The sequence below is a fragment of the Chrysemys picta genome, chromosome 2 (assembly GCF_011386835.1).
Source record: "Chrysemys picta bellii isolate R12L10 chromosome 2, ASM1138683v2, whole genome shotgun sequence".
Lineage (NCBI taxonomy): Eukaryota > Metazoa > Chordata > Testudines > Emydidae > Chrysemys > Chrysemys picta.
The window spans coordinates 27,482,597-27,554,685 of record NC_088792.1 but is presented as its reverse complement, the minus strand read 5'-3'; the positions used below and the strand labels follow the sequence as shown (position 1 = coordinate 27,554,685).

General features: G+C 41.0%; 1 protein-coding gene across 1 annotated transcript; it reads left to right on the top strand.

Annotated features, from left to right (window-relative positions):
- The first annotated feature begins 48,916 nt into the window (after positions 1-48,916).
- On the top strand, positions 48,917-60,705 carry KLF6 (KLF transcription factor 6). The gene is made up of 4 exons (XM_005291020.5): positions 48,917-52,308; positions 55,098-55,671; positions 57,476-57,599; positions 57,874-60,705. The coding sequence occupies exons 1-4, from the start codon at positions 52,207-52,209 to the stop codon at positions 57,923-57,925; spliced, it is 852 nt and encodes a 283-aa protein (XP_005291077.1). The 5' UTR covers positions 48,917-52,206; the 3' UTR covers positions 57,926-60,705.
- The last annotated feature ends 11,384 nt before the right edge of the window (positions 60,706-72,089 follow it).

The window sequence follows — 72,089 nt, the reverse complement described above, 5'->3', positions numbered from 1 at the left end:
TTACAGGGTTAATAAGCATTTGTATTTTAATTATTTAAACAAATTCTCAAATATTCAAAATGGAGTACAAGAAATTAATAATTTACAGATTAGGCACACAACCAGGAAACCTGCAATTGTTAGTGTGTGTGAGAGAAATTTTTCACACAAGAATAAAGCATTAAATATACAGTAAAAAAAATGCATTTTCAAGATGAAATCTTTATATAATTTAGTGGGGAGAGGTGATACGGAAATTCTAGAAAAAAAACTCCATGATTGCCTAGAAATGGTTTAGGGTTTTTTTCAGTAGATTGGAAGGGATGATGTTACAGAGAAGAGAAATGAACTCAGTTAAAATGTGAGGAGGGCTTCTTTGTGAAGCACTTTTGTTTCCAGCCATTTACATTAAAGCCATTTTAGGAGGGGGAAAAGGGTTGCTATAGTCAGAGACCAGCAAATCAAACTTTCTAATTAACTGCACTCTGCACTATTTGCACCAAGCTACGTGTGCTGGCTGACAAAAATGGCCTTCAGTGCTTGTTTGCAAACAAATTTAAATATTCAGTGCATCACTTCTGGGAAGGAGGCCATCTTTTTCATACTATAAATCTGGGATGGAACATTTATTAGTGACCTATGCTTAGCTCCACTGGCTTCTGGATACCAGGGAGAGTCAGTATCATGCTGTAGCCTGCAAAATCCCAGAACTATAATATAATAATAGTCAGAGGGGGACAAAATTGAAGGACACAACAGAAAAACAGCTGAAGGAATAGATGCACACTTAATGTTGGTTGGCAACCGGCAACCCCTGTTAGTCAGGGAAGGCCATGTAGGCCACCCTTTTTGTCTCCCACCAGAGGGAACAATGAGGAAGCTCTGGTTTTTCCAGGGCCTGAGAAAAAATTGTATGCAGTCAAGCATGGGAAAGAAATAACTTCTGTTGGCCATTTGTTGTGGGAAGTCACAAGGTGCAGTGACTGGCATGAGCTCTCTCTATCCCACGCTGCAAGAAGGGTCCATAGTGTGAACTCAAATTAAATATTTTTCCCTCTTATACATTTGCTTGTTGGCTGATTTCTTGCTGGATCTTCATACTGGCTATACCAGGAATTCCAGCTCAATGGAAACCATCAAATATATGGAAACAGGCCAAGTTAGAGCAAATCTAGGCAAGGTGATGTAGGGATGAAGTATCAGTGCTTCATTGGGAATTTGGCCCTATTGCAGGGAGTACAATGTCATACCAAGAGCTGGCCACAGACTGACTCTTAGCAAGGTGAAGCAATACTTTATATATTTACAGTCTCTTTCCTTCTCTCCCTGGTTACCTAGAGCTCCAACAGACTCTTTCTCACTCAGGCCTATGCTGATCAGATGGCAGTTTCTACTCCTTGAACTCCCACCATGATTCTCCCACATGGATGCCCGTCCGACTAGTCTGTTCTGATTGTTGATACTGTGATCAGATTGGTCCTTCCTGACAACACTTGTGGGGGATGATGGTAGGGCTACAAGATTATGTGAGCCCAGCTGTGACTGTAGTTCAGAGGTGGGTGAAGTGATTTTTACAGCATGGAAAGTACTTTGGCAGCCCTTCAAAATGACATGGTGGGTGTATATAAATGCACTGTGGCATTATATGCTTTCCTAGGCCAGGAAGGCCATTTCTGTTCTTTAGTGCCTAATATAATTTGACCCTAATTTCCTCTACAGAAGGAATAAAAATGGAGGTTCTACCCACTTCCAGTTCCTAGTGCCTCTTGGAAGCATTTGATATGTGTTAATTTATTCTGTCTCATAATTAATCATTTTCCATCCCATTATAAAAATGTATAATGTCATTAACATTGCCTGTTTTCATTTTACCATCAATACAGCAAGTGATATTTCCTATAATTACGCAGAAATATTGCATTAAACAATTAAGATACACATTATATGACAGAAGGACCCATTTGAGAAGTGAAATTGACCCAATTTCCCGAGACAAGGTCAGGAGCAACCAAAGTATGGACTTTTTGATCCACATTCAAGCTGAAAATAATAAATAAAGGGCAATATTTTTTAAAGTGACTGGTAACTTTGGGAGCCCAGCTTGACACTCCTTAAAGGGCCTGATTTTCATCAGGAGCAAGCTCAGGGCCCTTTTAAGATGCCTCAAGTCTAAGATCACTAGTCACTTTTGAAAATGTTGGCCAAAGTAGAGAAGAGAATTTCCATGGCTCTACTTTAGTCTGTCAAGGAGCTAGCCCCCCTTTGCCTACCCTTAATCTCTCCTCACAGTGGAAATTAAATATATCTGAAGGGAGTAATATCCCTAGTTTGAAACTACACTGGAAACGTTCTCCTTTACTTGAAATAGTAAAAGTCAAAGGGCGTAGAAATAAAATTGTATGAAAAAATAGGGTCACCAAGGCTGAAGACTTCAAAGCAGACAGGCCTGCCCAGCTGTGGGTTTTATAGTAGTGAATCAAAAAGAACGAAAGCCACACACAGCTCTTTCTCCTCCTTCACGCTCCCTTTTTTCTTTTTTTTACTTTTTAAAATACAAGATTTTTTTTTAAATTCTCTAACAACTATATTCTGCAGAAATATAACTAAAATAATATACAGAATGTCACATTGAGTTCCATCTTCAGACAACACATTCCATATTCAAAATGTACATATTAATGCATACCATACATTAACATGAATACAGGAATTGCCATACTAGACGAGACCTATGGTCCATCTAGCCCATTATCCTGTCTCTGATAATGGCCATCATCTGATGTTTTAAAGGAAGATGTAAGAACCGCACAGTAGGTAGACATGGGATAATCTGTTCCCCCTCCACTCCACATGAGGTGTCATCTTGATCTCTAATAGTTAGATATTAGCCTAAACCCTGAAGCACCAGGTTTAATATCCCTTCCAATTTTAGCTATCATTAATTATAACTCTAGATATTCTTGATAGCCATATAAATGTCCAATCTCTTTTTGAATCTTAATAAATTATTGACTCCAATGACTTCCTGTGGCAGTGAGTTCCACAGTCCAATTACAGTCTAATTTTTTCTATCTGTGTGCAGTTAGCCATTTTCTTCAAATGTTCTTATGTTATTAGATAAGGAGAAGAAGAAGCTCTCGATCTACCTTTTCTATGCTATTCATTAGTTATTGATGCCCTCTTATCCATCTCCTAAGGCAAACAATTCCCATCTTTTCAATCTAATATCATATAGTTTTTTTCCATGCCCTTGATCATTCTGTGAACACCCTCTCATTGAACAATAATATTATATACGTATACAAGGTTTGATCCTGCAAGATGTTGAGAACTCTGACCCTGATTCAGCAAAGCACTGAAGCACATGTCTAATTTAATGCACGTGAATGGTCCCATTGACTTCAAGTATGGGCTTAAGTGCTTTACTGGTTCAATGCTCAACACCTTGCAGGACTGAGGCCACTACATATATATGCATAATAATACGCACTATATATACACATGTATTATATATATTGGCGTAGACACTCCAAAATACACACAGTACTACTAATATATCCTGTGTGAACATTTTGTGACTAATCTATCCAGAAATAAAATTGTATAACAAACCACCAAAATCCAAATCACAGCTAAGTGTTGCTACAATAAATACATCTCTCCACAGGCAATAAAATATACCGGTAGTATCTTTTTGTAACTTAATATAGTATCCTTTTAAAACTTAATATAGTATCATTAATATAGTATCTTTTTATAACTTAAATTCCTTTTATAACTTAAATTTATAACTTAAATTTTGTACAGTTCCGCTCTTATTGTTCGGTGCAGCACATTACACATTTCTCATACAATACAATTCCCGTCTGGCCCCTGCAGTCTTGAGTTATTGTGGTTTCAAGATATGGTGAATGAGGTAAATGGAAACTGATTTTTCGAGGATGAAATAATGCACTGATTCAGGACTGTAACAGTTTTAAAAGAAAGGCAGTTGAGACAGAGAAAAAATGGAGACTCAATGCGACTGAGATTAAGATTGCGATACTTTTCAATGTGGACTATAGAATGTGGAGACTAGGTTATGGGGCACATTTATACCAGTTGCCAGGGTTTTCCAGAAATTAACAAGCTATGAGTCTGTCATTGCCACTCATCATTGTTCCATCCAATTTTTCAGGGTTGTTCTTGACATTCCCAGGACCTCTACATCAATAGTGCCCCTATACCACAGCTTGCACAGTGGATTCTGGGGTGTTATTTGGCAGTGAGGGAAGTATTGGAGAATTTTAAAAAGAATCCTAAAGAAAGGTATGAATGTAGTATTCAAAGGTATCACTTGGTCCTATGAAAATCCAGAAAAATATTACTGATAAAGTCTCTGATTTGGGGAGAAAATGGGATGGGTAAGTGGATGAATGAGTGTGGAGGATTGGGTAGAGTGAGGCAGAGGGTGTGGAAATGGGCAACTTGCTCACCATGTACATGCCAGATCCTCAGTTTATGTAGCTCAACATAGCTCCATGGATCTGAGCTTGGGATATGGTCCAATACATTTATTAGGAGTCCATAAGGGCAAGCACCAGCCCTGGAGATATTTATTAGTTTTGGTCAGGACCAAGCTGGAGGTATGTCTATTGAGTCTGTATTAAATGTAATGATATTGGGGTGGTTGAGGAAAAGGAACGAGCTGGAGACAAGACTTCTGGGGTAACAGAGTGTTGGATAAAGAAAAGAAGTTGTCCGAGAGTCTTAAGATATGCCTACACTGCATCTGGGAGTGACCCTCCCGTGGGACCACAAACTTGTGTTAATGGGGTCATACTACCGCTCAAAAAATAACTGCGCAGACGTTGCTTTGGTGTTGTGGCTCAAGCTGGAGCTCAGGCTCTTAAATCTAATCCCCCCTCCCCACAGGCTCAGAGCCCAAGCTCCAGCCCAAGCCATGGTGTCTACATAGCTGTTTTTAGGCTGCTAGCCCAAGTCTGTGGAGACATTCAGGGAGGCTCACTCGCAAATGCAGTGTAGACATACCCTTAGAGGTAGAGATACCAGTGGGACAAAAGAGCAAAAGGACTAAAGGACCAGAAAATGGGCCTTTTGATGCCTACCACAGGAACTCCCTTCTACTCACTTCAGAAACTGATCTGCACAAATTACCGTTCACACGTCACAAATCACCATCAGTGGAGAACCCCTGGAAAATGTGGACAATTTTCCATACCTGGGCAGGCACCTCTTCCAAACAGCCAGTGTGATATTCCCCTGGTGTTATCCAGACCGGTGATCTACTCAGTCACTCCAATCCTTGACTCTGGGAGCCAGCCTTACCCTGCTCTGCTGTGAGACCCCCACTCCTGGGCTGTTCACACACAGCCTCTGGCATGGAAGCTGCTCCTTGGATTGTGCAACCGAATGACACTAGCCAATATCTCCAGTCCCAGACACAACCCTAGGAACCTCCATCCTGCAGTGTCCAGTTATGCCTGCTGGACATTGCAAGCTTATATGAGTTCATTAATTTAACAAAGAAATTGATATGTGCCAGGCTTGTTATCCCAAGGGGAATCTCTGACACGCTTCAAACCAAATGAACTGCTTCAGGTAGAATAAACAAACAGATTTATTAATTACAAAGATAAATTTTAAGTGATTATAAGTCAAAGCATAACAAGTCAGATTTGGTCAAATGAAATAAAAGCAAAACACATTCTAAGCTGATCTTAACACTTTCAATGTCCTTATAAACTTCAATGCTTCTCACCACAGCCTGGCTGGTTGCCTGTCAGCCAGGCTCTCCCCTTTGATCAGCGCTTCAGTCGCTTGGTGGTGGTGTCGGTAGATGGAGACGGTAGTGAGAGAGGAAGTGCATGGCAAACGTCTCTCCCTTTTATCATGTTCTTTCTTCCCTCTTGGCTTTGCCTCCTGCTCCCGCTTCAGAGTCAGGTGAGCATTACCTCATCGTAGTCCCAAATTGACCAAAGGAAGGGGGGATGACTCACTCTAGAGTCCAACAGATCCTTTGTTTCTGCCTAGGCCAGTGTCCATTGTTCCTGTGAGGCTGGGCTGGGTTTGTCCCATACATGCCCTGACGAGGTGTGGACTGCCCCTCTGCTCTTGGAGAGTTTTTGCCTGGGCTTATTTTAAGCCACGAGGACACATTTTCAGCCTCATAAATATATACATGAAATTACAACCTATAACATTACTATAACAACAATGCTCAGTGCATCATGTGCCTTCCGAAGACACCCAACATGACAAACTTTGCATTACATACCACACAATCACATTATAAGGATAAACATGGGGGTGTAGGGTGTTCCCTCGAGGTACAGAACGTCACAGCCAGCATTGACAAAGAAATTGAATACAGGATCCACTGTGCCAGCACATCCTTTGGAAGACTACTCAAACGAGTCTTCAATTATTAGGATCTACAAACAGGATCTTGGTTTACAAGACAGTTCTCATCTCCACCCTTCTTTATGGTTGTTAGAACTGGGTAACCTACAGATGACATTTCAAGCGGCGGGAGTGGTTCCAACAGCGCTGCCCCAGAAGGATTCTCAGGATCAGCTGGAAAGAGCAACGCACTAACATCAGCATTCTCTCTGCAGCCAACATCAGCAGTATAGAAGAGCAGGTCATGAAACATCAACTTCGCTGGGCTGGCCACTGTGTACGTATGCCTGACACTCACCTCCAGAAGCAAGTATTCTTCTCTCAGTTAAGTCAGGGAAGAAGGGCTCACAGAGGGCAGCAGAAGCGTTTCAAAGATACACTGAAAGTAAACATTAAAAAGAGAGGCATCAACCCAACAAACGGGGAGGACTCAGCGCAGAACAGAACACAGTGGCGCCACACCATAAACCAAGCCACAGCTCACTTTGAGGAGAACAGACGTGCTCATGAGACAGAAAAGGGACAAATGAGGAAAGAAGAGGCACAACACTCCATCCAACAACTATGTCTCCTCCAAAATTACACCTGTCACTTCTGTTGGATAATCTGCAGGGCAAGAAATGGGATCCTCAGCCAACTAAAAACCCACCAATGAACCCGCTTGACAGACATCTTCGCATCGAGGGATAGCCGAAGAGACTGCTAGCCCAAGTCTGTGGATCCAGGTAGGGAGTTTCACTTGCAAATGCAGTGTAGACATACCCTTAGAGGTAGAAATACCAGTGGGACAAAAGAGCAAAAGAATTAAAGGACTAGAAAATGGGCCTTTTGATGGCCTACCATGGGAACTCCCTTCTACTCACTTCAGAAACTGATCACTTCCTACCTAACCCTGTGTTTCCAGGAGTTCATAGTAATGCAATTTGAGACTGGTAGAGTCAGCATTGGTTTTGGTTTTATTTTGTGAGTGGGTCAGCAATGAAGTGACTCTTTTTTGTTATTTTATTGCTTTTACTTTCTTGCTCTATTATTTTTATGAGGGGGCACCATATATACAGCCTGGTGTAAACTGCAGAGTCGTTTACAATTTGTTTTTTCTAACATGTTTCATATTGAAACTGAGAACTTTGTTGTGGTGGATGAAATTCAATCTAGGGGGGAAATGGCTAAAAAAAAAAAAAGAGAGAGATTCTTTAAAAATGGCAGAAGACAATACAATCTACCTGTAAACTAAGTGGATAGGGATTCCTACAGGGCCTGATCTAGTGCTCACTGAAGTCAAAGGAAAAGCTACTATTGACTTGAGTGGGCTTTGGATCAGGCCCATAAAGACTAGACTAGTCTCGTGTAGTCTTTACAAAAATAAATAAACAAAAACATTTTTAAATTGTCTTTCTAAGGCAAAAAGTTACTAGAATCTTTAGCATTCCCAAATGCAGAGATTAAATGAACGCATATAATTCTGTCTCTTCATTTTAAGATTATGTATCTGTGAATACATTAAATTCCAATTAAGACATTTTAAAACATTGCCAAACACCTAATGAAATTCCTGTATCATTAGGAACCACTACTATCTGGTTCCATCCTTCTGTACTTAAACTCTTATTATGAACTTTGATGCTTCTTTAGATCAGGAAAGCTTCATGCCAGCAGTTTGAAGATCAAAAGGAAAGATTTATTATAAAGGTAAACAAATCCATATTTTACCAGATACAGCTGAACCCACCGAGGCTATACGTAGAAACATTCTTGTTTTGAGAAGAATTGTCTTAGCTAGGATTTTGTGTTCATTTTCTAGCTAATGTTCTCTTTATCAAAGGTGCTTAAATGTATCTTTTATAAGGCAGTGGAATCAAATTAAGGAATAGGTAATGTAATCTCTCTATGGTAGGGAATATTTCTTGTGCTTTCTTCCTGGCACAACTGGGGACTTTAAGCACTACCATAACATAAGAGCCTGGTTCACCAAAGCACTCACGCATATGCTGAAGTCCATCCCTAGATTGCAAAGCACTTACACATACATTTAATTTTAAGCGTGTGCTTAAGTCCCTTTGAAATCAGTGGGATATAAGCATGTGCTTATAGCTAAGTAAGTGGTTTGCTGAATAAGCATGGACTTAAGCTTAATACTCAGCAAAGTATTTAAGTGGGCTTTGTTGAATAAGAGCCTAAATGAATAATAATAGTAAGAAAAGTCTGTTAATAGAAAAACTGAATAATTCAGTTAGGGACAGATTTTTAAAGGTATTTAGATGCCTAACTCCCAGGCACCTCAATACCTTTAAAAATGTCAATGTTAGTGCCTCATCCTGTCCCAATTAAATCAGTAGGGCTGTACCATATTGACATTTATTTACCAATATATCAGTACAGTCTTCAATTGGTAGGCTTTCCTACTAAATAATCTGATCTACGCCATTGGAATCTGATCTTTTGTATTAATACTTTGTGATATGTAAGGTAATGAATGTATATTTGTTTTTTATCATAGCAACAGAGCCCCAATGTTGTCCCTCCCCCCCCTTATGAATAATCAAATATAAAAACTGTTTTCTGACTTAGTGCCTTATTGATTCCCTGTGAATTATAACTTTGTGATCTGAACAGTAACATGTTCATAGTCACCTTTCATCTTTTACTGGGGCTCAGTTTTAATGGTGGAGGGTTCTTCATATTTAATCAGATCTGATTTAAATAGTATTTGATATTTTTTTAAAACAACCTTCTGGGATAGAGTGTCCCTGCTGTGGTAACCCTCACAGGAGAGAACTACTAGGGAAGAAATCTGCGTAAGGTTCCCATAGTAGAGTTCCTTCATCTGTTGGTGGGGAGGTATGGAGGACAAGGATTTGCCCCGCCACCACCATAGGATGAGTACTGTGACTGCCCTAAAACGCTCTGGATTTCTTTAATCCTTCCCAGATTATCTACGATGGTAGCAGCAGTCTACTACCTGTGCCTATCCAGTTAGTCAGACACTCTTGCTGGATCAAATGTAATAGCTTTGCAAAATGAGCTGTCATTGTTTGCCCCATTCACCCACTAATGACTGACTAATATGCTCTGCTTGCCAACTAGAATTCTCATTGGCTTTCACAGCAGGGAAACCACCCTGTAATAAATGCTCTCACTCTTGTGCTGTGATGACCCTACTCCTGTTGATCCTAGAACACTCCCGAATGGCATTTTTTTACAGCTTTACAGGTAGACAAAGGCAGCATTCACAGGTAGCTATAAAATCAGCACAACGTGCAGCAAAAATTACTTGCAGTGCCAGGGGAGAGGGGAATAATCTACGTATTATATAATTTATCTACCCAAACTGAACTAGCCCCCAAATGGCAGGCATAACTCAGATTCTTTGTTCAATCAGTAAAATGAACTCATGCAGCCAATGCGAATGTTGCTAAGATTCTAAAATGGTCAAAATACTGCTAGCTATGTACTGGTGCCTCCAGCTGTTTGCCTGAACTGTGACACTATTCTTTGGTCTCATTCCCAGAAGCTTCCAAGTGCTACTGTAATACAAGTAACAAATAGTAATAATTCCTTAATGGGGAAATTCATTAGGCTGTGGAACAGCCTTTTAAGGAAACTGGAGGAGCAAAACTAAACAGGCAAAGCAGTAGAAAATATGCTTCAATGATTAAAAATATTGAATGTGATTAAAAGCAGCCCATAAAATAACTACTTGCTGCTGACTAAGCAAAAGTGACCAAACTTGTCCAAACCCTACATAAGTAAGTATCTGTTCCAGCTTAGTTTCTTTTCCACATCCTGACATCACCATATGCCAGTGGTGCTGACATAGCAAGTAGAGTGAAATAAGGAAGCAAAACTGAAACGACGTTAATGCAGCCTTGCTTTATTTATCTATTTCTTATACAACAAAGCTTTTATTTCAGCAGCGATAATAAACTTTAATTATCGAAGCCAAAGTTTGTTTTCTACTGCTGGCTTCGTGTTAAAGACAGAGTTTGGTGTGAATGCATTAGGGGTAAGTCTGTCTTCTCTCAAGTTTCTTGTGCCAATAATACTTCGTTCTGATAAGTGTACAATGATATCCGTGGCTGAAGACCAAATTCCTCAGGACATCTCTTTACTATGGATTCTAAAAGAAAAAAACAAGCTATAAATCAGACACAAGATTAAATGCGGAAACAAATGTACATACTATCCTTAATTGAAAAATAAAAAAAAACATTCTTTTTTTTTTAATCATTGAAATATAAAAGGGTAAATAAGTTTATATTTTAAATTACTTCATTCCTTGGAAGAATGTGTATTATCTGCCCAAAAGAATCTTCTTTTTTGTAAACACCATTACTTCCTACACTGCAGCCAGATTTCTAACTTGCATGCCTAAAGTTCAGTATCTAAATCAAAGTGCCCTGATTTTCAGTAGTGCTGGTAACCTGTAGCTCCTGCTGCCTTCAGCGTAAGTTTAAGGGGGTTGGTGCGTTTTTCTCTGTGGCTAAATAAGGATACATGTCTTACTTTAGGCACCCATATTTGATATTTTTGGCCTGTTTCTCATAAGAGGGTGCTCCATTACCTTACATGATCAGGCCCAAATGCGGTCTGATTAAAAGCCTACTGAAATTACCGAAAATACTTTAATGGGCTTTTGGATTAGGTCCTAGCAGTAAGGAAATCACAATTTTTCAGCCTGAAAACTGATGGCTAATATTCAACTGCCATCAGAGGGGAATGCAAAGACAAAGGTAATTTATGCATGGTCAAAATGCATCATGAGGGAATAGAGTCATCTAGAGATGACATCCTCAAGAGGAATAAAAGCATGCTAGGAAGAAAGCAGTACATCAGCATCTTTCAGACATTATTAAGGATTTTCCCTGAAATGCTTGCAGCAATGTCTGCAGCTTCAGTGTAACTAACAGCTGTCTCCCACAAGAGACTATTACAGGGGCAAGGGAGACAAACAAATCAGAGTAATAGAAGAGAGCCAATTACTGAAACCACTGTGAAGATATGATAAAACTCAACGCACAGCCAAAGGAATTTGTTTTGAGTAAGTCATTGACCCCATGCCAGGGCTTGTCTAATACTTAGATGAGGTCACAAAGATTACAGTAGGTTATGATGAGATAAGTGTGGAGCCATCGTAGGATCTCATTTAATAATACAAGGAGTAGAAAATTTAACATCTTCACTTTACCATTTTCTCTGTGACCACAGTGGCAAGATTGACAGAAAATGCCCCATTGTTATAAACAAAAATATAATCCGTGTGCAAAAGGAATGTCCTCTGTAGCAAACAATAAGGCCATGGCTACCTCCTCAAGACCCACTGCCTATAAGAAATTGGCCAACTAACAATAGACAGGCTGAGGAGCACACAGGTTTCAGTAGTCAAAGCTGGAGATAAAACCAAGATATGGGCTATTTATTTTATTTAGCGTTTGCATATTTGACAAACCAAGCAATAGTGGCTTTAGTGTCCAAGTGGAACTCTCGGGGCCCACCACTGAATGGAGTTACCAGGCACTCCTCAACGATGTGTATCATTGTTTGATCTGTGCCGCAGCTGCAGCTTGGATTGTTTCAAAGACCTCGACGGTGCCAGTTGGCTGCACACAGGTCTTGCCCAGACCAGAATCGGGTAAGAATTGCCTACTGACAACATAGCAGGTCAGACCCGGGCAGGAGTACAGTAAGGTCTGTGACAAGGAACTGATTGGTGGTTGATGTTAAACACCAGTCTTCCCATCACAAGGACTCTACTGTCAGGTCCTGGCCTGGCAACCTGGACCACAATTGATGTCATGATGAAAGACACGTAGCTGGTAGTCTAAAAAGGTTGTTGAACAAGGACAAGCATGGGTTGGCAAGTACTTTCTCAAGCAGCTTGTCAACTGTAACCTTCCACCTGATGTAAGGGGGAGCAATGTGGCTCAGAACTGGAAGCCAGTCAGAGAGTTCTTGTGATGATGCGCATTGTTGAGTTGAGTTGCACATCAACAAGTTTGGTGTGTGCTGACCGACTCCATACTGGCACACAGTGCTCTGCTATTGAGTATGAAATGGCAAGGGCTGAATCCTTAGTATTGGAGCATCCGCTCCCCATAAAGTTCCTGCCTGTTTGCTGAGAAGGTTATTGCATGCCTTGATCTTCACTGCTATCTTGCTTAGGTGACTTTTGTATTTCAATGTTCAGTCGAGGGTCATGCCTAAGTAAACTGGATATATTTCATGTTTCAGCCTCTGGCCATTCATTTAGGTCCCTCTTAGCATTGGCATGGTGGAGGTGGAATGTGCTTGAAACTGTCTTGCTGGTGCTAGGCTGAAGGCGCCATGTCTCGCAGTAGTCAGCCAGTTCTGCCGCATCGTCAATCAGGGTCTTCTCCAGCTCAGAGAAAGTCAGAGCCTGTAGCCCACAGCAGATGTTGACTGCATAAATTAACTTCCGTGGCAGGGTTGGTGGCAGGTCACTGATGTATAAATTGGGGCTAGAACATACCCCTGGGGTAACCCATTCATCTGTTTTTTCCAAGTACTTGTTTTTTCACCCACATGTAACATGAACCATCTGTCTCAGAGTAGCAGTTCAATGACATCAGTAAACCATGGTGGGAGGACTTTGATATTTTAACAAGTAGACCTGTGTGCCGCACCATATCATCTGCTGCAGTGAGGTCAAGCTCAGTGGTTTGAGCATTGGCCTGCTAAACCCAGGGTTGTGAGTTCAATCCTTGAGGGGGCCACCTAGGGATCTGGGGCGAAAATCAGTACTTTGTCCTGCTAGTGAAGGCAGGGGGCTGGACTCAATGACCTTTTGAGGTCCCTTCCAGTTCTATGAGATAGGTATATCTCCATATAAATAAGCAAAGTAGCAAAATCATTTTTGATTAATGTGATTAGCTCAAGTATTTGGTCGCACATGCTTCAACCTTATTGAAAGCTTGCTTGCTTCTTGTTCAAGATGTTCTCCACCTCCAGTGTTACTTGCTGTAAAATTAGGTGCTCTAGGACCTTGAGACACACAGAAAGCAGTGATATAGGGCAGTAGCTTGATGCTTGGTTTGGATTTTTACCAGGTTTTGGGAAGCTGATGACTTTTGATATGCGCCAGATCTTTGGCAGGTCTTCCTTCATTGCTGGCCTTTGTGAAGAACTGACATGCCTAACCACTTAATTGAAGATATGGATTGAGGTACTCAGATTACAGACAGCTGGCCTACACTAGCTACATCACTCAGAGATATGAAAAAATCACACCCCTGAGTGACTTAGCTAAGTCAACCTAAGCCCTAGCCTAGTCAGAGCTAGGTCAATGCAATAATTCTTCCATTGACCTACCTACCACCCCTTGGAGAGTTGGATTTATGGCAGAAATGGAAGAATCCCTTCTGTCACTATAGTAAATGTCTACACTGGAGTGCTACAGTGGCACAGCATTTCTAGTGCAGATGTAGTTGGAGGTGATGGGTTAGGTCTTATTACACTGCTCTGATAGTGCAAAGGGGCCCTAAAGTGAGTGGAAACGTGATTTATGCCTATGGTAAGGCTTCTTTACACTTCCAGAGTGGTGTAAACGGGCCTTGCTGTAATAAGAATTGGGCCCAATGGCTCTGATATTAGGTGCATCCAAATAATACTAATAATCTCCTGATTGTAAACTGAGGCTGAGGTTTTCAAAGGGGCCTAAGGGAATATTTTATTTATTTTGCTTTATCTATTTATCTGAGTTTAAATAACAAAAAAGATGCATGGCCAAGTTCTAGACCATTAACACACCATTAACAATACTGTTACAGCTCAGCACCATTAAATGATCAGTTCAACAGGAACTCAGCCCCTTACAAAAACTCCTTTCCACCCCTTCATCATCTAAGAAGCACGCTCTCAACCACTGTAGGTCCATCAGAGCTAGGCACCTAACTCCCTTAGTCCCCTTTGAAAATTCCAGCCTAGACAGGAAACAATGGACAGATTCATGGGTATCCAAATCCCCTCTTTATATAGAATCATAGAACTGGAAGGGACCTCAAGAGGTCATCTAGTCCAGTCCCCTTCACTCAAGGCAGGACTAAGTATTATCTAGACCATCCCTGACAGGTGTTTGTCCAACCTGCTCTTAAAAATCCCCAATGATGGAGATTCCACAACCTCCCTAGGCAATTTATTCTAGTGCTTAACTACCCTTACAGTTAGGAAGTTTTTCTTAATGGCCAACCTAAACTACTCTTGCTACAAATTAAGCCCATTGCTTCTTGTCCTATCCTCAGAGGTTAAGAAGAACAATTTTTCTCCCTCCTCCTTGTAACAACCTTTTATGTACTTGAAAACTGTTATCATGTTCCCTCTCAGTCTTTTCTTCTCCAGACTAAACAAACTCAATGTTTTCAATCTTCCCTCATAGGTCATGTTTTCTAGACCTTTAATCATTTTTTAAGGGAACATGTTAAGGTAATGACTGTGACTCACCCAATGCAGCTGCAGAGGAGTGCAGGGTACTGTAAGGGTATGTCTACACTGCAATTAAAAACCTGCTGCTGGCATATGGGACTCAACATAGGCACCGACTCCGTAGATGCTCTGTAGCTACAGGGCTGGAGCACCCACAGAGGAAAATTAGTGGGTGCTTAGCACCCACTGACAGCTAGCTCCCTCTCTCTCCCCTCCACTCCCATCTGCCGGTGGCCCCCGCTGATCAACTCCTCCCCCATCCTCCCAGCGCCTCCTGAACACTGAGGAACAGCTGTTTTGCGGCGTGCAGGAGGTGCTGGGGAAGAGGAGGAGTGGGGATGGGATGCGCTTGGGGGGAGGCGCCGTAAAGAGGCAGGGAGTGGAGCGAGGGTGGGAAGAGGTGGGTGGGGCCTTGGGGGAAAAGGGTGGAGTGGGGGTGGAGTGGGGGCTTAGGGCAAGGGATGGAGTGGGGGCAGGGCCTGGGACTGAGCAGGGGTTGAGCACCCACAGGGAAAATTAGAAGCCGGCGCCGGTGGGACTCAGGCTCAGGGGCTGTTTAATTGCGGTATAGCTGTTCGCGCTTGGGCTGGAGCCCAGGCTCTAGGACTGTGCAAGGTGGGATTGCTGCCTAGCTAGTGAACACATGCCAAATGGAATGGCACTTTCTGAATATTCCTGCTGCCTGGCTAGCACAGCTCCACTCTCACCCACTAACACAATCTCTGATGGAACTATAAATAACCTAAAGAATCCACTCGATGCTGACACAAAGACAATGCGCCAGATTCATTCCTGGGCATCTTCTGTTAAGTAAATGGAGTTACACCAGGGGCACATTGGCCCATTTGGTATTAGTCACACAATCTGATTGCAGCAATAGAACTATAGTTCTGTAACATACTGACTTAGCATCCCTGACAGTTCATCAGTGTCAGACAAGTGTACAATCTGAACTCATAATTGGTAAATAGCAAAAAATATATATATTGCCCAGTTGCTATCGACAGCTTTAGTACTGACTTTTGACCCAGTTTCTTCTCAACTCACACAGCAGCTCCTCATTGCCATGGTGCCTTTCTTTTTTACTGTTGTATTCTTCCCCTTTGAAGATCACAGAACCATAATGTCAGCTTGATCTTTAACACATTTGGCCAACTATCTAATCAGTGTCAGAGATAATGCTTGCATCACCACTTTGATAAAGAAGATCCAAGGAAAGAATGGCAGATTTTCCTCCAAGAGAGACAGCAAAATAAAAATGCTTCACATTCCATCTCTTTAAACAATGCCTGCAGCCAAAGAGTGGGTGACATTTCGGAGAGGAACAACATCGATTGAAATTTGTAAAGCAAGCATTTGATAGACACACTTCACTCAACACAGTAACTTCACTGAATGAGCTGTTAGTTTATCTAGTTTCCACCCTTTGAAGGGTACCGTTTGAAAAAAGTCAAGCACATACTAGATTCAATTTTATTAGTTTAAGCAATGTTTTCAGTTTCACACTGTAAAGCAAAAGAAAATGTGACACCTTTATTTTATTTTATTTCCGCTCTACTTTTGCTGATTGAAAGCAGTGGTGGTGAACCTTAATTTACCATACAGTGGCAGGGAAATAAACCAAAGAGGCATGAATTTATTTTATAAAAGACCCTCTATTAGCTTTCATTATATAATTTCATTCTTTGCAATTTTTACTACTCACATCATACTAATGCACTTAAATCCTAGGAAACATAGCTTAACATAGATGCTAAATGCAGACAACCTTAACTCATCAAAAACATTTCTCTAACTGATTTACCTTCTCTTTTTTAGACTCACAGCTGATAGCAATGTCATTAGAGACGATCTTATCAAGTCAGCCATTCAGGCATCACTAGCTATGAGACATCTCAATTCTGAGAAGGTCCACTAAAGAAAAATCATTAAAAAAAACCCACGCATTTCTGGGCTCAAGAAAGTGTCTTGGACCTCCCAGAAGCCACTGTCTGTGGATATTTGGGAAAACAAGGAAAGTTTTAATTGCAAGGTTTCTATTCATATATATAACTATCCTCCAGACTTCTACAACTAGCCCATTAATTAAACAGCACAACGCTGCATTATTGAAGTCCATTAGAAATCCACTGAAGTCCACTGTAAATGTTCTGTTGATAACAAGTATTTTTCTGTAACACAAAGTCTTCAATTGAGGATGAGGTCCAGTAGCATAATGACAAAAGCGTCACTTACATTTGTAATCATCATTTAGTATAATAAAGCCCCAGAAAAATCAGCAAGCTGCTGTCTAGATTTCTGGGAGTTAACATAATTTATCCACTTTTTTTTCTCAGTTCACTAAAATCAGATTAAGTTAAGGATAGGGGGTGACAGTGTTGGTCTTTTCCCATATTAGAGTAAACTTTAACATACTACAGAAATAACTTACATCTTTTAACTAAATGGACATAAAGGAGATGATTTTAGGCAACTCTGCAGACTGGTCATTAAAATCTAACCACAGATTTCATATCTGTATCAGGATACAAAAAACTCTGCACCAGTTTTAAATGATGTCAGTGCTATTTTTCTTGACTATGATACAAAAAGCTTTCAACATGCCTGTAGATATGTTAGAAACTAATCACTATCCACACACAAAAGGTAAAGAACCATCTAAACCATGCAACTGTATATGATCCAAAGCTTTTGTTATCTATTCAACACTCAGTGATGTCATTGGGGAGCATCTTATCAAGTGAGTCAGCTGCTCAGGAAATAATGTTTCAGCTTAAACAATCTTTCAGAAAGGGGTGTCCTGCTCAGAAGTCGTGTTTGTTGAACTAATAAACTCATTACAGTATTAGAAAGGAAAGTCTTACTGCTCATTTTCCTTGTTTATATCTTCTTTAGGAAACATCTGTGAGCCATTCTGTTTTGTTTTATTTATTTATTTAGATTTCTGTAGATTCAAAGGTTGAAGGTTTAGGTAACCTCTTATTCCTTAAAACCTGGTAATTTGGGGTCACCAAAGCAATGCAGAAACTAACAATTGTTCATAGAAATGTGAATGAGGAGGCGGGGGAGAAGGAAGGGATAATTTTTTCCCCAAAGGGACAGAACTCTTACCTGTTTACATGGTTTGAACAGAACAGAACTCTTCTTTAATGTTTGCTACCAATGTGAAAATGCTGGCATGCATATACCATGCCAGTCCATTGGGGAAAAAACGTGCCACCTGGCTGTTAAAAATCTGATAGTTTATTAGCAAGCATTAAGTTTGTGAGTGAGCTTTACATTGTAATTTAAAAGGTCATCACAGACATAGATTAAGACTTCAAACTTTTAAGACCCGCTGTGAAAGACTGGTATGGCACGCATAACTCTGCCACCAGGTGATAAGTATGAAGTGAATATTTTAGCAGTGAGCAGCCACAAATTAACACAACATTTATTTACTCTAAAGATAAATATGTTTGGAAATGATAAATGTTTTAGAAAGAATGTTTGGCCATCAATTGTTCAAGTGTTAGTTAGCATGCCTTGGCTGTATCGTGAAGCAGAGAGGCTGTCCGCTTTGAGAAGCTGAGATGTTATTTGGAGTTGATTCTGATTTTACACTGGTTTTATGGTGGTGTAAATCCATTAACTACCAGGGAGTGACTCCTGATTTATACCATTGTAAATAAAATCAAAATCAGATTCTCTGACAATAACACATATGTCCTTGACTCTGGTACTGCTTTGTGGACATTTTAAACTTAAGATTCTATGAAATATCAGATCCTATGGCCTTCAGATTATATGGAATGTCATCACTTCAAAAGTGTTACACTGCAGATTAATTTTGCCCAATGTGAGGCACATATGTGAGGCACTAGGAAAAGTGTCTGTGCTGAATGTAGCTCTGATTCTATTTTCTCTGTACAAGTTTTAAATAAAAGAAGCCTACCCTACTTTTCTGCTAGGTAGCAGGGCTGTGAGAGGATTGGAAAATCATGCAGAGGGAGGCACACACTCTGTGCTCTCTCTCCTGGAGATTTTCTATTTGTTCTTTGCTTGTTGTGTTTTTTAATTTCAGGCTATATCTACACTGAAAATGCTACAGTGGCAGCACTGCAGCTATGCTGCTGTAGCGCTTCAGTGTAGACACTACAGAAATAGGAGGGTTTCTCCTGTCACTGTAATTAACCACCTCCCCAAGAAGAGGTAGGTAGGTTGATGGAAGAATTATGCTGTTGACCTAGCACTGTCTAGACCTGGGGATAGGATAGCATAGCTAGGCTCTCAGGGGATGGATTTTTTACATCTCTAAATGACATATCTACGCTGATGTAAGTTTCTAGTGTAGACCAACCCTAAATGAAAAACACTTTAGACTGAAAGTGTGTTTTGTGATGTCCATGATGCTTAAAGCAGCAAAGCTCCTTCCTGTATGAAAATATTCAAAAACTAGGTTAATGTACAAGCAACTCATTTAGATTGTGAACTCCTGGGGGGTGGAGCCATACCCTTCGTTATGATAGTACAGCACCAAGTACCCTACTGCAGATGAGTAATAAGTTAAGTAGCCTGACAAGAGGACCACACACTAGGAAGCTGTTTGCCAGGATACATCAGTCACACTTGTAAAGTACTGTAGGTTTGCAGACAGCAGGAGGCAAGTCATTTTAAACTGGCTTGGTGTGCAGCACAGCCATTGTTGAGAGACACTGAAAACCATATGTAATCAAGCCAGTGAAGCAGATGTGGTTTTTTATCAAGGTGCTGATTGAATGGATTCCATTGTTTCATCTAAGAATCTGTCTGTATTTACCAGACGTGTCAAACGATTATTATCCATGGTTCAGCATGATGTAATTTTAATATTTTTAGTCCGTTGTTGTTTTTTGTCAGTAATTTGTTTCTGTTTACATGATCAACCCAAAGCAAAGAAATTAATTTGAGTCATGCATTGTGGCATGTCCTATATAGGTCATATTCCCATGGGAAACACACAGGTGAACTGTATATATTTGCATGCCTAACTCAATGTAAGTGACTGGGAACCGCGCCCAATGGGAGCTTTGGGAGAGGTACCTGGAGAAGCAGCAAGAGCAGCACATGGTGCTGTTTCCCCTCCCCCCCAGGGACTCCGGCTGCTTCCTGTAGCGGAGCGGGGACAGGGACAGGGCAGGCAGGCATGGAGCCTGCCCTGGCCGTGGTGCACGGTGCTGCCACCCCGGATCCGCTCTAGGTAAGTGGCACCGGGCCGGAGCCCGTACCCCGCACCTCTTTTGCACCCCAGCCCCTGCCCGGAGCCCTCTGCCGCATCCCACACCTCTCCTGCACCCCGACTCCCTGCCCTGAGCCCCCTGCCACACACTGCACCCCAATCCCCCGCTGCACCCAGAGCCGGCTCCAGGGTTTTTGCCGCCTCAAGCAGCAAAAAGAAGGGGGGGAGGGAAAAGCTGTGATCGCGATCTGCAGCACTTCGACTCTACCACCGCCACTTCAGTCTTTGGCGGCAATTCAGCTGCTGGTCCTTCGCTCCGAGAGGGAGTGAGGGACCCGCCGCCGAATTGCCGCCAAAGAGTAGGACGTACCGCCCCTCTCCGTTGGCCACCCCAAGCACCTGCTTGCTGCGCTGGTGCCTGGAGCTGGCCCTGCCCACACCCCAACTCCCTGCCCTGAGTCCCCTGCCGCACCCTGCAACCTCCTGCACTCCCTGCCCTGAGCCCCCGCTGCACCCCTCACTCCTCCCGCACCCCACACCCCAATTCCTTGCCATACCCTGCACACCTCCTGCACCTCAACTCCCTGCCCTGAGCCGCCGCCACACCCCGCACCCCTCCTGGACCCTCTGGGGGCAGGGAGGGGGCAGAGTTGGGGTGAGGACTTAGGGGAAGGGGTTGGAATGGGGATGGGGAAGGGATGGGAAGAGGCAGGGCAGGGGCAGGGCCTCATGGAAGGGGTGGAGTGGGGGCGGGGCCAGGGGCAGCAAGTGTGGGGTGTCAGTGATGCGGCCCTCGGGCCAATGCACTAGTCCTCATGCGGCCCTCGAGATCATCTGAGTTTGAGACCCGTGTTCTATATCATGACAAAGGATTTCCCTGTGGGCCAAATCTGGCTGGTTTATGACCCCTTTGTTCCTCTGGGATAATACAAAAAGAGATGGAGTGGAGCCATGAATTAATCTGTCTGCTTTTTCCCCTAACACATCTGAACCTCACAGCACATTCTATATAATATCATGAAACAACAGCAATAATACATGTTCTGTAGTATTGAAACATGGTGGGCAGGATCAGAATGGTTTTCTTTGTATTTGTCTAGGGCAGTTGGAATGACACATTCCACTCAAATTATGCTTTTTGTTTAGTTTCTAAAAGTGCAGAGATGCTGCCTAACCGATGTCTTCAGACGCCAGTCAGTGTTAAAAGCCTGAAGATGACGTACTGCCATGTCTCCTCAGTCTCATCAGATTGTGATCTAATCAGGACATAAATGTCATAGTGCCGGCTAGTGCTGGAGTAAAACTGTCTCATTAGTATCCCAGTCTCTACTTTCAAAAATGCTCAGAACCCAGTGGGTAAGTCCACAAAGATCAACACTCAGTGCAGGAAGAATTATTTGTTCGCAAAGACCACGGAGATTGCTAAAATGCAGTTATAATGCTGGGTTTCTTGCATAATTTGTGCAAGTGTTCAGGATCTAATTCTGGGAGATGCAGTGCACCTCCTATACAGCTCTGAGCACCCTCAACTCACATTGGCTTTAATGGCACTTGAGGGGTCTTTAATGTCCTGCCAGAGCAAACATGACTTCAACTTTTAACATCTCAGCCAAAACACCCATAAAGCTGACAATAAACAACACAGAACATCCAGTAAATTGCAAAGGACTTGTGGAGTATCTTCACTAGCAAAATTAAAGCACTGCCACGGCAGCACTTTAACGTGGGCTTATGTGGTCGCGGCACCAGCACTGGGAGAGAGTTCTCCTAGCACTGCAAAAAAAACCACCCGCATGAGGGGAGTAGCTCCCAGTGCTGGTGCACTGTCTACACTGCCACCTTACAGCACTGAAACTTGCAGCGCTCAGGGGGGTGTTTTTTTACACCCCTGAGCGAGAAAGTTGCAGCACTGTAAAGTGGCAGTGTAGACAAGGCCTTGGAAAGATGCAGAACTGAGATGACCTTACCAAAAGACAGACCGTTTTTCAAAGGAATCTTAAGTATTTCAAACCTAAGGCTAAGAAGTAAAATCCTGGATTTCTTGCAGGCAATGGGAGTTTTGTGATTAAATGGGCCAGAATTTCACTCTCGACATCCAAGCTTTTGAGTTTATCCCATTTATATTGATTGAAGATGAGTGTAATGTGAGCTATTCCTTTTATATGCTGGGGAAGGGGAGAATAGCACAGGGGAGAATCACTGCATTTGTTGGAACATGCAGTGGATGACTACGGCCCCAAATGCTTAAGTTCATGAGTATCTTTACTCACGTGTCAATGGGACTACTCACATGCATATTACTGTTATTTATTTATTTCTATTATGACAGTGCTTAGGAACCCTAGGTCGTGGATCAGGACCCCACTGTGCTAGGCGCTGTACAAACACAGAACAGAAAGATTGCCCGTGCTCCAAAGAACTTACAGACTAAATAAGAGTTTACAATCTAAGCAAGATAAGCCTTTGTAGGATTCAAGCCTCTAAGTATACACCCTTTGGGGCAGAAATGATGCCTACATTTATATTTGCATAGCACCTAACACACTGTGGGCACTAGTACAAACAGATAATAAACAACAATAACAATTACTCGAATTTCAAAGATTTTATGAAAAAAACAATCATCATATTGGTCATCTCCACTTCATTCAGAAATACCATTGGTGAATGAAAGAACTTTAAGAAGAAGGTGGGGGAGAAAATGGGTCCATGTTAACCCTAACTTAATCTTTTCTAGTACACAAGATCTTTATGTGTCTTAAAAGTTATTTTCTTGACTTTCCTTTTGTGTGTGTGTGTGTGTGTGTGTGTGTGTGTGTGCGCGCGCACGTGCATGAACATTTTTTTGATTTAGAGGTTAATGTTACAATAAGGTAATTTAATGCTCATGAAGTCTACCCTACTTGATGACTAGAGATAAGAGAAAAATGTAAAAAAAAAGTAAAAAATAATCCCTCTGAAATATAAGTAAAACCCAAACCATGTATCAATAATTATGTTTTGTGACCAGACGATTTTCATTTTTCATGGTCTTTTTTTTTTCCAGAATTGAACACTTCAAAACCAGAATTTCTGAGTTTCAAAATAATGAATTAAAAAAAAATCTGCTTTCAAAATTTGCTACTTTTGAAAATAATCCCATTGCATGACTAAGCTATTCAAGAAAAGGTCAGACAGTGTCAAACTAACCACAGAAAGAGAAAACAGAAATTTAAAAAAGATGTAGCAGAACAACCAATAAAACATATTTTTCTGTTTTTCAGGGACAATTTTGAAAAATATAAATTTACAATGTTCTGGTGAGATGCTGAGCACCAGAAGCCGCCACTGACTTTAACAGGACGTTTGAGCACTGTATCTATGAATATCAGGCTAATAATACAGCATAAATACTACTAATAAAGTTATGAGTGAGTGGGAAACAGTGGGTGTCATAGAAACCATTTTGCACCCTGACCTTGCAAACAGTTAAGCAAGTGCTTATCTTTAAGCAGATGAGTAGTCCCACTGATTTAACATTTAGCATGTGAATAGTCCTGTTTACTTCAATGTGTCAATATGCCTAAATCTTTGCAGGATCGGAGCCTTCATTTTCAGTGACCAACGCCAAGTGCCTGCAATAAAGTATTATTTTAGTTCTGCTGATATGAATCACTGGGGTTGCAAGTTTTCAACACAGAGATGAGGTGTACAAAAGCAAAAGCAGTTCGCATTTAAAGAGAGATGGAGCTCTAAACATTGGACTGTACATTAGCCCCGTTCAGTACTGAGCAGCATTATTGCCCTTTTTATGACAGCTGTTTTCCTTATCATCATCATATTGGTATAAACTCTTTCAGTGTATGCTTCCTCCGTCATTCATCCTGTTGCTGTATCACTGCATGCCCTCCTTTCAAATATAAGACGTGTGTATTATGACAGATATTTCAGCCAGTGCAACCATTAATCATTCTTCACTGCTGGTATTTCACCTTTGACTCATTGCTGTGGAACCTCCCCGGATACAAAGCTTACACTTTAACTTCAGCACTGACTAGAACCTGACAAACAGGTCATTACAATTGAAATACGTCACGGATAACATCATTGGTGTCTGTGTGTACATTGCAGACATTACTAAACACTATGTTGCTTCATTTATGATGACTCGGGAGATATTCAATTTTGTTAGGTAACCATTTTTTTTTTTAGTATCTATTCACTCAGGGAGTAATCAATATTTTAAAAAAAACCAATACACGGTATTCTGCACTACTGGTCTCAAATAATTCATCCTATTGTAGTGTAACTATCAGGGAAGGGCCAAATCTCCAAGTTGTTTATGTGGATTTCAAGTACCAGCTTTGTCAAGTCCTATGATTTTATCATGAGTCTTGCTATAATTAATGTTTTACATATAGCCTCTGCTCCAGAGTCATGAGATTATGTGAGAACCCCTGCTCCAGAGTCATGAGATTACGTGAGAATCTCTGTTTTCATTTAAAAAATAAAAGTAAGTTTCTAGCCCCCGTGGTTGTGAAGAAAGACTTTAAAAGATGAGTCTTAAAGGCTCAAAAACCAAAATGCAAATAAAAATAACCTCCAGGTATTTTTTTTAATCTCATTATTTTGAGGGCCTGACTTCTGAGCTTTGAATGTTTGGGGTTGGCAACACTGCCATATATTGGGGTGTTTTCACCTGGGTGTTTGAGGTAGCCCCATTGCAAAAATATGAGCCATTTGCAAAATTCAGATCTAGACCTGTATTTAAGATTTCGAACATCCACAAAGTTCAAGGGCATTGGTGTGGGCCCATCTCTAGTTACTGGAGTATTTGTATTCAGTTTTATATCGTTTCTGGCCTTTTAAAAATCCATAGACTCAGTGAATGGAGAAAATACTTATATGCTGGGCTGTGCCTCATGGGTACAGCATGTAGCCAAGAGGCAAGTGTAGAGCTACACACCATCAGAGGGAGTTCTCTGAGATGTTGTGGAGTTTGTGGGGCAAAGAGATCAGGTAACTACTGCTACTTGTTTACTACATGATTGGGTAGCTCTGCTGGCTGGTGTGCACAGGGGGAATAGAGCCCTGGCCCTTCCACCACCCACCCCACCCCCAGGGGAGTAGGAAGGGATTGGAATTCTGCCAAACCCTTATGTGGCCCCCACAAGTGGGAGAGTAGTTTCCCTTTGCCCTCTCTCTCACACACAGATTGCACACCTATGAAAGAGTCAGATAACTCTTATCCTCAGTGTTTTCCTGAAGGTTGGCAAAATCACTGCCAATAACTTCTCATATTGTTATTACCAAATGATGTGCACACTTCACTGGAACTCAACAGATAATAACAATACTGGCACCTACCAATATTGCCCAGGTTCCTTCACTTTTGAGCATTTTTGTTTCTGCTGTTGTTTCCACTAGTGCTGCCAAAATTGTTTAGCCCTCACTTTCAACACGTTTCCTTAAAGAGCTCTGAACAAGAGTCATTTTCCCAAATGCCTTTTGTTTGCATTCTAGTTAAAGCAACAGTTATAGAGCAAACTGCAGTATAAATCTACAAAGAGACTACCTCTGTCTCAGCTGTGGTGAGGCACATTTTTCAGGTCTGAGAACACCCCAGAGAACTTTGAACACATCTACTAACTTCAAAGCAAGGTAATATCTTCTCAATGACATCATCTTCCCCCTCCTTGGAACTGAGAACTCACTGTTCTCTGAACTAGTCAGGAGAGTTTATGTGCCAAAGGTCTTATTCTGCAGTTTCACCTAGGTGTGCTCGGATTTTTAAACCATCCATGGCTGACCTGCTGCATAGAGTATAATTTGCTAGTGATAAAATTCTTCCCTTTCTACACATCAGTACCCAAGGGTTACTCATGTCAAATTGGAAGGCTTATTTTAAGATGGTCCTAAGAGGCTGGTATTTGTGTCAAAATTAAATGTTGCCTATTAAAAAATGCTTTTAAAAATGGTTTTTAATAGTCAGTTGAAATGTAGGGCTCAATTATATTTTCAGATGTACTCCAGGGGGAATCACTGTGTATAAAGAAAACTGCCCTTAGCAAAATGTTCAAGGTATACAGCAGTATAACCTTCTAAGAAGTGAACTTTTAGATGGCAATGACAGCCTGGATATTTGATATTTAATTCTGACGACAGAGAGGATCTGAAACAATTATAAAGCCATTCCATACATACAGCCTGGAAAACTACCTATGCAAGTTACAGCCAACATTTGTTTGTATATAAGCAAACACCAGTAATTTTCCATTCCTGAAAGAATGGAATAATACATAACGGCTGCCATGCACTGTTGAATTTCTGACAGTGATCTCAACAGCTACTTACAAACCAACCTCAGCATTTACAACTTTTTAATTACAGAAACCCAGAGACTTGCAACACATCTTGCTTTCATGGCCTAAACAGTATAATCAGTGACTTTATCCAGGACTGCACAATAATGTTCCTGTTCACTGGGGAATAGAGCATAGCAATTTTTACACAGCAGCAACATCATGTTTTAATCCTGCATACTCCACAAATATCAGCCTAGGTCTTCTGCTTTTTTTATGCCAAGCAGAAAAAAGAAAGGAAGGAAAAGAAATTTGTTTTAAAATGCAGAAGGAAGAAAAATTCCAATAGCATCTTATTCCATAAGTAATGTCATTAAAGTTGTTTGGATTCCACACAAACAGAGGCACGGGGATGTAGGAGACTGATACATCAATTAGGTGGCTATGGGATGCAACTAATGAAGATGACTCTGAGAGAATGAGACTGAACACAGTCAATATATACAGCAAAGGTAAATCCAGAATCAAGAGGAAGTGCAATTTTTGATTTCTCGGAAAACAATATTCTCTACTTATATGTTGCCATTTACTAAAGGCTCTGAGTGTGCTTTTCAAGGTATTATGTCCATTTCCCAGAAGGGGTAATAAAGGCACAGAGAAGTTATAGCCTTCATTTTCAACTATCCACTTATTTTAAGAGCCTAATTTGAGACACTTGGGGCCTAGTTTTCAGAAGTGTTGAGCACTCACAACTCAAGCTGAAGTCCATTGGAATTCTGGGTACTCACACCTCTGCAAATTGTAAAGGATTGTTGAAACATGTCCTTTACACTGGTGAAAGCACTTGAGGGTATGCTGAAGGAAATAGTCTTCCATGGGCAGGGGACACACAAGATGCCCTAATAGAGAGACAAGGTGAGTGAGGTAATATCTTTTATTGGACCAAGATGTGTTGGTGAGAGAGACAAGCTTTCAAGCCACACAGAGCTCTTCTTCAGGTCTGGGAAATCCCAGCATCACAACAAAAGGCAAGGTGGAACAGATTATTTTAGCACATATTGTAAGGGACCATTCAAAGTAGAGTGGCCCATTAATACCTCTGAAGTCATAGGACAAAAAGAGGAGGTTAGTGGGTTACAGAGTGTTGTAATAAACCATAAATCCTGTGTCTCTGTTCAGTCCATGATTTTTGGTGTCTTGCAGAGTAATGAAATTAAGCTCCCAGGCTCGTCTTTTGAAAGTGTTGTGCAGGTTTCCTTTGAGGATGAGGACTGATAGCTCAAATATAGAGAAATAGTTATTTTCTATATCTTATTTCTGAGAATAAAATACAACTGAAAGTAAGGCTCCAAGTTCCACCTCAGAGAGCTCTGATATTAGTACAGTCTGATGTGTGCAGAATCCCTTGCTGGAATTACAACATTATAATTCAGAGTTTGGGGGAATATTAAAAAATCAGAGTTTATAATACCAGCAATAAATTAGACAAACATTGACCACTAATGCCTTTTGATACAAAGATGATGTTTCCAAATTTAGTACAATATATTTTTCAACATTAACTTTCTAGCAACATGCACAAATAAAGCCATACACATACCAGCAAACTGTATGCTAGCTAGAAAAGTTTAGCTGATGACAGTCTTGTTATTGTAACAGGAAATGACTCAGCCCTGGCAACAAGAGATCAGATATTTTATTCAGTAGCATTAGGTCACTTCTTTTTTTTTTTCCCCTCCCTAACCAACCAACTGTTTCACAAGGCAACTGGTTTTGTTTGAAAATAAATATCCATTTTAAAATCTATTTCAGGGAGGAGGAAAGTTACACATTTACAGTTTAGAATAATCACTTGGTTTAATCCACAACATCTGGAAATCTCTTGTCCCTTTAACTCTGCTCTTTGTACTTCAGCCTTGCAAAATTCCACTCCCTCAGGCAAGAATTCTCCTCCACTGGTGAGGAAAGTATGAGTTTATTTCATTATCATCATCATGTTACTGAGGATGAGAGAGTAGATTTTGTGCCTAGACTGGATAACTTTCCAAGACAATTCTGCAAGGCTGATGTCATTAGTAAAGCTAAACTAGAACTACTTCATATAGGCATTACAGCTGAATGAAATATGTGCTTCATTACAACAATACATTACATGATTTTGCATCAGTTATTTATAAATAGTATATGATCTTTTATTGGTTCTCTTAAAACCCAGGCACAATTCATTCTAAAATTTGAAATTCAACCGTACATTGTGCATTGTTTCTTGTAAACGCATAGACTTTTGCTTATTATATATATATATAAAATATATGTATTCATACAACTAAAGGCAGAGAATAAATGAGGTGCTAAAAGGAGCAGTATTACTCATTTTGGTTCAAACAGCTTTCAGCATAGTTAAAAGTTGCACAAATACTACACTGAAAGGAACTCATTGTTCAAGTTAATTTAAAGCTCTATTTCTAATGACAAACACATCCCCAGCTGCAGCACCCCTAAAAAAGAACAGGATTTAATCATTTTCTGAACATGCTTCTGGTTCAGTTGTCAGAAGTTGTCAGTTTTGTAAATACCAAGGAAACTTAATGCTCCATATTATCACAATGACTCAAATATACCCTGCATATGTATATATAAATAACATATCTTGTCTGGAAGGGAGAGAAAGAAAGTTGCTGGTGGTATCTTTGAAAGCTTTGTAGCAGCTGAGTTTATCAGTTGCCTCCATGCTGTGCAGAGCCTAAATTTAGGTATTAAAAAATAATAATAATAATAATAATAATAATAATAATAATACTCCAGACAACATCCTGCATTGGCCATTGCAAGAACATGGCCTCCAGCAGTCTTCTTTGGTACCGGAACAAATTATTTTTGTAAATGTGTGAAAAGTACAACTTCTTTGAAAAACCGCTGCAGTGAATATGAATTTACCATTCACCATTAAATGAAATATATCCTGAGAATCCTCAGTGCCCTACATTATTTTGTTATCATTCTTGTGACAAGCAGTATTTTATAATTCTAGCTCACTAAAACAGTAGATGACATAAATTTACTGTTAAAGTAGCCTGGTCTTCTGTACTCTATCATATAGTATTTTACCCTTAAGCAGGGAGAAAAAATAGCAAGCTATCTGGTTCTCCCATCTGCCAAAAACTACTTAACTTGGGGTAGTGCTTCTGTGATTTCAAATTGCAGAAGCTTAAATAACTTCAGTGTTATACCTATTAAATATATTGACAGTCTTACCTTAACATTTTCACAGTACAATGGCATGTTATTTTAGAAATGCATTTCTGCCATAATGTTCCAGAGTTTAACTGCTAACAAGGAGCGTATTTCAGCAAGTTAACTGTGTAAAACATTGTTACATGTAACATTATTTTAACCATGTAGTAGCCTTTAGGTGCTGGGCAGAGGGTTGCTATTTATTCACTCCCTAACATTATTCCTTAAAATCCTTCTTGCACCTTTGCCCAGCAATATGTAGCCATTAACTACAATATCTTCACCATGTCTTTATCAATGTTGCCAACTCTTGCAATTTTATCTCATGGCTCACAATGTTTCATCTTCTTGCTAGAGCCCCAGCTTCTGGAATCAGATTACCACATGAGAAACCGAGAGCCTGTCTACACTTACGGGGATCAACGCATGGCGATTGATACATCAGCAGTCGATTTAGCGGGTCTAGTGAAGACCCGTTAAATCAACCACAGATCGCTCTCCCGTTGACTCCTGTACTCAACCAGAACAAGAAGCGCAAGGGGAGTCGACGGGAGAATGTCTCCTGTCGACATAGCATAGTGTGGATCCCGCAGTAAGTAGATCTAAGTACATCGACTTCAGCTACGTTATTCACGTAGCTGAAGTTGCATAACTTAGATCGATCTCTCCCCGTAGTGTAGACAAGGCCTAAGCTTTCTCTTTTTTGTTTTTTTAAGTAAGTTCTAAGCCCTCATATCCACAGATAAAAGCTTGAAAGTGTGAACCTTAAATGTTCCAACACCAGAAGGCAAATAAAAAGAACCCAGAATTTATTATTTTCTAAATCTCAGGATTTTTAAGCCAATTTCATTAGTTGCTAAGGCTTGATTCACAATTTTTGAATGTTTGGGTTTTGGAATGCTGCCTCATAGAAAGCATACTAACAGTTTGTCATTACAAATCCTCCAATCTCACACGTGCTTTTCAAAAGCGAGTGCAAATTTTAGTGGGCTTCTCTCATATCTGAAGCCTGAAACTAGAAGCTGCCATATTAAGTTTCAACATTGATGTACTGTTCCCTTTTGAAGCAGAGAGCATACACCTTTCCAGAGGGCACATTTAATGCATTCAATCAGAAGTAGCAATTGGCAGGAACAGATAAACCTTAGCCTCCCGAATGCTCTGTACAACTCTAAACCTCATCTCGGGGACAGACTGACCCAGGACATTTGGGAAATAGAAAACCTGTTGGTTTGTCAGGTAATGGCTTGATTTTGTGTGTCTTTAGGGATCGGTGATCATTGTGTGTTATGGTAGTATGAGAACAACAAAACACAGTAGAAACCGATGCTATACAACATTTGGAAAACTGGGAAGCCTATGCAGTTCACATTTTTATACATGCACAATATTCTTTCCAGCAGTGTTCATTTGTGACATGGGGGCTTATGCACTTCAGCTGTACTGAAAGAGACTGTCAAGTTTTACAATTAATCTCTGAGAACTCATTTTGCCCATTCAAAAATTATATTTTTATAAAATGCAAAACTTGTGATCAGATAGGAGTATCTAGGCTATATTTTTAAATGAAAAGAAAATAACTTTTATGGGTCTGTTAAAGAAAATTTGCTGATGATATTTTGCTTGAACATATATTGCAGAGTATACAACAGGGAGAAAAAACAATGAAGGAACCACACAGAAAAAGGAAGTTGCATTGGACACAGGATTTCTATGGAACTAACCAAAGAAGCAGAAATCGTGGCTAGGAATTTTTTTTTCAAAGTTTGCCTCTTCATCCGCCAAACTCATTCTAAAAATGGACAAAGCTGCTGTGTCCGCAGAAGAAGCTGGCAAGAAAGAGAGCATAAGAAAACCATACCACTGATCCAAATGAACAGGGAGAGTGTGCTGGACTGAGATTATACCCTAACTGGCTGTAGACAACTGCTGCTTTTCCAAAAACTACTCATTACACCTAGAAGCATTTCAAAGTCCCATTGCATGTGAATACAGCCTGTAACTTATTTAAATTGCATGTTTACTGCGCCAGCGAAGATACAATACCAGATATTTTACCAAGAAGGCAAGCTCTTTATCTAATCATTTGCACAATCAAGTAATAATGATGTCTTTTGTTTTCTCTGATACTTTATCATCTGTGTACATAAAACTTACCTTACTGCCTTCGGCTTCTAGAAGACTCTCTACAGCACTCAAATACTGTATAGGCCCTGCAGGACCTTTGCACTGGGATGAATTTCATCTTTTTTAAAACATCTGGTTGTTCTTTGGCTTATCAGTATTGAGCAGAGTTGGGTGGGAAGCTATTTTCCATTTCATGAGAATTTTCAAGAAGTGAAAATGTTTCCCAGCCCAAATAGGGACAAAAAGGTGAAATCTCGAAAATGTACACAAACCCAAAATAAAAAAATCCAATCAGATTGGGTCGTCTGCCATTTTGTTTCAATAATTTCAAAACATTTTGTTTTGATTCCATTTTTTTTTACAATAAATTAGCTTACATTTCAAAATGGAAAGTTTTGACCCAAGAAACAGAGCATTTTAATTTAGAAAGTGTCCAAATAGGACATTTCAACAATTTCAAAACTTTTTTTTTTAATTTCAAGATGGGAAATTATTTGAAACTGATCCTTTCCTGTGAATAGTATTGGTTTTGACAAATGAACATTTTCCAGTGAAAAAATTCCAACCAGCATTGGTCTTGAGTCCTAGCCAACCACAATCTTGCATTCACCAAGGCCCATGGCCAAATATGGCCTGATCCAATGCCCATTCAGGCAGCTTTCTATTGACTTCAACCAGAGTATGGTCAGGGCCTTAATGATTAGTGAGGCATCTATGCAGCACCCCCAATGCAGGTACCTGTCTGAGTTGCATAATGTCTCCCAGAAGAACTGGGCAAATTAAAAAGAGAGAAGCACATCCATACTAAATGTCACCCTTGAAAGGGTTTCCCCTTCAACGGTTATATTTAGTAACTCTTTGGCCTGGTCCACACTAACCCCCCACTTCGAACTAAGATACGCAACTTCAGCTACGTGAATAACGTAGCTGAAGTCGAAGTACCTTAGTTCAAACTTACCGCGGGTCCAGACGCGGCAGGCAGGCTCCCCCATCGATGCCGCGTACTCCTCTCACCGAGCAGGAGTGCCAGCGTCGACGGCGAGCACTTCCGGGATCAATCTGGGATTGATTGCTTACTGCTGGACCTGGAGGTAAGTATAGACCTACCCTTTGAGTTTATGCATGGTACTTAACCCAGGGGGAGAGGCCAGAAGAGACTGATGCAGAGCAGATATTTTGCAGGGTAAGGTCTGTAGCTGGACAGACTCTGACAAAAAGGGTCTGTGGGATTCTTACAGAGTCCAGAGGGGCAGAAGGGAACAATTCAGACTGAGTCCAGAAAGGCTCTGAGGGAGATTTTGGCTGAGTCCAAAAGGGGCCTGAAAACCACTAACAGGAAGAGTCTGAGAGACACTCTGAGTCCTCAGAGCTGACTGGGAGCCTCAAGTCTGTGTGTTTAAGAGAGTCATGTTGTGGGTTAGCTATGGGACTGGGTCTGAGAGACAATGTCGGTAAGTCTACATTGCAACTGGGACCATGCCTCCCAGCCTGGCTAGTCAGACATGCACTAGCATCTTGGGCTTAGCCACGCCAGTACAAGCCTGCCTGACCCCCTGGGTCCCGAACAACCAGACTGCTATTTTTAGTGTGCTACTTCTACTTGAGCTAGCACATGTCTGCCTTCAGGGGCTGGGAGGCACACTCCCAGCTACACTGTAGACCAGGGATACGCAACCTATGGCATACGTGCCAAAGGCGGCACACAAGCTGATTTTTCAGTGGCACTCACACTGCTCGCGTCCTGGCCACCGGTCCGGGGGGGCTCTGCATTTTAATTTAATTTTAAATGAAGCTTCTTAAATATTTTAAAAACCTTATTTACTTTACATACAACAATAATTTAGTTATATATTTATAGACTTATAGAAAGAGACCTTCTAAAAACGTTAAAATGTATTACTGGCACGCGAAACCTTAAATTAGAGTGAATAAATGAAGACTCGGCACACCACTTCTGAAAGGTTGCCGACCCCTGCTGTAGACATATCCACTCTGACTGAGTCCAGACAACTGACTAGGCGTCTCAGGCCTGTGTACTTAGGAGGGTCATGTTGTGGGTTAGCTATGGGATTGAACTTGGATGATTTTAGGTTGTGTTCATGAACTATATGTAACCATTATTAAATATATATATTTGCAGTCTGGCCAACTAATCCCTGTCTTGCCTTGATTACTGATGTGAATTAATTTTGATTCATGGCTAAGTGCTGCATATTCAGGAAGAGGTATCTAGCTCTTCCATACCTAGCTGTGAGCAAAAGAGACTTCAATTCTTTGTCAAGAGGAGCAGGGCTTAGAGAGAGGAGTCCCAAAGGTATAAAGTCCAAGGTGATATATCAGTTAAGTGCCCTTCCTTGGGTTCTGAAAAATAGATACTAAGGCCAAAATGTTCAAACTTAGGTACATAAAGTAGAAATCAATGGGAGATGTGGGAGTTCAGCACCTATGAACATCATGCAACTTATGTAGGCACCTATATATGGATTTAGATCCTGTTGATTCTACAGCCTGGTGGAAGTTTTAGAGGAATAGGAGATTCCAATCTCATTTTTGATTCCTCGTATGCAATTCATGAACCCTTTTGTACTCACATTACTGAAAAGCCTTCTCTCTGGCTAGGTCATTTTGGTCAAAACTTATTTACTTTTTTCTCTTTTAAGTGAATCTTGTGCTTGGGAAATGAGGCAAAATAGGCAGACCTGAAGAATTAAGTCCTTTGTTTATCCACAGAACATTTACAGTATGGACACAGCATTTCAATATGCCCTGTATTGTAGCACCAATATGCTTCAGTTCTGACCACCTCAATAGAAAGATGTTAGTTTATTTTTCATGTCCCTTTAACCCTTGCAATCTCCTGAGATTCCCAAGATGGGTTTCAGATAGAGTGGAGGTTCTGTGATATGGACTCCTAGCCAGTATAAGCTGGACTGAGATCACCAATTCATTCCAGACAGTCCACCAAGAAGACATCAGATATTAGCAACTTTCAGTCACTGCCAAATGGGGCTGGATTATAGAACAGGCACTAGGAGCTTCTGTTTTGAACCATTCATTCCTTATTCTGCACTTTATACACATTTTCTATCACAGCAATAATTATGGAGAAAGGGCAATAACCTTGTACAGCTTTTAATGACAATGATGTGCTTCCACCACTGGAGAGAGAGAGAGAGAGAGAAGAAACTCCACATTATATCACTTTAGGAACAGTGGAATTTACATTATGATTCAGTAATAAATACTGTTGCTACTAATGGCATCACAACAGAGGATTCTGAATTATTTGCAGAAGTGAAACTAGACAACCTTTCAGGCCATTTATCAGTATATTATGGAAAGTGAAACAACAGTACAGATTGAACAAAGAAAGTGAATCTGCACTCAGAAACTTTAACTACATAAATGATGAATGAAAAGGAAACCAGCTCAGACTGTTGGGTTCTTGACAAATCTTGGAAAGGTTCATAGATTCATAGATTCTAGGACTGGAAGGGACCTCGAGAGGTCATCGAGTCCAGTCCCCTGCCCGCATGGCAGGACCAAATACCGTCTAGACCATCCCTGATAGAAATTTATTTAACCTACTCTTAAATATCTCCAGAGATGGAGATTCCACAACCTCCCTAGGCAATTTATTCCAGTGTTTAACTACCCTGACGGTTAGGAACTTCTTCCTAATGTCCAACCTAGACCTCCCTTGATGCAGTTTAAACCCATTGCTTCTTGTTCTATCCTTAGAGGCTAAGGTGAACAAGTTTTCTCCCTCCTCCTTATGACACCCTTTTAAATACCTGAAAACTGCTATCATGTCCCCTCTCAGTCTTCTCTTTTCCAAACTAAACAAACCCAATTCTTTCAGCCTTCCTTCATAGGTCATGTTCTCAAGACCTTTAATCATTCTTGTTGCTCTTCTCTGGACCCTCTCCAATTTCTCCACATCTTTTTTAAAATGCGGTGCCCAGAACTGGACACAATACTCCAGCTGAGGCCTATCCAGAGCAGAGTAGAGCGGAAGAATGACTTCTCGTGTCTTGCTCACAACACACCTGTTAATACATCCCAGAATCATGTTTGCTTTTTTTGCAACAGCATCACACTGTTGACTCATATTTAGCTTGTGGTCCACTAGAACCCCTAGATCCCTTTCTGCCGTACTCCTTCCTAGACAGTCTCTTGCCATTCTGTATGTGTGAAACTGATTTTTTCTTCCTAAGTGGAGCACTTTGCATTTGTCTTTGTTAAACTTCATCCTGTTTAACTCAGACCATTTCTCCAATTTTCCAGATCATTTTGAATTATGACCCTGTCCTCCAAAGCAGTTGCAATCCCTCCCAGTTTGGTATCATCCGCAAACTTAATAAGCCTACTTTCTATGCCAATATCTAAGTCGTTGATGAAGATATTGAACAGAGCCGGTCCCAAAACAGACCCCTGCGGTACCCCACTCGTTATGCCTTTCCAGCAGGATTGGGAACCATTAATAACAACTCTCTGAGTATGGTTATCCAGCCAGTTATGCACCCACCTTATAGTAGCCCCATCTAAATTGTATTTGCCTAGTTTATCGATAAGAATATCATGCGAGACCGTATCAAATGCCTTACTAAAGTCTAGGTATACCACATCCACAGCTTCACCCTTATCCACAAGGCTTGTTATCCTATCAAAGAAAGCTATCAGATTGGTTTGACATGATTTGTTCTTCACAAATCCATGCTGGCTGTTCCCTATCACCTTACCACCTTCCAAGTGTTTGCAGATGATTTCCTTAATTACTTGCTCCATTATCTTCCCTGGCACAGCAGTTAAACTAACTGGTCTGTAGTTTCCTGGGTTGTTTTTATTTCCCTTTTTATAGATGGGCACTATATTTGCCCTTTTCCAGTCTTCTGGAATCTCTCCCGTCTCCCATGATTTTCCAAAGATAATAGCTAGAGGCTCAGATACCTCCTCTATTAGCTCCTTGAGTATTCTAGGATGTATTTCATCAGGCCCTGGTGACTTGCAGGCATCTAACTTTTCTAAGTGAATTTTAACTTGTTCTTTTTTTATTTTATCTGCTAAACCTACCCCCTTCCCATTAGCATTCACTATGTTAGGCATTCCTTCAGACTTCTTGGTGAAGACCGAAACAAAGAAGTCATTAAGCATCTCCGCCATTTCCAAGTTTCCTGTTACTGTTTCTCCCTCTTCACTAAGCAGTGGGCACTACCCTGTCTTTGGTCTTCCTCTTGCTTCTAATGTATTGATAAAAAGTCTTCTTGTTTCCCTTTATTCCCGTAGCTAGTTTGAGCTCATTTTGTGCCTTTGCCTTTCTAATCTTGCCCCTGCATTCCTGTGTTGTTTGCCTATATTCATCCTTTGTAATCTGTCCTAGTTTCCATTTTTTATATGACTCCTTTTTATTTTTTAGATCATGCAAGATCTCGTGGTTAAGCCAAGGTGGTCTTTTGCCACATTTTCTATCTTTCTTAACCAGCGGAATAGCTTGCTTTTGGGCCCTTAATAGTGTCCCTTTGAAAAACTGCCAACTCTCCTCAGTTGTTTTTCCCCTCAGTCTTGATTCCCATGGGACCTTACCTATCAGCTGTCTGAGCTTACCAAAATCCGCCTTCCTGAAATCCATTGTCTCTATTTTGCTGTTCTCCCTTCTACCCTTCCTTAGAATTGCAAACTCTATGATTTCATGATCACTTTCACCCAGGCTGCCTTCTACTTTCAAATTCTCAATGAGTTCCTCCCTATTTGTTAAAATCAAGTCTAGAACAGCTTCCCCCCTAGTAGCTTTTTCAACCTTCTGAAATAAAAAGTTGTCTGCAATGCAGTCCAAGAATTTGTTGGATAGTCTGTGCCCCGCTGTGTTATTTTCCCTGTGTTCTTAAGACACATTTCCTAGGTTATCTATGATTGTTTGAATCTCACTCGGTTTATGAATACGGTAAGGGCCAAATTAATGCTCCTACAGTAGGAGTTTCATGAATAGAGATCATGACACTTACCACCTGAGCTATGATACCAGGGAGTATAGGACAGGTGCTGCCATAATGCCATTGAGGATGCAGAACAGTGTCCTCTGCCATACCAGTGCCCCCAGTATAAAAGCAATTCCTGACAAAGAGGGTTCTGCTATGTCATTTGAAAAGATGAAGTATCCACTCCCACAATGTAGCCTTCCAGACACTTTCTGGTGTGTTGGAGGGGGGACTGATGCCAGTCACGTCCCCACTGGGGTATTCAGCATTGCCAAGAAGCGCTGCTCTCTGCGTGTAGTTATTGTAGGCAGCCAAATTATGGCTGCCATTGGTGAAGAGGTACTGGAATGAGGGATATGGTCCCTGTCTCCTCTCTGCCATATGCTGGAGAAATGCGAGGGTAATCATAATTTGTCCCTAAATCTTTGAGTGATGAGATTAAGAACTGTGCTAACAACTCTAGTCAAGTGATCATTTTCAAGAGGCAAGAATCAATTGAATATACCCTATTGAAAGTCCAAACTATGTCTGCTGTGTAACTTAGAAAGTGAACATAGGTAGATTAGCACAGTAGTTCTCAACCAGGAGTCCAAGGCCCCCTTGGGGGCTGTGAGCAGGTTTCAGGGGGTCCGCCAAGCAGGGCCTGCATTAGACTCACTGGGGTTCAGGGCAGAAAGCCGAAGCCCCACCGCCCCAAGTCCCACCACTGGGGCTGAAGCCTGAGCACCTTAGCTTCACTGGGCTCCCTGTGGTGTGGAGCCCGAGGCAATTGCCCTGCTTGGCGGACCTCCTGATGCTGGCCCTGGCTTTTATATGCAGAAAAACAGTTGTTGTAGCACAGATGGACCATGGAGTTTTTATAGCATGTTGGGGGGAGGGATGGGCTCAGAAAGAAAAAGGTTGAGAACTCCTGAATTAGCAGTTTTTCAATTATCCTTTAATCCATTTACATTAAAAAAGTGATTGTTTAAAAGACGTGACAGAACCAGAAAATTAGTTTCTTTGATACCTAAACTGAACACCATGTTATCAAGAAGGAGGATACATCCTAATGTTAAAATAGTGGTGGTTTTTCATTACGCAGAGACTAAACCACACTTAACCATATGAGCTGAGCATAAGCAGACCCTTGCATCTGCTTAGAGCCTCAGTGACTTCAACAGGGATCTGTATATGTGCAGGCTGACAGCAGCAGGACTGGGGCCTTATGTTCTTTCAGTCTGATCCAAAGCCCACTGAAGTCTGAAAAGACTCCCATTGTGTTCAGTGGGTATAGAATGGCGTCCCTTGGCATTATTTTTTAAAAACTCCTAAATACAACAAACTGTGTAAAATCCCATGGACATAAGTAAGTACACTGGGTATATTCAGTATTGCCAACCCCAAATGTTCAAAAATCATGAGTTTGACTTCAAATCATGACATTTAATAAAGAACCATAATAAATGTCAGGGTTCTTTTTATTTGTTTTCTGGCTTTAAGTCTTTAGGGTACATTCAGTTTCAGGTTTTTCTCCACCCTCAGGAGGACTAGAAAACTACATTGTTGTGGGTTTTTGTTTTTGTTTGTTTAATGAAAGCTAAAATTCTCACCTAATCACATGCCTCCAGGACCCAGGGCTTCAAGAAAACCACCACAAATTGCAATTTTTGTGATGAAATCATGAGAGTTGGAAACATGGCATGTTAGTATCAGGGTGTGGTTAAGTGCGTGTAGAATTTGTTGTGGGCCTTCTGAATAAGTATGTTTTATAAATAATTAAATAAATATGTAAAATGAGTGAATGTTACCATCATATGTGAAGGTTATTTCAGATAGTGATGGTTGAGATAAGAATACACCCATTGAGATTACTATGAAAGTGTAGATAATAACATGTGTGATGTATTTACTCAACTCCATGCCACATTTGAGGCAGCTGTGTAGGAGAATGGATGCCCCATATGTCAGTATGAGATTGGAGCTTGGATAAGGAGTATCTGGAGGGGTCTTACGCCTGAGAAAATTAAGGTAATGCTGGTAGGATGTCAGAAGCAACCAGACGACTTAGCAAGGACCCTGATTATGGGAATGTCTGCTTTTTGACACCCAGATTCGCTGCTTGGGGGTCCTATTAGATCGTGAGTTGCTCTTGGATGATCAGGTAGCAGCTGTGTCCAAGATAGTTTTATTTCATCTGTGCATGGTGAGGATCTTGTTACAACTACCCAGCCCCTTGAAGCCTCAAGACTAGGCTACTGTGACAGTGCACTCTACTTGGAGCTACACTATGGATCGTTCAGAAGCAAGAGCTAGTGTAGAATGCTGCTGCCTGATTATTAAGCAGGGTTTCATGAAGGGAACACATGACACCAGTACTCCACGATCTGTAGAGGCTCTCTATTTCTGGTGGAAGTGCATGGTATTGTTTTCAGTGGTGGAGGTAGCCGCTATTAAAGAGACCCTGTCTCACCTGTGTGTGATACTGCTGTAGTTATAACTCACACAGGTGCCCAAACTAGTGCTCTCTTATTTTAAACTAGAGGAAGCTGACGGCAGGACATTGTCCGTGAGGGGTCCTTCACATTGACCTCCTAGCCACGCTACAAGGCCTAGCTTGTGTCTCAGGCATTTGATAAATGGGAAGGTTAAAGGTGACTGGGTTAAGTGATATTTTACTTGGGCAATTATTATTTTTATTGTTGATTTGCAAAGTCCCAGCATTTATTTGTATTTAGGAATTTTCTATTTTTGTCTCATTTTAAGCCACGGAACAGCCCCTATAGCATTGTCTGCTACTGTATAAATCTCATGGGAAAAAAAGACAAACAAATTATGCATTGAGGTTGAAGGAGGCAGGGCAATGACCTTATTTTAATCACTTGTATACAAACACCATTAGTTTACCGATCTCTGAGAACATGTAATCATGAACTCTCTTGCTGCACGTTCCCATTTTCTCCAGACAATTCCTTGCAATACCTTTAAATATGTAGATAGTGTTAAGACGCTGCTATGGAAAAGAATTAGTTCCTCCATGTTTCTTAGGTGCATGTATTTCCTGGGAGCTATCTGGTGGTTAAGATACTGGACTGGGACTTAGGAGTTCTGGGTTCAGTTCCAAGCTCAGCCACTGACCACCTAGGTGACCTTGAGAAAGTAACTTAATTTCTTGGTGTTTCAGATCCCCATCCATAACATGAGGATAATAGTATTTCCTTTTTCCTGCCTTTTGTCCATTTAGAATGCAAGACTTGTCAGGGAAGGGACTGTCTGGCAACATATTTTTACAGTGCCTAACACAATGGCCTTCCCTGTCAGTTGAGGGCTCTAGGTCTAGATTCTCCTGTCATAAAAAATAAATATTAAAAACTAGCCACTGAATATACTTAAGGAAACATTTATAAAACTGAGACATGCATAATAATAATTAGTTTTTTGGACCTTGAAATAATTAGCAGCAGAAATACACTCTACAGGGCCCACTTAGCCCTAACTAACGTCCTGTTTAACATAAGCTTTTTGGGTCAGGGACTGTTGTTTATTATATGTTCATACAGCACCTAGCACAATGGGGCCCAACGTGGTTGTGGCTTATAGATGCAAACATAATATAAACATTCAGCAAGCACTTAGCTCCACTGTAACTACTCACAAATCAAGTTACTCGCGTGTGTAATGAGTGTTTGCAGGGCTTGTGGCTAGTCTTTTTCATATGTGAAATGTTTTGGATCAGATAAGTTCCATAGTAATTTTGATGGATTCAGGCTTCAGGTGGAGAATACACAAGAAGTGCAGATAAACTCTTCAAACAAAGATCCCGTTTTCCTGAATATATCCCCAATTAAAAAAAAAATGTACCAAAAATACAGACAGAGCTACAGCATATAGGCAGAATTATCTCTAAATAGTGTGTTCTTTCCCAATAGCCATCAGCAATCTTTCAGAACAGAAGTGTGATTTAGCCACTGTATATTAAATCAGATGATACTAGAAAAACATCAGCTGGTTAAAGTTTTTTATTATTTTTTTTTCTCCTGAATTTAAAGCAACAAGGGAATGCATTTATGCTTCAAACAATCTAATTTTCTATTTCCATCATGCTTCTCAATCCATGATTTCTAAATTAAGGCCAAGTGACATTAAAACATATCTCCACCTGAATCATTTTCATAAGCCCACAGAGTAAAGGATAGATTTAGTTTTTTATATATGAATATTAAATTAATTGTTTCCTCTTGAAAATAATCACTTGCCTGGTGTATTTCCTCCAGTGTTTACTCTCAACAAACACTCACTTAAAATGCAGTGAATTTCCACCTGTCAAAAACCATTTAGACATTGTTTCTTCTAACAATGAAGGGGAGGGCAGGAAGCATATACCCAGTGCAGGCTGGTGACAGCTGAAAGTGGGTAGGCAAAACTGACATGTAAAGTTACTGTACACTCACAGCCAATTTACAGCAGCAGGTGAAGATCATATAGCATCTAACTCAAAAGAAGGTAGGCAACGCTTTCCTGAGGATCCTCTAAGGAACCCATGCCCTTCTGAGAAATTATCTACAGGGAAAAGGACGCAGCTTTAAGAAGACTCATGAAATTGCCAGCTAGGAAATGAAAAATAAAATAAATAAAGGCTCCATAAGGCTGTAGATTCAAATGAAGAGGGTTAGTAGTCTGGTTGTATTCAAAAGCCAGTCACGATGGTTTTATGATTAAGGCACTCAACTAGGAGTCAGGAGATCTGCGTTCATTTCTTGCCTCTGCGACTTTGAGCCAGTCACTTGATATTTCTTTGCCTCAATTCCCCATCTATATAACGATGATAATAACACCCCCCCCACACACACACACCTTCTGCAGAATGTAAGCTCTTTGGGGAAGGAACTGTCTCTTGGAATGTGTCGGTACAGTGTCTAGCACCATGGGGCTTCAAGGTCAGTTGAGGACTCTAAGTGCTACTGTAATAGAAATGAATAATAATACCAGACACTATATATATTTAGGGAAGCATCCATCTCTCTCATGTATTTACGAAGATTAGAAGTGCATCATAATAGCAATAATTAATACATTAATTGGGACCTTAATCTCAGTTGGGGAATCCAGGTGCTACCATAACACAAATAATAATACTTTACTCAAGGTAACCATGCAGCGGGCATTTTACCTGTAAATCCAGAATAATTCCACCACCCTTTCTATTTCTTTTTTCCCTCTTGAGTTTTTGAAGCCAATGGAGTTGCTCTGCATTTACACCAGTGTAAATGAGATCAGAAGCATCTACTCTAACGTCAACTGTGTTTGTTCCTTATCGCCCAAAGAAGGGAATGTTACTAAAAGGACACATTTTATTTTACATCTACACTAGAATTTGTATTTCAATTTTGCAGCTTTTGTTGAGAGGGGAAAAACCAGAGCTGCCGCACGCTTTGCATAATGAGGAGTGACACAGCCAGAATGCTCTGTGATGCAAAAGCCACAAGCAAAGTTGTGAGGACAAGGAAGGCCATCTCATACCTTGTGAATATGAAGGATCTCTATTGCTGCAGCAGCAGTTTTTTAACATGTTATGAAAAGGTGTATTGCGTCACAAGGAATTTACTCATGAAAAAAATTATAATCCTCATCTTGAGGGGTCATAGTCATAGATATCAGAGTTGTAAAATATCTCTTGGGTCACGTAGTTCATCCCCTGTGTATAACTATGTGACTCTAGTCAGAGATGTCCACACAGTCTTCATTGCTTCCCTGTCTAGTCTTGCCTTGACTACTTTCCAGTGACGGCAATTTCACAATCACCCCAAGCAAATAATTCCATTGTGTAATTGGCGTCACTAGCATGAAATATTTCTTTACATTCTTCTTTTGGTGATCCAGGCTATGGTCTAACTCAACAAGCTTTCACTAAGCCTCCCTTGGACAGGCGCAAGCAACTAGTGAGACAGTCCAGGTGTCCTCAGCTCTCAGTAGCCTTCCGGTCTCACACTGCTTAGGAAAACAATCAACCTGACTTCTGGCTCCCTCACTCACTGGTTGCAGAATTTTCCTGTATTTCCATTCTCAGTTTAGTGGTGTATTAACTAGGGGGCATTAATAGTAGCTTGCGAAGGCATAAGGGAAAAAGCAGCTGCACTAAAATTCAATAAATAATCCATATGGGTGAAGAGCCAGTGCAACCCAAGGTCTCCAGTTCCCTCTGTCTGTCAGGCCAAACTTTTTAACCCTTATTTTGCAGTAGTTCCAAACTCTTCTGAAAGCAGTCTGAGAGGACTGTATTATTGAAGCATCAGTGTCCTGTCATCAGGAAGGTTCCAGCTGCACACATTCGATATTTCTTTAGGGAATGTTCGCTTATCTTGAGGCTAATGCCTCCTCTAAAGGTGATTTGCAAAGAAAGTTTGCTTTCTTTTCTTTTCTTTTTTAAACTCATTGCTGCATCCAAAAAACTGAAAGTCTCCCCTGACCCATTGCCACTGAAAACTATTTTCACATTAGAAATGTAGGTCTTATCTACACTGGAAGAATCTAGGGACAACTGGAGAACTAGTAGGATTATGACATCACAGATACCAAGGAAGTAGAAGCTGATAAATTTAAAAGAAGATATGATTTTTATTCATATTGTTTAAATCTTTAAAATAGTTTGTGAGCCAACTACTGGAGCTCACTGTTCTGTGTTTTAGAAGCTGCCAGAAACCCACCAGAGTAGCCGTATATATGTAGTTAGGCTTTACATGTTTATATTTATTTAGGGCTATTGGTATTTATTTAGGGTTATTTGATACCCAGCCACGCCCTTGTGATTTCTTCATATTAATCTTGTTGTGTAAAGGGAAAAAGACACAACAGGTTTGTTTTTGTTAACATCTATTTCATTCAACACGTAGACGAAATCCTCTCATTGTTAAGTAATCAACACCCTAAATCCTTCAATTAAGCTCCTAAACCACATTTCTGAGTCATCCAAAAGAGAGCTACAGAAAAACAAGTCAGATGTGAGATTTGACATTCCTGAGATTTCAAATAAAAAATGCAGAAAACAACAAAGTAAATAAATAACTGGACTTTTCAGTTCATCTTTATCCACCATAAAGTACTAAAAAAGGCACATCCCCTTTTTTTCTTTTCCTTTACACGTCACTTTCAAAGCAAAACTCAACAATTTTTTTCTCTGTTCTAGCTAATCACAGAAAACCACCTATACTGAGAAGGAAAAGCTATTCTGGCACGTCTTCACTGCACAGTTAACCTAAGCTCTTACCCATGCTTTAGCCCAACTCCTCCTACCATCCACACAGACAAACCTCAGGGGTAGTCGATAGGCGGATCACGGGCCAAATCCAGACTGCCGGATGCTTTTGAATGGACCGTGAAATCCTTTTATTTACGTACTATTATCATTATTGTTATTATTTTTGTATTCTTTTCTCTGGAGTCTGGACCTTGACCAAGGAATTTGGACCCTGACCAAAAATAATTGATTACCCCTACCATGTTTGAATGCTTTAAACCCTGGCTAGATTACTTGGCTAGAGCTCAGGTGCTGCTTTCACTCAGGCTGGAACCCGCCTGCTTTGCAGGGAGGATGTATTCAAAAATCACTCGAGTGCTGGCATTCCTCTCATGACCTTCCAACAATTCTCTCGAAAGGACTAACAAAACTCACACAATTGACAGAGAAAGAATCCTAGAGCATCTCAGCACCAAGAACCTTGGGATAGGCCCCTAGACATACACGGGCAACAATGAAGGAGGACACAATAATGGGTATGGCTTTGTTATGGGAATACTTGCATCCTGGCTAGCAGAGGTGGATTAAGGTTTCCTGGGGCCCTGGGCCAGAGCAAATGGAGGGCCCCTCCCCACCTCACCCCTTCTGCCTGTTGCCCCGCCCCCATTCTGCCCCTTCTGCCTGTGGCCATGCCCACAGCCCCACTCCTTTCTGCCCCTTCCCCGAGGACCACCCCTGTTCACCCAGGATCCCCCCCATTGCAGCCCCACAACCCTTTTTGCTCCTTTCTGCTCTCCCCCTGCTGCAGTCCCAAGACAGGAGAAAGTTCTGTACCCGCACCACAGCCCCGGGGCCACAACGAGGAGTGAGAGCTCCTCCAGTTGCAGGACCACAGCAGGGGTGTGGATGCTGGGGCTTCTCCTGCCACCCCCATGTTTCTGCAGGGGACCAGGGTTGGGGCGCTGGGGCTTTTCCCGCCTTGCCTGGTGCTTCTGCTGGAGAGCGGCGTTGAGTACGGGGGCTTCCCCTGCTGCCCCACAGCTTCTGCTGGGGACAGTCGGGGGCCGCTGGGGAAGGGGAGGCTTCCCCTGTTCCATGCCTCCTGGCAGGAACGGGTCAGGGACCGCTGGTGAAAGGGGGCCTTCCCCCGCCCAGTGCTGCTGCTGTGGAGTGGGGTCAGGGCACGGGGGCTTCCCCCCGCCCCACCCGCCTGGCGGCCGGGGCTCCCAGTTTCTGCCACTGGTGGCAAAAAAAAATTCAGGACCCCCCCCCCCCGCTGGCCATGGCCCCTGGACACAGGCCCTGCGGGCCCAGTGGCTAATCCGACACTATTGGATAGGCTAATCGCATGCCAGTCACCCGAGTTGGCTGTGCCATGAAGACATACCTATCGTTACATTTCTACCAGACAAGGTTAGATTGGGTGCTCAGCTCTGTCACAGGAGTTTGGCAGAAGATAAGCCAGTTAATACTAGTTTCAGATTGCTGCTTGAGCTGTCCAACAATGCTGACCCTCATCTGTATACACTAAGATCTGAGAAGTGGGCCATGGAAACTCTATGTTGACAGATCTCAATTTTTCAGACTGATGAGTATTTCTTTCTTTTTTTAATCCAACAAGGAGTCTAACACCTACAAGACTATATTTTCCAAATCGATTTAAATGTGTTTCAAAATGTAATGCACATGACCAGAATCAGACTTCCTAACCTGGGTTTGGGATTCAAACTCACTAGCATAGCTTTTTGCATGAGCTGCCCATTGAACTTGGCAGAGGATCGGGCCCTCTGTCTCTAAGTATTTTCAGTTTTAGTGCTATAACTGGGATGCTAGTTAAGTCTCGAGGACACCCGGACTGGCTCCCAAAAGTGTTGCTTTCTCTTTGGTTACTTGTGCATGTCCAAATGTGGCAAAATAAGAATCTAATTATAGGTGCAAATGAGAGCAAAATTTGCAAACTCACATTTTTGGGCCCAATACAGAGTAACAGGGTGAAATTCTCTGGCTTATGTTACACAAGGTCAGACCTGAAGATCTAATGGTCCCTTCTGGCCTTAAAATCTGTGAATTTGGACCATACTTTAAAAAAAAATGTCTATTTCTCCTTAGTTTTAGGTTACTACTTCCTGTTCTACTTACAATAGCTAATAAAATACTTTCCTTCCCTTTGGTTAATCCTTAGAGGTATTTATAGCTTGTCATGTCACATACTTAGTCATCTTTTCTGTAAGCTTCCCAAAGTTAGGTCAGATTCACCAAACCTCTTCCTTACTCTCTTTTTGTTACTATTATTTGTAATCTCTGCAATTAAACTCTGTGGCATTTGTCTAAGGCCTAAAATGGCAAGCAATTCTCTAAATGTGAGCTCCCTGATGTGACATAGCAAGAATAACCCCATCTCTGGCCTACGTGTAACACTTCTATTTATGTATTCTAATAGAACATTCACGCTAGCTGTGGTAGAATCACATTGCATGCTGGTTTTCAGTTTAGGGAATTACCATCCCTGCAGTTGGTCATATAAGTAAGTCATATCTTTGCAACCAACCACCCTTTTTACGTATTCCCAATGAAATACCTGTACATTTATCTTGATCAAACTATAATGTATTAATTTCTGCCAATTTCTTCTAACCTCTTTGTATCCAGTTGTAGGTTAAGTATTTTCAGAAGTATCATCCCCCCTAGCATTACATAGCATACAAAACAAGTATATATGTTCTCTATACATGTATGAACATACTGAGGACAGAACAGGTGCTCTTCCTGTGTCATGCACAACCACCTGGAGAAACTGATTTGCTGACTGCAGTGCAAGATCAAAGAAAGTAATGCACACTCCCAATGAAGAGAAATTTTCCAGGTACAAAACTTTATCATTCCTATATTTGATGTGTTTGATGGAGCAATACCACCACCAAAATTTAATTTTAAAATAAATGTGAAGGCATATTAAGTCGTGGGACAAAAACTGAATCAGAATGCACAGAACATTGTTCTGCACATGCTTAAAAGTCCTCTAAGGTGAACTGTCAGTGTTGGCAGACCTATGGATTTTGTTCTGATTCCTAACTGTATCAACAGACATACCTACTTCACTACTGTGTGTCACTTTGAGCAAGGAACTGAAATTTGAAATAATTCTATGCCTTTTAATAGTCTTGATTACTGTTAGGAATGGCGCGACCGTAGTGGAGCAATGTGATGTGCACATTTGCACCACAAGAACAATCCTGTCCAGAAGTATGTGCAAATACTCACACACGGACTTTACACACTGCAGTAGTCACAGTCTGGAAAGTTATGCACTTGCCTAAGTCTGTGAGTTCAAGGATATCCTTAGGAATGTTGAGCTCGCTGTTAGATCATTGCCCCAGCTAAAAACAATGTTGCGATCCTGATCAATTTTTTCAGTGAGAATGTTTTTTTCCTTTCAAGTGTGTTTTTTAAGATAGGTTCACATTTTGAACTCTACATTTTTATTATGTCCCTGTGATTTAAAAAACAAAACTCATATCTTTTTTTATGGCAATTGTCATCATGAAGAATGTCTTTTGGACCAAGTTGTAATAAAATTAAGCTACTTAAGATTCTTCCATCGTTCCCACCCTCAAACACCTCCATTAGCTCTGCATTCAGGTCAAGAATATGGCATGATTTCAAAACTGCCCTCGTTTTTAGTCTCTTCCCTGGACTTCCTCCGATTATCATGGACCTTGCCTCTCAGCTCCCGTCCCTGATATCCCAACACTTGCTTCCATTCTCTTACTCCACCCTAGACACTGTTGGCACAAGAGCCTTCTGATATTTGGAACAGCCTTAGTATATCGCTCCACCTCACTGACTCACCATCTCACTACAATTCTCATTTAAGAATGTATTGGGTAAAATTCTGACTCCTGCTGATGTCAATGGAGCCATGATTTTACCCACTCTTTCTATCCATTGACCATACTGTTTACGCTGTGTCTCCCTCTGCTATTTATGATTAAACTCTGTTAATAAAGTTGCAACCTGAAACCAAAATATTTAATGACAAACATGCCAATTTTTTGCAGGCATCTAATTTTTATAATGGCACAATAAAAGCCAACGTTTTATTAAAGTGTAATTTAAGACATTTTTTACTGCAACACAGTTATGTCCGTGCTGTGCCATTTTTTTTCACTTCTTGGCAGTGAACATAATACAGTTTGCACCAACCACCGGTTTGCAGATGAAGTGCATGCACATGGAAACTTTGTCAGCTACAAATATTTTTAATAGATTTGTTTTGCCCATTTTTTAAAGCACCTGTCTATCAATTTACCATTGCTCCCCCTCGCTGTGCTATATTTGGGGTTCAGTTTGTATAAAAACTGCTAAATAAAATAAGGCTCTTAATTCTGCAATGAGCAGTCCTCTACACCAAATTCCATTGATTTCCATGAAGTTTCATGAGGGCACAGGTCTCTGTGACATTCAGTGATTAGAAATTTAGCAAGATGCAAAGAGAGATTGGACATTCATATGGATAACATGAATATCTAGTTATAATAGCTAATGCTAATACATTTTGGAAGAAATACTTAACCTCTTGCTTCAGGCATTAAACTAATCTTATTTAAGGGGCAGATTATCCAACACCCATTTAATCCAAGGTTTCTTGCTCTTTCTTCTGAAGCATCTGGCTATATCTAGTACCTGTCACAATCAGAGACAGGACTGAATGAACCCCAGGTCTGATCCAATATGGCATACTGGCTATATATTCATCTGAAGCACACAGGAGGATCAGAGCTTAAAGGTCCACAAGCATAGCTGCCCTCACTTAGATATGATATCATTCTTTTGTATTCACTTAACTTCCCTGAACACATAATAATACCTTAGTTCACTCTAAGTATTCCCGGTTTCCCCTCAAGAAAAAACATTCTGATTATTTCAAGATCACCATTTGGCAATTTTTTTTTTCCTGGGATCACCAGATTGCTGGTTTATGAAGGGCTTGGTTGTTGGGAGGTTTTCTGAATTGTGGCGCTTTTGTACCTGAAGATCACTTTATCACCTGAAGAAGGAGAAAGAAACCTCAGTGACTTAAGTGCACATCTACAGCTAACTAGCCTGGCCACCAGCTACAGCAAAATTGGTGGAGAAATATTTGTTTAGACAAAAATGATAGATGGGAGATATCATAATAGGAACATCAGCGGAAATAAGCCACTTAGTTTTAGGAAAAAAAGACACTAAGTGCTCATCCCAAGCTTTGGACACCCCTTTAAATTTTAATATCCACATTTTTAAAAACACACACATCAAGCCCTTTAAAATAACTACCACTGCACCCCCAATCATAAAATCTGGGCCTAAAAACAAAGCTGTTCCATACCAATAACTATCATCCCCTGCCCCAAATATTACAGAAAAGAGATGCACCTTGTGCACAAGGCTAACATATCCAGGCTAAGGCAGTGCAAGTTGGAAACTTGTTCCATGGACAACAGACCCTTTCTGCAGAAAGGCCTGCCAGCAGCTCCCTCAGTTATATTCTGAAGGTAGGGTTGCCAATTTTGGTTGGCCATATTCCTGGAGGTTTCATCGCACAACATAATCTTTAATTAGATTAATCTTTAATTACTGGAAACTCCAGGACAATCCTGGAGAGTTGGCAAATCTGACCAAAGGAGGGCCAACACCTGGGATGATTGCAATTACAGTAGTATGGCACCAGGGTTGGACAGAGAGGGAATCTTCCAGAGTGTTGCCACTGCTGGTGACAGCTGACACTTTTCTTTAAGCCCCAGCTCCTGCTGTCAAGTGATTTCCTGAGACTCTCATATTTCGTTTTTCTTTGTAAAGGGTTATGTCTTCAAGAGAAAAAACTTGAATACCTGACACCGGTGCAGCCTAAAGGTCTGGAAACCAGAGGCAAATAAAAGGAACCTAACATTTATTTTAAAACCTCATCATTTTAGGGCCCTGCCTTAGCATTTCCCAGCACTTGGTGTGGCAATAGGGCTTTCAGGTGATCTACCCCAAGCCCTTTAAGCCTCTAAACATCAAGGACCAACACCGGACATTACACCCCACAACCCCACGCCAGAGCAGCTCCCGCAGCAGGGGGTTGCGGGCTGCAAGCTCCACGCACACTAAGCGGGGGGGGGGGGCGCGCAATAGGCACAGCGGGCAGGTAAGACGCCATCAGGAGAGGACTCGGAAGCGCCCCGCTAGAGGGAAATTAACCCAATCCGGGCTCCGCTAGCGGAACGGGAACGCCAAGGGCTGGATGCTGCTGCCCAGGGGTGCTGGATGCACCGCACCAGGCACGGCCGCCCGCGGGGAGCGCTAGAGAGCCAGCCCCGAGGATAGGACGGGCGGAGCAGCCGCACCGCTACACAGGGCTCCGGGGGGGCTGTTTTGCAGTCTCGCTACAGCCTAGAGACCCCGTCGCGCCAGGGTCCCGGGGGCTCCCACCCCATGCACGCTAGAGCGGGAGCGTCCCTGTCACTCGGGGCTCAGTGCACACACGAGCGGCCATCGCACGGGCATTGCTGGCTGCAGCTTCCCGCAGGCGGCTCTGCCTGCGCAGCTCAGCAGCGCCCCTAGCACCTATCGACGGCACTAGACCGTCCTCCCCACCCCCACCCAGCAGCACAAGCAAAACACTCCAGCCTGATATTCTCTCTTCAGCCCAGCACTTTCTGCTTTATATACCCTGCTAAAAATAGCCTGCCGTCTAGCCCACCAATCAGGACTGGGCAAATTTCGAATCGCGCCAATAGCATGAGCCGTCACGGAGAGGCTTGGTCACGCCAGGAGGGGCCGAGATGCCTCCTGCAAGGCGATTGGGCTGATCTGACATCATTGGAACGCGGTGTAACGAGTTGGTGGAAGAGATTGGGCAGTGCTCCGAGCCGGCGTAATAGGATCACGAGGGGAGGGGGGAGGGAGTAGAGGAGAGGGAGGGGGGAGAGGAGCGAGGAGGCGGAGGCTGTAGCTGTGACTGTGGCCAAGGAGAGCTTAGAACAGGGAAGTTTTGCAGGGGGTTACATTTGCAGTCAGCTCAGTGTTTGCAAATATTGTGCAGGCTCCTGAGCAAGTGTCCTCTGCGAGCCACAGGAGAGTAGAGCAGCGGCAGCATTTGGAGACTTTGTTAATTGCTGTGCAATTACATTTTGCATGAAACTTTGCTTTTTTTCCCTTTCCAATCTCCAAAAGGAATTAATATTTTTTTTGTATTTTTTTCTTCTCTGGAGTAAAGGGGGGTTTGGAAACAGACTATATATTGAGGACCCCCCCCCTCCCCTCACATACCTCCTCTGCCCATAGAGGAGGCATCTGTATTTTTGTAACCAGAATTGACTTTGTTGTTGCAATTTAGACATGGATGTTCTCCCAATGTGCAGCATCTTCCAGGAACTCCAGATTGTGCACGACACTGGTTACTTCTCAGCTTTACCATCTCTGGAGGAATATTGGCAACAGGTAAACGAGGATGTTGTTGTTGTTGTTGGTTGTTAAGCCACATTAAAGGATGAGTGGATAAAAATGCCAAAGTGTCATCCGGGCATTTGGGGAGAATGCAATGGAGATGTTAACAAAAGTTTTGAAGCAGGTGTTTTGATTTTTTTTTTAATTTTGAGGGGTTTTTAAATAAATATATTTCTCAATGCAACTGAGTTTCTCTTTTTTTTAATGCATTCCCCATTATGAAAGGGACTGTCAGTTGAGAAAACAGGGGCCGATGTGTTTGAATGCGTTTTCTGTGGGGTGTTTTTTTTTTTTTTTTTGAGCTCATCAAAAACAGCAACGACCAGAGTGAAATCCAAACTTCTGAGCTTTGCTTTCGCGTGATCCAGTACAGTCCCTGGCGAAAGTTTTATGCCTGTATCAGGTCCAAACTCTACAGCTGGATCTTGTCATCTGAACTCGCCCTCCCCCTTATCTGCCAAGAATTGTTTTTCTCCCCATGGTGTGTTTTTCGGGTTTGTTTTGGTATGGGGGGGCTACTAGTTTTGAAGACGTTGCTAATGTAGAGGATTCGCGAAGCTCTGAATCCTGCGTTACCTGCTGCCCTCGTTGTTGACTAGCCAAAAATATATATATATTTTTTTTTGTACAACCAATGAGTTGTCAGTCATATGACAGCGATCCTGTTTTGCTAATTGCCTCGAGTCTTAGTTTGGGAGGAGGAAGAACTGGGGCTTCTTGCCTTTAATGGACATGTTTTTTCCCCCTCTGTCCCAGTAATTGGATTGCCTGAGATGAGATTGCCTTTGACATTTTTGCATTGTCTTGCTTTTTATTGGAGGGGAGGGGGGTTGTTTACTATACTCCCTGCGGTGATGTTTGTTTTTAACAAATAGAATTACCAGATCAAATACTACTTGTTTGTATGAAAGACAAGAAACGCTTCAGGAAGGTTGAAATCCAAAGTGTTACAACCGTCACATGCCTACTAATTGTATGCAATTCCTCTCCCCCCTTCCCCCCCCCCCCCAAAAGAAGCAGCTTCAATAGTACGTGATTGAAATTGATCTAAGTAGTTTCCTTCAAGCATTTGGGATTTTGGCAAAGAGCCAGAACTGGTTCCCGGTAGCTTTCAGACGCATTTAAACTCTCAGAGAGCTTCATTTTGGTCCCCATTGCTAATCTACATAATGAGAAATTTAAATTAGCCAGAAAAATATTAGTTTAACAAGATTTTAATAAATGCTCTTTTGTGTTTCCTTGGAGGATCAATACTTTGTTATGCTGTGTCTTAATGCCTTTTTAAAATGTGTACTGCAAAACTGTTGTCTAGTGATAGGCAAAGACATAAATATTGATTGTGTGGCTTTTCCTTCCATTTTTGACCATGCTATCAATGACATGCGACCCAGTTCAGCTGAGTGGTGTTGGTGAGGGACCTCCAGACCATAACAAACCGTCCTTAGGTGGAGAGTTGGAGGGGTAAAAATGTAGCATTTTGGATTGTCTGTGCTTGCAAGACTGTTTTGGGAGGGATAATCTTGATAAAATAAGTGCAGTTTTGAACAGAAACTTAGTAAGTAGGAACTGTCAATAAGGGTAGATCAACTATGTAGTACTTCCACACGGATAACTAACTTATAGTGGAAAACAAAAACCCATGGGCACAAAATTTCCTACCACTTTCTTCCCCTCAGAACGGCTAGAAAGTTTGAAATTGTAAAAGGAGAATGCTGATGGCTGCAGATTTAATCACTTGGAAGATTCTTTTGCCCCCCTCCCCTTATTTTTTTTTTTTTTTTGGTGGGGTAATTACATGTCCCATTGCATGTATATTTGAACAGAGTACTTTCTTGGCTGATGGTCAGAATTTTAAAAGGAAGTCTCTTTTGGCATTACGTGAAAGAAATAGAGATGACTCATACAGTTGCACTCTTGGCCAGTAGATAAAGTTCTTGTTCATTGTGGGACTCCCAGCAGGACTTTAGAGTAATTTCCCTTTCTCCTTTACAATAGCACATTGCTATTCTGGAACTTTTCCCCCTCCTTCTGTTATTGAAGTTCCTTATGTTATTCGGACCACTAATAGGAAGCAACTAAAGTTATGTGGTGTGCATGCCAGTGCACTTGGAATTGACATTCTTTGAAAGACTAGCAGGTCGAGTTCTCACACACAGGAAATGGGTGGTTATCTGCAGTTCCATTGATGTCCCCTGAATACGGATTGTCAGCTACTTGCAGCCATACTAGAATGTGGCTTTGTTTTGTGACACAGCACTTGGGTTTTTAACTGCGTGTCAGAGCACACTGTTGTATGCAGTGTTGTAGCTGTGCTTGGTCCCAGATATAAGTTCGGTCACTTTACCCTTGTGTTTGTATGAGAGTGATACAAAATGGCTTGATACAAAATGAAAAAAATTAATTAAAGCCCATTAGAAAGTGTAAAAAAGCCTGATTAAAATGTGCTACGTTTTAAAGTGATTTCAATACTAGCCTTCTTAAAATATGAATTTTGTGATGGGGATCATAATTTGACTGACTCATTAGAACACTATTTGGAAAATGTTGACTGACTTACACCTTTAGCTTAGTGTTTGAACTCTTGCCCAGTTCTTGAAAACTTCAGTTCCTTTTACTGCAACAATCACCTGGTTATGGCTGGAATATCCTCTAATTTGTAAGGCGCCTAGCAATTTCAAATACCCTACTTTCTTGCATGCTGTTTGAAATTTAAAGCTCAACTCTCCTTTTTTAAAACCGTTTTGTAAAATGTTTTTCTTTTTCTTTTATTTTTTCTTTTGTAGACCTGTTTAGAGCTGGAACGATATCTTCAAAGTGAACCCTGTTATGTATCTGCATCTGAAATTAAATTTGATAGCCAAGAAGATCTCTGGACCAAAATTATTCTGGCACGTGAGAAAAAGGAGGAATCTGAACTGAAGAGTACATGTATTCCAAAAGAGGACAGTCCTAGTAGCCAGAACTTAGAGACCAACAGTTTGAATTCTGATGTAAGCAGTGAGTCTTCAGACAGCTCTGAGGAACTTTCACCTACTACTAAGTTTACCTCTGATCCTATAAGTGATGTTTTAGCCAATTCAGGAAACTTGAGTTCATCTGTCACTTCTACTCCCCCTTCTTCTCCTGAATTGAGCAAGGAAACTTCCTCTCAGCTATGGAATTGTATGCCAGGTGAATTGCATTCACCAGGTAAAATTCGTACCGGTACCATTGGAAAGACTGCAGAAAAAGGTACCCCAGTCAATGGCGACTCTTCACCGGATGGCCGGAGACGTGTCCACAGGTGTCACTTCAATGGTTGCAGGAAAGTTTACACCAAAAGTTCACATCTGAAAGCACATCAGCGCACTCATACAGGTTAGTAACCTTGTGTCTATTAGGAGTTGGAGACTACAGTAGGGAATACCCCGATGGCAGTGTTGTCATAACATTACATAATCACTGGGTGAAAGCCCAAGGATGGGAAGATGATTCAGTTATACCAGAGGCTTACCAGAATGAAAGACATCACTTCCTCATTCTCTTCATAAGCTGAGTTGAAGCCTCTTGAGTACAAAGATACTTCAGTGTAGACTGGTCTTCTGTCACAGATGAATGGTTTCCATTTGCTAATTAGATAGTGCTGAAGAAGTTGCAGAATTATTTAATCTTTGAAAAACTCCTTAAATAATTTAGACAACAGATCTACTTTGCTGACAATTTTAAAAACAAAAGTAAATTTGAGACTTTCTCACAAAAGTAGGGATTTCATATAATATAACTGGAAGTGAGGGTTTCATAGGAAGAAGTGTTACTGGACTCTTCTACACCAAGGGCTATTAAGTTAATACAATCAAGGCCTGTGGCTGTTAAGTATAACTGCAAATGTGCACTGGTTGTATAATATTAAAAAATACTTTTATGTGCACTAGTTTAAGCAAAAATCTTAGAAGACCAAACAATGTACCAGTCCTTCTGACATAAAACCAAACCGGACTTAGAAGTATGTATAACTTATTTCATGATTTCACTTAAAATGCTATAGTGGTTTTTTGTTTGTTTGTTTTTTATTACTCTGAAACGTAGACTTAAAAAAATCAATATATGAGGTTGTTATGAAAGAGAGTAAAGTGGATAGGCATTCCAGGGCCTGCATAATTTTTTTTACGGTGGTAGTAGCTGGCACAGTTACTTTTATTTATTAGCATTAATATTCTACAGCCCTTGATGTCTGGAGTTAGAGATGTGTGGAGCAACTGGTTGGCTCACCAGTCACTGCTTAAGGAAAGGAGCAATGTTCTGCATCCTTAGTGTGCCAGTCAAGGGGTTATTCTCCAGAAATGCCAAATGTTTTTAATGAGGTGATGGAGAAGGGAGGAATTCAAAAGGAAGGACCTTACTCTGATTCACCAGCTCAGCATTCCTAATTTTTTTCCATTTGTGGAAGTCATTTAGCTGACTCATGTGCTCCCATTCTCGTGTGAAGTGAAATAAAACAAGGCACTTTCAAAAAAGAGGAAAGAGCAATTTCCACTGAAGTTCCAGTGAAGATTGTAAATAACTGCTAGCTACATAACTGTGTCAGAACTATTGCTGTGGTTGTTTTGTGACTGGAACTATTTCTATGAATTGCTGGTCGTATTTTCCTCAAATGTTAACTGAAATCAGCAGCATTCAAACTGGTCATTGTGATTTTCCTTTGCTCTTCATCTAGTATATCTGGGTCAGCATGAAAAGGTTCCATTTTGTGCAGCTAATCTGTGGGACAGTGGACTTTGAAGCAAAACAGTAACCTAATTATATTGGTGAATCAAAACATTCCTGGGCCAGATTCTGCCATCCTGGCTCATCTTGACATGAAATTAATGGGACTACTTGTGGAGTGAAGTACTACTCCAGATGAACCAGGATGATAGTATCTGGCCCTTAACTAGCTTTCTTTTTATTCAATCTGTACTTATTAACTTCTTTCAATTAGGGTACCTTTTGTTTTAAACATGGTGATGTTACAGCTAAGTAAGAATCTTAATGATTCTTCAAGCTTCTGCCACCTACATTATCAAAAACACTGAATTGTTCTGACTGAAAATGGGTATTCTTGTTTTTTATATATAAACAATGAATATTGTCTCATTAATTTTGAGTGAAGTCATGGTTAATTTATAATATGCTTTATTTATAGGAGAAAAGCCTTACAGATGTTCATGGGAAGGGTGTGAATGGCGTTTTGCAAGAAGTGATGAGTTAACCAGACACTTCAGAAAGCACACTGGTGCCAAGCCTTTTAAATGTAGTCACTGTGACAGGTATGTGAATTAAATTGAGCTTTTTTTTAAACAAAGTTATTTATAATGCTTGGTGAGAAGCCGGTCTAGGTGATATTTTTTGTTATAGAAGATTTATTCATAAAGAAACTGATGAACAAAATGCTTCAGTGAAAATTAATTCTATTCTCTTTTGAGGGACTGACATTTTCACAATTAAAAACATCCTGTTGCATGAATGACCTGGAATGTAGCTTGAGTAATGCACATCAATGAAAATGGAGTAATGTGAAACCCAACTTTCCTTACTTTGCAGGTGTTTTTCCAGGTCTGACCACCTGGCCCTTCACATGAAGCGACACCTCTGAATGGGTCAAGAGGTGAATCCTGTGGGCTAAGCGGCTTCAAGGTTGAACAGCCTTGAAAGGAGGGATGCGTGTTCCAGCCAAAGCATGCCATTTTGCACCCTACCCAGTTGCCTCCAGGACCTCTTTCTTGAAGGTCTTTTGAGGGCTAATAAGTCACGTAAGAAACGGCATGGCAACCGTGGTGCGTGATGTTTGGGGTTTCCTGGACTCATACACTGGTACCTAACCTTCTGAGTGGCTCCTAAGCCTTTGCCGTGAGCATGTGCACTGAGAATGTTAATGATTGGGTGACTGTTTGTTACTGAGGATCTATTGATGACTGTATGCTGAGGCACATTTTTTTCTTCTGGTTGTTTTATAACTGTAAGAGAAAAAAGTAGTCTGAATGTTTTGTATGTGAGGAATATACTGCAAGATGGGACGACCACCAATCATTTCCAAGGGGTGGGGGGAGGGGTGTCTGCACCTTCTAGAGGGAAAAAATGGAGAGAAGGAAAAGACAAAAAAAAGTCAGGACGCCAGAGTGGAAATGGGGGAGCCCCCCTTTCCTGTGTGAGAGGAGCTTTAGGTGTCTGATGCAGCTATTAAACGTGCAATGTGTCAAGTAGCTTGTTTTACTTGCTACAGAGCTCATTTGTAATCCATTGTATAAGCTGTGTATTTACAAATATAACACAACTATAACTTTTCATTATAATACAAAGGTTATTGCATGGTTCTGGGGAACTATATGCTTTTCCATTCTTTAATCAGGACTGCAGTTTTGATTCCAGTTAAGAGCAGCTAAAATACAATTGGTCTAATGTTACATAATGTATGGAACCTGAATAATTTTTTCGGTTGGGTGGATAAAACCACTGTAGGTTAGAAACTGATTTTTCTCATGCAGCTAATTTTTCTCTTATTTATGCCTTGAGGACTAATTTCTGGTTTTCTAGCTGTTTAATGCACTGTTGACCTTAATAATGGTGCCTTATGCAAGTGACCTTCTCTTGCAGGGGGTCTTATACAGGGGTATGGGTGATGCATGCTTTATTAAGGCTCCTTTTTCACCTGGCATTGTACTGTATCAAATGTATGATGGGGGGTGGTGGTGGGAAAAAGGCTACTTCCAGGGTCCTCCTTCACAAAGACAAATATAGAGAAAAGTCCTTCATGTCAGTACAGTATTTGTTTAACTTAGACAATTTGACCGTGTTACAGTATAATGCATACAGCAATTGAATACCTGACCAGTTCTGCCACCTTGAGACTTTTTTTATATATTGACCTTGCACAACAATTGTGTATATACACACCCCAGCTGTACTTAATATGTAACGTTTCATGCATATTAAAGATACAGAAGTATTAAAAGATGTATTTGCTTAAATGGCACAAGTTTCACATCTATATATCTAGCTATCTGTTGGTAATACAGAAAGAAACTATAATACTTTTTTAAAGTGGGCAGAAAAATTCTTGTGTATGTATATTTGTGTGTACAGTCTGTGTATGTGTGTATATATAGATAATATATAAATATTTTTAAAGGAAAAAATTGGAACGTGTAGCTAGAAAATACAACAGCCTGTGAAGATTTCCCCTTCCCCCCACCCCAATATGGCCATAAAGGAGGCAAAGAAATGAAAGATACAGCTATTTAAAATCTAGCATTTTTAGAGGCTTTACCTTTAGCATAATAGTTTACTAAAGGCTTTTTTGGCATTGAGTCCTTCTCAGACTGCTGACTGGGTTTTGTAGTTATTGGCTTGTCTGGAATAGCATATCTGTGGCCATTAAAATGGCATGGACTGAATATTAGCACACTAAAGGAATGCTAGCTGGGTTCAGATGACATACACTCAGATTTAGGCCTTCAAGTTTATTGGAGGATCTGAAAGTGAGCTAGTTACAGTAGGGGTTGAATTCTAATTTTAAATAGTTCAGCTAAAATGAAGACATAAGGCTATTTTCTCCTAGATTAGAAGTAGTTTGTCCAAAAGTAGTAAACTTTTTTAAAAACCAGCTCACCATCCCACTGATGCAGTTAACCATGCAATTTTTTTTTCCTTTGGGGGGGGGGGGTAGGTGGCTTGCTTACTATGCTAAAATTTTGGCAGATCTTCCAGGAAATGAGTATGTAGATAAGTGGTTTAAAAAAGAAAAGTATATGCAAATTATCTGTTTCTAAGGAACACACAGGCCTAAATTCTCATTTCATTTTTGTATTAAAATGCCTGAAAATGCACTTTTTTTTTTCAAAAACAAAACAACAAAAATCCCAGAAAATGGATTTACTGTTTCTGTTTAAAAAAAAAAAAATCCTTGTTTGCAGTGCTCTATGCTTAGCCATAATAATTCTGATAAACAAGAAGGTAAACAAAAGTTTTAAAAAAAACAAAACAAAAAGACAACAACTTGCACTGGCTTGTCTCAATTGTGAAATACCATCAGACTTGTTTGGATGGGGTGGGGCTTTGTGCCATCTGTCAAATGCCTGTAATTTTTCCAAATAAGCAAGTACATTCTGTTCAGGTGATAACTGAGCCTCAATCAAGCTGAATAAATAAAAATAGAAAAAATATTGCTTGAAATTTAAGACAAAAACGTTTCTATTAGTGAAATTTCTTTTTTTGTTTTTGAAGCACCCTGTTATCTAAAGAATCTCTTTGTAAGATTTTTGTAAAAATGTTTTGTTTTACAAGATTTTATTTGAAATTGTTTTTTGCAAGATTGTTATATTTCTGTATGAATGTATTTTTTATTGGAATAACATAAAAAAGAAATTCTTATCAGCAGCACTCGTCTGGTTCTCTTTTTCTCTGATCTAAAGATAATCATACAATAAAATAAGTTATTACATTAACCTATTCGCTTCCCCTTGGGTCAGCTATTCTTGGGTACCTATGCCTTAAAGTCACATCATCCTATACTAAAAAGCAGGCAGAAGAACCTTGTTCAGCCCACAACCAGAAATTATTACATATCTTTTCTTGTCAAGTCCAGCAAAAATATATGCTTTAACTATATTTGGGAAAACTACGTTTGATTAATCATCTTCCCTCTGAATTGAAGGATTGGAGTAATTGTCTTAGGGTGCAGAACTTGTATGCATTTTACTCCAGTACTGTTGATAGAACTCTCTTGTATTCTATCATCTTCATTCTTGTTAAGTGAACACACAAAATACAGGCTCTGCTGTGTAAAGTAGGATAGAGTAGTGGTGACCTGATGAGATGGAACAATCTATGGGATGAACTCCGTGAGGGGAAGTGAACAAAAAGTTTTCCTTTCTCCTGGCCCTCTCACATAGGTTTATTTGCTGTATTGGTGGTTTGGCCCATCTGTCAGTGATCTTCAATCAATGAGACTTTTTATCTTTCCTATGAGCTACAGTCTTTCAAATGAATGGCTCTTTAGAGCATGTCAAACATGTACAGTTGCTTTGGATACATGCACAGTTCATTTTGATGTGTGTCTGTATTTGACCTCCGCTTCACCAATTTAAACTTAAACATAGAGTAAAACAAAGCAGGAAAGATTGCAAAGGTATGTGGGAAGGAACTGACTCTGAGTGCAGCCCAAACTGTCTGAATGTTTCTTACTTTTAAATTAGACATGGACTAAAACTTATACTGAGGAGAAATAGTATTTGCATATTGTGGGTAAAATAAGCTAAGGATGAGGTTAGGGTGTCCAGGCACACATACGGGACCCCACGCCAGTCCCAAACAGGCTATGTAGCAATGGGTCTAGAAATAGACCTGAGAAGAGGTAGGAGATACCCCAATGGCAACTAGACCAATTTATGGCCTGAAATAGTATGTAGGGGCTGATGGTATTGGAATAATGAATTCCACCCCCACTCCATCTGTTTAGTGCCTTAAACAAATCCTGGTTGCTTAGGCTTTATGCAGGCTGGATTCATTTTACCATACATTTTGTGAATGATCCTAAAGAGAGAAAGTATTGTTAAGACTTGAGAGCTAGCTTTGGGAGCTAGCTCTGTTCCATACTTTCAGTGTTACCTTGGGCAAATCACTTAATCTTTTTTGTTTTTTAACAACTTCCTTTCTCTCACCCTTGGTGTCCTGTCTATTTAGATCGTAAAATCTTCAGGTCTGGGGTTGTCTCTCTGTGTTTGTACTGCACCTATCGTAATGGGGGTCCTGATCTCAACGGGGGCTCCTAGGTGCTACTGCAATACAGTGCTCAAGTAGGGATTATGGAATTCCAAACTCTCCAGTACGCAGTATAAAAATAAAAGCAATTTTAAGAAACTTGGGCCTGACCCTGAAGCTTCTCTACCTAGGGACTTCAATAGAAGTTCAGCACAGAGGATCAAGTACAGGTTTTGCAGATTTTTGCTATTTTTCCCTTGGTTTGTTTGGTTTCTGAGCTGTGTCTTACTATGACTAACAATTGAATTGCTATAACTGCACATTCTAAATAAAGGCTTTGATACTGTACCCTCTAGGCTGTTCTTAAGATTCCACCCCCTTATTTCATACAAAGTGTGCTAGAGAAGTAAGTTTTGTTGAGACAAGGCAGGCTGGTGGAAGAAGTATTGTGAAACAAGGAAGCAGCAAAGCAGAGAGCTTTGGGGTTAGTGCATTTCAGCATGTACATCTACTCCAAACTTACTTAACTCTAGATTTTGAAATACTGAACAGGGGGAAAGGGGAAGAGACTTTGGTGGAAAATATTCTTAAGTGTTTAATACGAAGAAGAATTTTGACCTTGGTTAGTATCCTCAGCAACTGCCGTCCAATATGAGGACTTCTAAACAGCGATGGTTAGGAATAGTTTTGTGTGTGTGTGCACACATGCATAGAATTGCTTTGAATTTAACATGAAACAAAGCACTCCTCTTTTTTTAAAATCATATGCTAAAAAGTTACTTTTTCCTCTCTTCAAAAACCTGGTCTCACTGAATATTTTTGCTGGGCACATGTTGCTGCTTACTCTGCTTGTCAGAGTGTGTTGAGGGCAAACCATGTTTTATTGCTTTATCTTTAGAGCTTGTTTATAGTGCTGCTGCCTTTATCCTTGTTTTGACCTCTTCTGTTCCTTGAACTATTTTAGGTTTTTTTTCTTCAATTGCATGAAAAGCCATGAAGAAAAAAAAAAATAGTGCAAGAGCCCCTTTATAAATCTTACTAACAACACTATCAAGATTATAAATAGGGAAGAGGAGAAAACAGCATAACGATCCTTATTGTAATATATACAGCACCATATGAGTCCATTGTGCTATGCAGACACATAAAAGAGAGTCGGGAATCAGTCTCCCTTACTCCCAGGTGTAGTCAGTCCAGTTGGAGGCCTGATCACCCCTTGCACGTAACAGTGGTTAAGGTAAATTAGAACAGAAGGGGGAAGTTTTCAAAGCTAACAGGGAGCTAGGAGGATCTCTGTTTACTCAAGCCAGGGAGGGGAGGGGGATTTTCCCTCTGCTTTAAGAAAAGGAGAATATGATGTGCTTTTCCCTGCTCCCCCCTTACTTTAACCCCTTCATGGAAAATCCTACCTGTGGGGTAGGGGTTTGAGGGAGGAAATCTCCGCAAGGATTTCCATGTCAATGTTTATATACACATGGATGGCAGGAGGTTTAATCAGTGCAGAATTCAGTGGAACTACCCTGGGAAGTAAGGTTTGGCATGATCAAACTTCGATGTTATATGTTTGGTCTGAAACCAAAGCCCATTGAAGTCAATGGAAAGACTCCCATCAAATGCAATTAGCTTTGGATCAGGTCCTTCACTATTAGAGCCAAGCAAGTATTGGGGGGAAATTCTGCTAATAGTCATTCAAATTCAAAAGCAAGTTTTGATTCAATGACAGTCGCAATCCCATTGTGTCCATGCTCCACAAGCATTTGAGCACTTGAATTTTACTAGTATAAGCCCTTTTGAAAATGAATTTTTAATTGAAATATGTGAATATTTGTTGAAAACAAATTTTGCATTGTGGATTTGGTTAGGAAACTTGTGATTCACACTATAGTTTCAGTTACACATCAGCTACATAATTTACAGCAAGAATTGCAATATGCATATTCAATTGTAATGTTCTCAGTTTGATCGCTGTACAAGTCATTAGCTGAGAAATTATTAACTGAAGAAATTAGCTAGATATGCAGGATACCATAGCAACCAGGGTGGCCTATAGCTTAAAAAAATTGCCACATCAGATAAGAGTTAAAATTTAAAAAAAAAAGAAAGCTATTCAAAATTTGGAATTATGGCTTTAGACTGGTCATGTTCCTTCAACACAGTATTATAATTTGTCAGATGAAAAATAACTGTATAAAACAACACCAATGAGGTGCTTTAAGATGATCTATTATACCAAGGTGACTAGTGTAGCCATTTTGAATTGCCATCATGATATGAAACAGATGGTGTGTGTTTATGTATAATGTTTGAGGGGGGTATAGGAAAGCAACTGAGAGGTGATGTATTTTGTTAATGCGTAAGCAAAGGTTCATATATACAGTTAAAACAGGAAGTAAAAAAGCAGTATTTTTTCTGCACAAATTAGGCAATGCAAACACATATTCAAGTACATTTATTTGACTTGTTTCACTTTAAATATTTTTAATGAGAAATTCTCTGAATGTTTTTGAATGGAGATAATCTGGTTACCACATGTCTTGTTGTAAACCAAGCTGCTTTTTTAACAGCAGACTCTTTCAATGCAGCATAAATTTAGCTGGAATTAGCATTGCTGAATATTAGTCCCTCAGCTCTCTGCTTGCTAAATCTTCATCTTTTCTTTATCACCTCTGAGCTTTCGAGAAGCACGTTTGGTCAGCCCTGCACAAAAACAAACTGTCTATTGACCAAATACCCTGAAAATAATTCAGGAAGTCCATGGAGTCATGGAGAAGCCACTGCTGTATTCCCCCCACATCCTGCTTTGGAGTTCATGCTTACCAAATGTACTGAAAACCTGTATATGCCCTGGCATAGGCAAACCTCTTAATTTGTTACATTTCACATTATCACATTGTATTGAGTTGCAAAAGATTTGATTCTGAATCTACATAACAGCTAAAGAATATTATTAATTATAGCTATTTACCAGACAGCAATCATCCAGTCTTCTAGGTTTTCCTTTATTTGTTTTTGCAAGGAGTGGAGAGGACACTGAAGATAAATGGTGGCTGGAAATAGGCATCTACTATTATTATTAGCATTATTAATAATAAATCATAATAATTAATAGCAACAACAACAATTTACAGTAGTTGATAAAAGTTCCAGCTGAGATGGGAGCCGCATTGTGCTAGGAACTTGTGATGAAGTATAGACCACATCCTGGTTCTGAAAGGATTAAAGTGGGCCTGACAGACCAATTAATACACCTGATTGCACCTGGAGGATGGGCCAGGTCTAATTAAAGAAGAAACTCAGCTATGAAAGAGCTGAGTAGTTTCTATATAGAAAGGAAGCCCAAAATGGAAGGGGGCTGTATGGAGGGAATGGGGAGTACAGTTCCTCTCTGAATAATAGAGTAGAGGCTGGAGAGACACAAAGAAGCCATGAGGTTGAAGCACACTCTGGCGGTGAGCCCTGGCAAAATGGCATGTCCTTGACTTCTAGGAAAGAAACCGAGGAAGGCATTCAACTGAAGAGTAGCTTCAGGAAGGGGTTTAAACCCTGGGAAAAGCCCTGATGGTAGAGAGCAGCAGGGATGAAAGAGACTTCTGGAGTGGGCCTGAAAGAAGGCCACCCAACAGGCAGACAGCCTTTGGGGGATAGATAGGATTGGAGGATCCAGACTACAGGGTGGTAACTCTTATTTGTCAGCCTTCTGCTAAACAGTGGAGACCTGTGAGAGGATGCAGGATGGATTAAAAGTTCCTGCCCAAGGAAGGGGATAGAAGTTGCTTTTGTTGTGGCTTGCGTTTAATTTTGAGTTTGGTTGAAAGGCTCCAGAGAGAAGCCTTAAGGCCACTACTCTGACAGAAGAGTGGGATGAAAGAGGAGTAGAAGATGTCATATTGATGACCAGTGCCATGTGGGATGTTGATACCCCAGAAGTGGAGAGACTTTAAAGTGACCTGGCTGGAGGATGGCATCACAACGAGGGGAAGACCACCACAGGACTGGAGGTATTGTCAACAGGGGGCATGTGATGGGGCCTTGGAGGGCTAGGAGGCCTAAGGATTAGCACACCCAATTTCTGGCCTCTTGCCCCCCTGTCAGGGCAGTAGTGATATCTGTTCCTGACCTTAAGCCAGGAATCTTTTGCTTTCCACCTGCATCTGGGTCACCCCATCTCACCACTCCTTAAAGGGGAGTTGTAGAGGAACCAGGCTTTCTCTCTCCACTAGCTCCCAGCCCAGGGTCCTGTGGGTAGCAACACCAGCAGGGTCCTTCCTGCAGTAAGTCTAAGTTCACTCCCCTCAGCTACTTCCTACCAATATATCCCTCAGTTTGGGGTGTGACCCCTATAATCTACCCAGTCTGTCTCTCAACAACAAAAAACTGATTCCAAAGGAACAGGGCCCTGCAGGTTCTCAAAGGGGATCGTGGGTGGAAAAGGCACTGCCTAGTGAGCCTTACCTGTTCTGTGGTCCCCACACAAACTCAACCTTCTCTCAGGTTCTGGAGAAGGATTCCTCTCTCGGCAGCCCATCTACCACCCTTTATCTGGGCTTCTGCGTTCCTTTTAACCTGCTCCTCCAGTCAGAACATGCTTAGCAAGCCCAGAAGGGTGAGGCTACCTGGGCCCAGTATGGGGTTTGTATACCCCATCACAGGGCACTAGAAAAGGAGAGCCTGCTATGCCATACTCGGCCAAGAGGAGGTGCCCCAGGAGTGAGTCACTGGTCTATAGTGCTCTAGGACAGTTCCTTCCTCAAAAAGCACATACTCTAATTAGATAAGATTCATTAGTATTATTATTTTTATTTCAGAAAAAGGAACTAATTAAGGGCCACAATTTTCTAATATTTAGTACCTACAACTGGGTTGCATTTTCAAATGACCTCAGGCCCCATGCCTACAGCTATATAATGACCAGGCTTTCAAAAGTGTTCAGCACCTGACATGTGGAGCGCTTTGGAAATTCTGATCCCAATTGTTGGGGCTGTGCACTTGAGAAAATCTGGCCCTAAGTGACATTCTCAAGATCACACATGGAACCTACATCAATCAAGAATTTAACCCAGATCTCGAGTGCCAATCTAGACCCTTAACCTCAAGAGAATCCTTCCTGATCTGCTATAACTGGGATTTTGAATAATCATTTACCTATATGTTTTGGATCATATTTCACCCTGTCCAAGGTTCATGGTGAAATTCCCTCCCTATACAGAAGACTAGCATAAGCACAAGCTATATGCACCACTTAACTGGCCTTGTGCTCGCCTTCTACACGAGTGAATTTCAACCACAGTGCATAAATCCAACAACTTCCTGAAGGCATAATAATAGTGTGTAGTACTACAAACAGAATAACGTATCTCAAAAAGTAGTGGGGGAGAGAGAAGGTTAGATTTGTTCCAAAAGCATGGAAGGATTGAAAATTATGCTTTATAGTAAAGACTCAGAAAACTCATTCTGCTTAAGCTTAACAAAGAGGAGAGACTTTATCATAGTCTAGAACAGGGGTCGGCAACCTCTGGCACGCGGCTCACCAGGGTAAGCACCCTGGCGGGCCGGGCCAGTTTATTTACCTGCTGACGTGGCAGGTTCGGCCGATCGCTGGCCCCATGTGCCCAACACAGGAAGCAGAAGTTTGACAACAGAGCTCTTCAATCTAGCAGACAAAGGTATAACAAGATCCAATGGCAGGAAGTTGAAGCTAGACAAATTCAGACTAGAAATAAGGCACAAATTTTTAACAGTGAGCGTAACTGACCAGTAGAATACCTTACCACAAGTTCTGGTGGATTCTCCATCACTAAACATTTTTAAGTCAAGGTTGGAGCCTTTCCTAAAAAATCTGCTCTAGTTAAAAAAAAAAAAAAAAAGAATAAAAGGAAGCCCTATGGCCTGTTATACAGGAGGCCAGACTAGATGGTCACAATGGTTCCTTCTGGCTTTACAATGTATGAGTCTCACTATAAAATTATGCAAGTTGGCAACACTGAGATAGGTATAAACACAGATGGGACCAGATCCTCAGCTGTTGTAAATCAGTTGAGCTCCATTTACTTCAGTGAATTTACAGCAACTGAGGATCTGGCCTATGATTTTGAGATTTACAATGTTCCTTTAACGTCTGATACTTTTTTCAAGGGAAAATAAAATTCTTAAAGCTGCAAAAAAAGACAACAGGGCTTGCTTCTTCTTAGCCTCAAATCCAAGAAAATGGTTGTGCATCTACCTTAGGCAATGATATTTTTATTTCACTGCAAAAAGCCTAGATAAGCATTGCTGTGAACTGACTTTGTTTGATTTTTTTTTTTTTTTACCCCTACTGTTGCTCCTAACATTTTTATCACTTAATCCTTAGCAGTAGTAAGTATGACAGGAGGTCAGAGCAGAAAATTAAGGCTTGTTAAGACTATTATGCTCCAAAAGGATCATGTCATAAATGGGATTTTAGTCTGCCCAGTTTGGGATTTAATTAAGTAATTATGTTCAAGGTGGATGAGTATGAGACAATAAAAGGCAATTGCATGTGATTAAATTCCAGAGTCAAATTTTCCCTGCTCATACGTCATGTATATGGCTTTGCACAGAGGTACGCCATGCAGGATGCATACCTCATCCAGACCATTGAGTGCCTGTCACTCCTTCTGCACCCTTATGGCTGCATTCGCCTCTTTAGCAGCTGCAGCTCCCCCTACATGGGAGTTTAGGTTGGTGGATTCATCTTTCTCCCAGGCTGAGTTTCCCTCCCAAACAACTCCCTGCACTAACTTAGATGGAGTGCTGTGGAGCACTGCTGCATGGCACAAAATGTGTAGACTACCTCCTCCTACTCCGTGGGCTCTTCCAGATGGCAGGATTTTATTCCTAGTGTTTATATCCCTGTAATTTCCCCTGTGGGTCCAGGGACAGAATGGTCCCACTGTTCCTCCTGCATGTCGTAAGAGGCAACTAAAAGGGGGCTGCCTGGAGAGGGATGAGCTCCACCAGGTTAGAAATTTACCCAAGAAACCCCATATAATGAGCAAGTCAACAATGTCCATACTGGATTGATCGCAGCCCGGGTTAATAAAGACCGCGCCATCCGTCTCCCACCAGGGCAGACGTGACAAGTATAATACTTGTTAACCCCAACAAAGAGGATCTGTGGAAGAGATAATATCACCATAGCCACATGGAATGTAAGGACATTGAGACAAATAGGGAGGGTGAAAGAACTCATGTATGAAACGGAACAATACACCTGGCACCTCCTAGGAATCTCTGAGGTCAGATGGAAGAACTTCATAGAAACATAGAATATCAGAGTTGGAAGGGACCTCAGGAGGTCATCTACTCCAACCCCCTGCTCAAAGCAGGAACAATCTCCAGACAGATTTTTGCCCCAGATCCTTAAATGGCTCCCTGGATTTAGCAGGCCAATGCTCAAACCACTGAGCTATCCCTTTGGAGAGGTACTAATGGAAGAAGGCCATGTACTCTATTACAGTGGAGAGGACAAACATGTCAACGGCGTAGGATTTCTTATGTACAAAGATATCAAGAATTCAGTACTAGGATGCTTCCCAATGACCAGCAGGCTTATTTCTGTCCGTTTAAAGGTAGTACCGTTTAATATCACAGTGGTACAAGTCTACGCCCCTACAACAGACTATGACAATGAGCAAATTGAAGATTTTTACAATGAGCTCCCAGACATCATCGATAAGGTACACAAGAAAGATATCCTGATTGTACAAGGAGATTGGAATTCTAAAGTGGGTACTGATGCACAGGCAGATTGGCAAGATTATGGTGGACCTTTCTGTAATGTGGTAACCAACGAGAGAAGATTGAGACTTTTGGAGTTTTCCAGCTCTAACAATCTGGTTCTTGCAAACACATTAGAAGCACATAAAGCATCCAGACGATCAACATGGCATGCACCTAATGGTCTACATCACAGCCAGATCAACTACATCATAATGCAAAATCGATTTTGTTCTGGGATTAACAGATCTAAAACAAGAAGCTTCCCCAGTACTGATATTGGAAGTGATCATGACCTTGTGATGCTAAATTTTTGGCTTCTGCTAAGGAAAATCGTCAGGCCAAAGGTCACCAGAACCAAGTTTGACTTAGAAAGACTCAGAGACCGAAACTTTGCAGAGTCATTCCAACCTATGATAGGTGGAAAATTTGCCCCGCTGCTCGCTCTAGAGGAAGACAGAGAAACAATGACCAACAACTTCAATGCTGTAATGAATGAGGCAGCAATGGACATCCTTGGGAAACATCGTAAGAAGACAAAACCATGGGTCACAAATGAAATACTACAAAATGTGTGACATTAGAAGAGTACTTAAGATACAAGAACAACACTGAGTGACCTGATAAATACAGAGTGATTGGCAGAAAGATCAAGAAAGGAATGAAGGTGGCCAAGGAGATATGGATTGAAAAACAATGCTCTAAAATTGAAGTGTATCAATAATAAAAATATCAAACGAGCCTTCCAGGTTGTAAAAGATCTGATGAGGGAAAGATGGACCAAAGCTAATGCAATTCAAGACAAAGAAGGGAACAGTCTTACAGAAGAAAGGGATATCATTAATAGGTGGACAAACTACTGCTCTGATCTATACAACCACCAGACAAATGGAGATCCTAGTGTCTTAGACAGTCCAGATTCAACAGAGGAGGATGACTTTCCAATACTACGTGAAGAAATGGAGACAGCTGTGAAATCACTCAAGAAAGGCTACAGGTATTGACAACATCCCAGCTGAGTTGATGAAATTAGGAGGAGAAATATTAATAGATGTAATCACCAAGATCTGGCAGACTGGTAAATGGCCCTCCATGTGGACACAGTCACTAATCATCACTCTGCCAAAGAAAGGCAACCTGCAATTGTGTCAAAATTACCGGACCATAAGTTTAATTAGCCATCCCAGCAAAGTGATGTTGAAACTCCTATTGGACAGACTGAAGCCTTGGATCGCAAGTGGAGAATATCATTGCTGAAGAACAGGCTGTCTTTTGTGCTGGAATAAGTACCACAGAACAGATTTTCAACCTTTGTGTTCTATGTGAGAAGTACTTACAACACGAGTACTTACATCTACCACGTCTTTGACTTCAAGAAAGTGTTTGACAGAGTATGACATGAAGATCTCTGGGCAAACATGAAGAAGTACAATGTTGGTCATCAGCTTATTCTTAACATTAAACTGCATACCAAGGCCAGCAGTGCAGTTCTCGTCAATGGCACAATAGGAGAGTGGTTTCGCACCACTGTTGGAGTCCGGCAAGGCTGCCTTATTTCACCCATGCTGTTCAACATCTACTTGAAGCACATAATGACTGATGCCCTAGAAGATCACATATGCACAGTCAGTATTAGGGGGCGAACAATCTCAAATCTTCATTTCGCTTATGACATTGATGGCCTGGCAAGCAGTGAAGATGAACTTTCCAACCTTGTGAAACAATTGGATGAAACCTCCACAAAATATGGCATGGAAATCAGTGCACAGAAAACCAAGCTGATGACCGGCAAATGTGATGGGATCAACTCACATATCACTGTCAGTGGACAAGAGCTGGAGACTGTGAAACAGTTCATGTATTGGAGGGCAATCATCACTGATGAAGGATCCAAGGCAGAAATCCAGGCAAGAACTATGCAAACAGGAGCAGCGGCAAAGCTAAAGCCAATTTGGAGGAGTAAGAACATCTCCCTGGAATCCGAACTAAAACTGCTGCACACATTGGTCATCTCCATTTTTCTGTGTGCATGTGAGACATGGACCCTTACGGCAGAACTTGAATGGAAAATACAGGTAGTAGAGATGAGATACTTCCGTAAAATCCTGGGCATCTCCTACTTCGACCACGGGGTCATATGAAGATCTCCTGACAACTGTGAAGAAGCACAAGCTGAAGTAGTACGGCCATGTAACAAGATAATTTGGCCTATCCAAGATCATCCTCCAAGGGACAGTACAGGGGAAGAGAAGAAGGAGTAGACAGAAGGAGATGGATTGACAACATAAGAGTGGACAGGAATGGACTTCACAGAGACTCCAAGC

Excerpts from the sequence above, each read along its gene's own strand:
- KLF6 (XM_005291020.5), top strand. The coding sequence starts at position 52,207 with ATGGATGTTCTCCCAATGTGCAGCATCTTCCAGGAACTCCAGATTGTG. Across the intron at positions 55,672-57,475 it reads ACATCAGCGCACTCATACAG|GAGAAAAGCCTTACAGATGT; the intron begins GTTAGTAACCTT and ends CTTTATTTATAG. Across the intron at positions 57,600-57,873 it reads AAATGTAGTCACTGTGACAG|GTGTTTTTCCAGGTCTGACC; the intron begins GTATGTGAATTA and ends CTTACTTTGCAG.